This window comes from Photinus pyralis, unplaced genomic scaffold (assembly GCF_008802855.1).
Source record: "Photinus pyralis isolate 1611_PpyrPB1 unplaced genomic scaffold, Ppyr1.3 Ppyr1.4_LG3b, whole genome shotgun sequence".
Classification (NCBI taxonomy): Eukaryota; Metazoa; Arthropoda; class Insecta; order Coleoptera; family Lampyridae; genus Photinus; species Photinus pyralis.
Window position 1 is genome coordinate 25,552,180 of NW_022170510.1, and position 72,089 is coordinate 25,624,268.

The 72,089-nt window shown below is 36.8% G+C and overlaps 5 protein-coding genes and 1 long non-coding RNA gene across 7 annotated transcripts; 3 read left to right on the forward strand and 3 right to left on the reverse strand.

The window, feature by feature from the left end:
- Positions 1-23,184: 23,184 nt before the first annotated feature.
- On the reverse strand, positions 23,185-39,519 carry LOC116166321 (protein TAPT1 homolog). 2 transcript variants are annotated; one of them, XM_031481251.1, is made up of 6 exons: positions 39,379-39,519; positions 29,875-30,080; positions 29,565-29,823; positions 29,199-29,509; positions 24,435-24,532; positions 23,185-24,388 (listed from the first exon to the last, which is right to left on the reverse strand). In XM_031481251.1, the coding sequence occupies exons 2-6, from the start codon at positions 30,032-30,034 to the stop codon at positions 23,372-23,374; spliced, it is 1,845 nt and encodes a 614-aa protein (XP_031337111.1). In that variant the 5' UTR covers positions 30,035-30,080; positions 39,379-39,519; the 3' UTR covers positions 23,185-23,371. The 2 variants fall into 2 exon arrangements, with proteins under 2 accessions (XP_031337111.1, XP_031337112.1); XM_031481252.1 differs by lacking the exon at positions 39,379-39,519 and having other exon boundaries at positions 29,565-29,825; positions 29,876-29,990.
- LOC116166326 lies at positions 25,855-26,667 on the forward strand. Its single transcript, XR_004144309.1, has 3 exons — positions 25,855-26,060; positions 26,109-26,248; positions 26,299-26,667. It is a non-coding gene; the product is annotated as an uncharacterized LOC116166326 (long non-coding RNA).
- Positions 26,844-27,884, forward strand: LOC116166325. The gene is made up of 3 exons (XM_031481255.1): positions 26,844-27,237; positions 27,341-27,524; positions 27,580-27,884. Exons 1-3 carry the CDS (start codon positions 26,990-26,992, stop codon positions 27,766-27,768), a joined length of 621 nt encoding a protein of 206 aa, XP_031337115.1. The 5' UTR covers positions 26,844-26,989; the 3' UTR covers positions 27,769-27,884.
- Positions 34,384-39,473, forward strand: LOC116166323 (spermine oxidase). The gene is made up of 3 exons (XM_031481253.1): positions 34,384-35,818; positions 37,187-37,307; positions 39,103-39,473. Exons 1-3 carry the CDS (start codon positions 34,512-34,514, stop codon positions 39,286-39,288), a joined length of 1,614 nt encoding a protein of 537 aa, XP_031337113.1. The 5' UTR covers positions 34,384-34,511; the 3' UTR covers positions 39,289-39,473.
- A 1,250-nt stretch (positions 39,520-40,769) lies between the features above and the next one.
- Positions 40,770-42,168, reverse strand: LOC116166324. The gene is made up of 2 exons (XM_031481254.1): positions 41,555-42,168; positions 40,770-41,504 (listed from the first exon to the last, which is right to left on the reverse strand). The coding sequence occupies exons 1-2, from the start codon at positions 41,954-41,956 to the stop codon at positions 40,785-40,787; spliced, it is 1,122 nt and encodes a 373-aa protein (XP_031337114.1). The 5' UTR covers positions 41,957-42,168; the 3' UTR covers positions 40,770-40,784.
- An 8,548-nt stretch (positions 42,169-50,716) lies between these two features.
- On the reverse strand, positions 50,717-52,102 carry LOC116166445 (uncharacterized protein F54H12.2-like). Its single transcript, XM_031481395.1, has one exon. It carries the CDS (start codon positions 52,100-52,102, stop codon positions 50,717-50,719), a length of 1,386 nt encoding a protein of 461 aa, XP_031337255.1.
- Between the last annotated feature and the right edge of the window lie 19,987 nt (positions 52,103-72,089).

Below are 72,089 nucleotides of genomic sequence, written 5' to 3' on the forward strand. Positions count from 1 at the left end.
AATGAAGTTATCTACCATGGAAATGCTACTATTGTAAACATTGTATAACATAGATATAAAATCTACTTTAATGTGTTTAATATGTTTTTCAATATTTACTCATTCTTTGGAGTTGCCCTCGGAAATAATTTGCAGTACCCTCGATACACATGGTTACTTGTTTCAGTACTCAGTATACGCTATAAAATGGCCTGTTTCTGGACTTATCTTCCGACTCATAATAGTTCACTTTTGGTACGAATGAAACATCGTTCTAGTCAACTGCGTAAAAGATTGGCTAATATACGAATAGAATAATTACTCACAACTAGCCTTAAATTGGACATTTGGCAGTATGAGGTCAGTTTTGCAGAATCCCACCCTACTTAGGACAAATGATCCAATTTGTTAGGAAGGTGTTAGGAAAACGTCATTGTCAAATTCCAAATTTTATCACTTGAAAATAAAGCGCACTTTACAAGGGATCAGTTCTACCACAATAGTTCAACTTCAGTTCAGTTCACTGATCTAATAAATAAATTTCATTCGTCATAATTCAAGCAAAAATCGCAGCACGTCATCCCCAAAACGCCATAAGTAAAATGGCCATCCAGGACATACTAATTACGCAAAAAACAAGCCTTATAAACCAATGGCAGAGTAAATGGACACAGACAACACAAAAACTCACACCAATTAAACCGAATGTGAGGAGATGGAAACAAAGACTATCCAACAGGAAATATGAGGTGACCCTAACACGACTACGCCTGGGCCACACCAAGCTCACCCACAAACACCTACTACAAAAGGCAGAAACACCCCAATGCGAAAAATGCAACGTGGACTTGACGATAAAGCACGTACTGATCGAATGCCCCCACTACCAGAACACAAGAACAGCAACGCACCTGCCGGACGCACTGGAAGTGGCACTGAATCCGGAGAAGACTGACGGAAGAACAGTAATTGCTTTTCTGGACGGAATACAAATGACCAAACAAATATAGTGTACTTACCTAACATAACTGTATTCTGTAATTTTCACTGTACTATAGTAATCAAATGTAGGTATATCAACTAATCAACCAGAGCTGGGTACTACTCGTGAGCTTGAAAAAGCGTTCCAAACGGAAAAAGCGCTTGCTCGCGAGCACTTTTCGGAGCGGCCGCTTGGTGCTCGATACTCGAGCGTTTACTTAAAGTGCTCGGTGCCGAGCGCTTTGTTCTACCCGCGAACGGTTTTTCCGCTCATGGGAATTTTTTTCGGTTTTTCCGCTCATGGGAATTTTTTTCGCTATCGCGAGCTCTTTTCCGCTTCTGTGCGTTTTTTTGCTTGCGAGCGCATTAACCGCCCTCAAGCGCTGAAGGATTAAGCGCCGCTCCCGAGCCCTTTCCCGCACTTGAGTTTTTTTCCGCTCACGAGCACTTTTCCCAAGCGCTCGCGATAAACCGCTCGAGCACTTTTAGGAGTGCTCGGAACTCGCAAGCGGTTTCGCTTTGCAAAACAGCTCGATGCTTGCGAGCATTTTTGAGACAATTAGAACGCTCGTCGCTGGAGTGGTTTTTTAGAACGCTCGACCCAGCACTGTTCTCAACTAATATTTAAACGGTAGGCCTAGGCAGTTCTAAGTACCATCGTACATTTTAATATGATAGAGAATTGGTTGAAAAACAGTGACTAATTTATTAGAGCATTTTACGTTTACCAAATCATTGCATGTATGTTTTTCACGGGAACCAATTCGATGTGATAAAAATTTTATTTCATAGATACTGATCCGTGACAGGTTCTACCATCACCAATTTGACGATGAGAATAATGGAATTTTGATTTCCAATTTTTTTAATTAACAATATACAAAACAATAAGGCTATTTTTTCCACATTTAATAATACTGCTACAATTGTAGAGTGGTTCATAAGCGAATATAATGATTATTTTAGCCGCACCACCGTAAAGTTAATTTGTCCATTTAACATTTTTTTAAAAGGTGCATATCGCGATGAAAAATCATATGATGATAGTAAAGTTTACGCGCCCAAAGACGATAAACAACTGACCTGCAAACTTAGCAGTAGTATGATCTTGTGCCAGCCACCGCTCATTTTGAATTTTTAAAAAAGACATACGGAAATGTAAACAAACGATTAAAATAGTTAAACAAACGTAAACAAACGACCTGCATCGATAAACATACTAAATTATGATTTTGGGCGAGCCACCGTGAAGTTAGCTCGCCCATTTTGAATTTTTAAAAAAGACATACGGAAATGTAAACAAACGTTGAAAATAGTTAAACAAACGTAAACAAACGATGTGCATACAAATAATATTAATATGAACAATGGGCGGTGCCAACTTCACGGACGTACTCGCACGTGCGTAAAATCTTTAACGCGGATAAGATCCCACTACCGTATTTCGGGTTATATTATTATATTTAAAATACTAAATTGGTGATATTCTTGAAGCACAAAAAAGCCAATCATAATATTTGATTTGGCAATTTGGATTCCTGAAGCATTTCGTCAAATGTTGCCAAAATACACTGTCAAAAGGGCGCACAATTCAATGACGGTGATGCTGCTTTCAAAAGTTGTGAATTACAGCGTAGAACTAGTGCTGGGCAGAAGTTAGGTACATGCAAGTCTCATAATTTAGTCACTGTTTGTAGTGGTTGCCCATTGCTGTTTGTAATTAATTCTTAAAATTGTTTCAGGTCTATCCCTTTTTGAATGATTTTGTATACCTATGCTCAGACAAGTAAATTCGATACTGTAAATGTTTTTATAATTTAAAAAAAATTAAAAGTAGATGTCAGTTGAGTATCTACCCAAGATTTCATTGAAATCGGTTTCACTGATTTTAAGATTTTAGTGAGCGGACAAGACATATTTTACTCCGATAAGTACTTAGTAGTTGTTGCTTGTTGTCACAATGGCGTGTTGAAATGCAGATGATCGTGTTCCTATAAGATTTGTTTAACTGATCAATTTCTATAGATCATTATTTTATTGAACAAGAAGCTCGTGAAGAACTTCATTATTGTAGAGATCTGTGGTGATTACGAATATTGCCGAAATCCACCATTTTAGTGACGTAAATTTGCGACAAAATAGTTTTTACATAGTGATGAACATATGGGACTTTTTTAACGAAAAATCGTATGGAAAGTGGTACTTTTTTCACGATTTTTATTATGCGTTTCCATGGAGTTTAGTCCTGTTTATGAACAATAGAATCCATTTTTGAGTGACAGTAAATCGCGAATGTCAATCAAATTATTCATTGTGGGTTATTATGGATCACTATGCAAAAAAATTTCGTGTACAACACGTGTTGAAAGTGTCTTTTTGCCATGAATTTGCTTGATTAACTCGGGCTTCGCCTTCATTAATCAAACTGCAAATTCATGAAAAAAAGTATCACTTTCAAAACTAGTTGTACAAATAACTATTTATTTGAGAAAATGGAGAAAATGCACAATGAACAAGATTAGAAGAATCGCATACGATTTTCAGTAGGGGAATTTTTTGCCACTCGGCTCGTATTCGGAAACCAAACTTTTAATCCAGCTCATATTTAATAGACGAGACTGATCCTTGAACTTGACACTTTTTAGGGGAATTTTTTCTCTCGAAAAATTAACCTAAAAAGTGTCATCTTTGTCCTTTAGACTATCTTCTCCGTCGGAAGCACTATTTGCTCATCATTTTTAAAAACAATAAACTTATTTTCAATCCAAAAACTCGTAGGAGCTGCGCAAGTTTTTATGCAATTATGAATTATGAATAAACTTACAAATGATCTGTGCCTAAGGAGGGTAGCTTCTGAAGACTAAAATATTATGTAAGAAAGTACTCTGTACGGTACCGCATTTTTTTTCTTAAAAAATATTAAATATAAAAAAAATGCCGATACCAGTTTTACTAGGTACAGTGAAATTATATTCCTTTATACTGGGTGTAACGGGTAACCTGTACCACTCAGATTTTTTGGCACACTTACTTGCTACACCAATGTTCCTATATGCGTTTTTAAAACCTTTATATGTGACACATGCATTGGTCACTGCGGAGCATCATCTTTCAATTTGTCTGTGCCGATGCCGGTTCACTTGAAAATGAAAAAGCAGATATAACGATTATCACAAAGCTTATTAGACCGTTTTCAACATTTTTTAAGTATTGTTCAAGTCAAGTAAAGTCGGTTTATTAATAAAAAAAACTATTTATAATAGTTATTTACAAGTCAACGTATCAATAGGGCTGCAAAAAATTATTAGTTGACGGTAATACCTAACAGCTCGGCTTCGGTGTAAAAGACACCTGACGTAAGAAAATCCTTGGCCCTTTTCTTGAATTGTGAATACGTCGCAGCCGATTTTACAGATTCGGGAAGAGCGTTATAGTAGCTAGCCGATTTATATTCTGGCGACTTCTTGTAGAACGAGTGAGTTAGCTTATCCAGTCGCAGGCGTTCCCGGTGCCGAGTATCATAATCATGTACGTCTTTGTGGGTCATGAAGTGATGTTTGCGTCTGTTCACACACGAAACACAGTTCAAGACGTAGATCGAGAAGAAAGTAAGAATTTTGTAATTTCGAAATACAACTCTGCATGTTTCGTTGTATTCGGGTAGGTCGTTAATGAATAAGAGGAACAGTAAAGGGCCTAATGCTCCTCCTTGCGGCGTTCCAAGGGATATGTTTGTTATATCAGAATACGTGTCCTTGATTTTTACCTTCAACGCCCTGTTAGTAAGGTAGGAGAGTATCCAGTTGTTTATACTTCCTCTGATACCATACCGTTCAATTTTCGTACACACAATTTGTTTGTTTACGCGGTCGAACGCACTGTTAATGGACACACCGGTGTGTCAAATACCTACAACCTTACCCCTAGTGCCGGAATGAGGCAAATTTATTGGGGATGCGAAAATTGCAACTATTAATAATACAAAATAACTTTCTGTTGTGCTTTGAAATGGTAGGTACATACCTATACCTGGACGTAACATACTCACAAGTGCCTAAACCAAAACAATTTTCAAGAATATTTATTGCTGCGTCCCTTCATTGGGGTGTACACAAAATAAATACTGTGCCCCACGTTGGGTGGCATGAATTCATGACACCACTCAAATAACACTTACCTAGCTAGCTCAAAATTACACAAATAAACGTTGGAATAAACTCTCATCCCCCTATATACTTTATTCTTAATAAATAAAGAAAAATTGAATCTCAGGATCCGGCTGGGTTCCGAAACGCTGTAAAATCTCAACACCGACTTATCAAAATCTTGAAGTTCCGGAAATCCTTTATTCAAATCAAATAATACTGTTAAATTTTGACTGAAGTGGAAACGACCATCGGTTAACCCGAAGCAAGCGAAATTTTTAGTGAACAACAAAAACAAACTCTATCTGGATTTTCTTTACTTTTACTGGAATTCAAATTGACACCTAATTTTCTCATAAGTCTCAAAAGTACTCACTACTTTGATATAATAATCCAAATTTGGTCTGAAACTGTCTGTATGTACAGATGCGATAAACGACGTACACGAAACATTTTTCATAGAATTATTTTAACATAAAGGCACAACCGTGTACACAAACTTTCTTCTTTTTAGCGCATTTTTGCAAATTTATTTGTAAAAAGTAGCTTTTAATCTCACTTTGGCTGGCTGGCTGGCTGGATTGCTGGCTGGCTAGCTGGCTGGCTGGCTGGCAGCAAATGTGGGGGCGTAGAAGAACTCTTATAGAAAGGCAACGGGTGTACGTGTATCTACAAGGCCGTGTAATTTGTAAACCTTGGGGACAGGGCTACATGATGTGGGGTTGGCGACATCTGGGCGTCGTCCTCGAGCGTAGTATACTAACGTGAAGGTTTTTCAGTTTTTTCCTATCTTCTACTACAGTTTTGGTCCGATTCTTTTCAAATTGGTGTCGTCGGAAAGATGTTGTAAACGCGCACAACTCCTGCGTGGCGGAATTTTGTTTTTTGGCCTAGGGGCGAAATTAACGACCTTTTGCAAGGCGCGCGCGCGCGCCTTCGAGAGGTAGTCAACTTCGGGCACCTTTTACCTTCCGTTGCGAATTCTGTCACGCGTTTTAACGTTTCGTAAATCTCGAATGGCTGTCTCTCTTTCTCGTGTCGCCAATAGAAGCTCGAGCAATGAGAAGTGCCCCCCCAAAAATTAAGTACTATCTTGTGGAAGGTTTTTAGCGAGATCCACCAAAATGTGGGTGTAATATAAGTATCCACCGAAAAAGGAAATGTGGTAGCCCCCGACACGATCTTACTGATGGTGGAGTCAAATCTTCAAACGCGAATTGCGGGTGAACGGGACGTCAGAAGTGGGTACCGTCAAAGGAATGTGGTAGCCCCCGACACGATCTTACTGATGGTGGAGTCAAATCTTCAAACGCGAATTGCGGGTGAACGGGACATCGGAAGTGGGTACCGTCAAAGGGAATGTGGTATCCTTCGACAAGATTTTTTATTCATGGTTGAGTCAAAAGTGGCTAATAGAATACTGATCTGCCACACAAAAATGCGCTGAAGTCCCTTCGATCTCCCACGAGGACTTTGTTAATTTTTTTAATCACTAGCATTGGTTCTATCACGATTAACGAAATGACAACTCGGAAACAAACTTGTAACTAAATGCGTGAATACTAACCTGGGACAGCAATAAAAAAAACTATTCCTGTATCGCTTCTTGTTAACTTTACTGACAAAACAAGACTTCAAAACACAGGCTGAGTGCGAACTACCGGAAAAAAACGTATTCGAAATTGACAGGCAACGGACTGTTACGTACGCCAAATCAAATGACCCGGGACCGCCTCGCACATCGGCGCGACAACTTTGCACATGTGCCATCGCCTATCTAAATCAATTAAATTTGACTTTGATAAAGTCTCCTTATCAAAAATCTGTTAAATCATTCTCATATAGACGCAATAATACCTTTACCAACATGTTTCTCTTCTACGTCTTAAATTATTTAAAAAAAAACAATTAAAAACAACTAAATCATTGAACAAAGTTTACAGGAAAAGTCTAGGGAAAAGTACAACTACCATCGAAATTAAATAACACTCACCAATTTATGTATCGCTTGCCATTTAGCCGAACATTACGCTACTATTATTATTGACTATTGTCGCCATTGTTTTAACCTAAAGTGAGTTGATGGACATCTTACCTGAAAGGTGTTCTAACTCTGTATCTAATGAATTTGATCCTTCGGCAATTGGGTGTAATAGTTTTATTTTGTTAAGTACACACTCGTATAAATTATTATTATCGGTTGAGTAATTTTTGATTGAGGATCACTGCTATCGCAGCTGGTTTAGTTTAATGAGCTCCGATTGGTGGTCATTTTTAATGCGCACGCTTCGCGCACTTCGTTTTTTTTTTACTTAAGATTTCACTTTAAAAAAATTGGTAACGTTTAACAGTAATCGTATTCATTTTTTTTATAATTAAATGTCGGTTTAATTGCAAAATTTGTAACCGAATTCAGCGTGATCTCTAATTGGTCTTGATCTTTTCTCTCATGTTGGAGGCTATAATTGGAATTTAAAGTGGAAGCATACAATTTTACCATTTGAAGTTTGGACTGATTTAAGTTTCAACAGTTACAGTATTAGTATTATTATTTTCCCGACAATCCTCCTATTAATTAGAGAGGTTTTTGTTTTGATTTTTGGTTGATTGTATACCCGTAATTGAACAAGTTGACTAGTAATTATTGTTGAATTTTAGGGAATTTCCTTAATTGTAAAAAAGGCCAGATTATTTTGTTAGGGGAAATTGTAACTAATGTATTTTGTCGCTTTCCTTCAAACTTCTCAGTTCCATACAAGGAAGGAAGCTATAATCATTTAAGGAAACTAGGTGGCGCTCAAGCTTTTTTGGTAAGACACGAGGAAGCTTACAAATATTTTATATGGCCTACGAAGTAACACCTATGGAGTATCGTAAAATTCGTAAAATGTTATACGTTACCATCCCTGACCCAGTTGGCCGTTGAAGCAGGAGGTTTTGAGAAAAGTTACTGCATACGGCTGTCCGGAATCATAAGCGGTTGTTTCAGCACTAAAAATTTGCGGTATAAATGACAAGTAAGTATTTGAAGAAATAGGTAAGTACCTACGTATTAAAAGGAAAAACTGCAGAGTAGGTGGCAATTTGAAGAGAAACAAAGAAATAACGAACGAAATCTGGAAACCAAATACGTAAGACTTTTTATGTTAGGTAGGCAAGAAGTGTCAGCTGGTAGTGCATGTCACATTTATAAATTAAATTAATATTAATAAAGTTAGTCCTCATTTGCAAAACTCAAATTTGTTAGCAATTCATCTGTGAGACTCCTACATATTTCCTTGATAGTCCATTAAGGCCCAAAATTCCGTGCAACTGAATCAAAACTGTTGGTTCAGTTTGAGGGTTTAAATAATTAATAATTATTATTTAATTAATCAAACTTTATGGTAGAGCTGGACCCGCTTTACAAATAACCGCTTGGAAAAAAAACAAAAATAAAATTTTGCATAAAAATTAATCTCTTTTCTCAAACCAAAGTTTAACGTAGGTAATTTATACCTGTCATTTCATAAAATACGAAAAATGAAAAGGAGTCCAAAGATGAGATGAGGTTACATTATTCTAATTCATGTTTCGTGTTAAAAATGTCAACATTTGTCCTAAGACATTTATTTTAGACTTCTCGTAAGACATTATGAGAAATAGAAAAATGTCTCATTGCAGATATCACAACCAGTTTTACCATCTAAAGACATATAAATGTATAGTTTGAGTCTCCATACTAAAATAGAAACTTTGATATTTCAAGGTGCGTATTGCCGAACAGTTTTAATCACAGCAAACCGTAGGATGTTATAGCTATTCAAGTTGAACCGTGCACATTTTATTATTGTTTTAATCGTAAGAGTGTATGGAAACAACTTTCACAGAGAAAACGTAGGGAAAGTTAAAAAATTTGTTCGTCATTTACTGATCGCGAGCTTTTATTTGGAATTGGTGTGTCGGATAGCTGTACGTACGTCTTTGTGTCATAAATGGGCAGATTTTCCGACTCTCATAAAACATTCTTAAAAATAAGAATGACGTATTGTATTGGCGTTGTGGAATTGCCCTTTTTTAAGTTTCGTCCATTGTTTATGGATGTGAAAAATACGGTAACATGCAGATTTATTACGGAAACCTTGTCGACTACGATTAGTTACAAAACACAAAATCAAAAATAAGTGTGCATGTTAATATTAAACAACTGGTAAACGAGCACTATGAATCCAAATTTCCAATCTTGTGCTACGCGGATTTTCCCTATTTACTGGATGTAGGTATAGGTATGGTATTCAAGATGGCAAATTGGTGTAACAGAATCGTTTTGAAATATGTTATACTTGGCTAGGTATACGTTGCCCTCTTAACTTTAAACGTCTAACTGTAACATTATTCTGACACCACTCTGATTCGTTGAAGGATTGAGAAACTAAGAGCATATATCCACTAAAAGACGGTACGCGACAACTTGCCAAGGGCGACTCGCCACTGGCCGACTCGCCAACGCGACAGCTCGCCACTGCGACAACTCTTCAACACGACATCTCGCCAGTAGAAAACTCGCCATTGCGACCACTCGCCAACGAATGATCTTTTTTATGTTTAATGTGTCGTACAAATGCAATAGTCAAATTGCGTTTCAATGTTATTGCAAATGGTTAGATCGCCAGGTTCTTTCTAGTTTTGAATTTCCTTCATTTATTGTTAAACACTATAGACCATGTATTGTATCATGATCACTAGTAATTACATATCAAACGAACATATCAACGAATTTCGGAACAAGAATTGTTACATGTAAACAGTACTCACTCTTTCGATTTATTTGAACAATAAATTTGACAATCGCATCGTTACGATTTATCGTAGCGTGTAAACTAACCTTAACCTATGTAAAAAGAAAATTGGGGTGGCAGACGTTTCCTAATTATCGCACAACATCTGTCGATACCTCCTGGTATATACCTAACGGTTAATGCATTCGTACGATACACATTTACGTTTCCATGGAAATTACTTTACCTCCCGTAGGGAGTTTTTGATTAGTTTACCTCCCGCAAAAAGTAAACGCACACTTTGCTCCCGCATATGAGCGGGCAAAATCTGGTTTGCGGTAGAGCGCGGAGATAAAAAGGATTTAAAGGCAAGGAACACGATTGTTAAGTATCTGAGTAATATTCAATTTCGATCAAAATCAAAAGAAGATGATGAAATACCTAATGGCATTTTTTGCACGATTTGATACTATGTTAGCAGAATTGTCAGCAGTTAATGAAGACGAAATTCAGGAAAGTAGAAACCTGAATTATCTGTTGCTACTCTTATACCTGATAGCTATGAAAGCTTTGATTTTACTAGTCCTGAGAATCGTACATTAGATTCTGTCAAACACGAGTTGATGGTGAAGAGCCAACGTCAGTTAAAAGCAATAGCAAGTGGATCATTGGAGTCGAGCATTTGCAGTTGGTGGAAAATCATTAGCAAGTTTTTCCAGTTCATTCAGGGTGAAGTGTTACAGATGCGAGAAGCCTGGTCATCTGAAACGTCATGGAAAGAGTAAGAAGAAAAAGCACAATCAGAAGCTACAAAATAATCCAACTGATAAGGAAGCAGAGTAATGATCAAATTCACTGGTTAATCCGTAATCGACAGCTACTGATCATATTGCGAATACGGATAATCTGACTGTGAAAGATATGTGCTTAAACAATGCCACTCTGAACGTTGGAGATGGAAAAGCTCTAAAAGCGGAAAAAGTGGGGTCCCTGGAAGTGGTCATGGAATATGCTGGAGAGAAGAAAACATGGCAAATTAAAAATGTTTTCTATGCACCCGACATGAAAGGGAATTTGTTGAATATGTCCAGGTTAACAGATAACGGAGTACGTATGTGCATTAAGCTAATTTTATGGTGCTCAGCATTGAGTCCAAAGTTTTTGCTGTCGCCAAGAAAAATGGAAAATTGTATCATCTCTTAACACGGAGATCAATGGCATCAGGTGACAGAATAGCAGTGTAAGTGTGTAGTTGATAGCGTGAACGTGATTGAGAAATGGCATGCCATGCCTCGATGATTTGAAGACACTTTGCGAAAAACAGTTGGTTATTGGTTTACCATCACAGATTGAAAGTTGCGAGGTTCGACAGATGAGCAAGTCCACTGCCAGAAAAGAATCTTCAATTATGGAAGGCTGAACTGAGGTGCGCCACTCGTGAATAATAAATAACCACGTATTTGCAACGCTACTAGTGGCTACTAGTTAACCCAGTGCTTCACCTGAACCCTCTCCTCGTCAGAATTTAAATCCTTCGTTATATTCTCCCCAAAACCCTCAGTCGCATCGCCCACATTTCCCTACAAACATACATTTAGCATCTACTAGTTCCGCCCAGCCCTCTCCACACTATCCTAATTATCCTACTTCTCCCGATAATCCCCAAAACCCTCAGTCGTATCGTCCACATTTCCCTACAGGCATATAGTCACCGTCTACTAGTTCCCCCCAGCCCTCTCCACATTATCCTAATTACCCTACCTCTCCCGATAATCCCCAAAACCCTCAGTCGCATCGTCCACATTTCCCTACAGACATACATTCACCGTCTACCAGTTCCCCCCAGCCCTCTCCACACCATCCTAATTACCCTACTTCTCCCGACCAATGGTTGTAGTTTTTTTGTATAAACTTTTGTGTTTTTTGTAATAAAATTATTATTAGGCGTATATTAAATATTTATTTTAATGATGAGATTCGTGCATCTATTGCTTGTACTTACCTTATAGTAACAGTGAGCCTTTTCTCTGCACTTATTGGTGGTACAAACCAAGTTTCCTGTTTAGTGATTGTAGAACGTACTTTTTCCAGGAGTTCATCGAATGACTGTACTGACATACGATAACTTAAAAAACTTTTCACCATAACTTCTGATATCTGTGTAAAAAGTATTAAAATTATCGGGATGTAATCGATGATATGGGTGCACGGAATATCTCCTCCTCCTTGGGTTGCCGAGTAAACCTTCTGCTTCGGCTGCACATACAGCTACCACATTAAGAAAATGTTTGTACGCGTCCATTCTCCCCGAAGATTATTCAATAATAACTGCAGTAGCAAGGGGACTATTTTCTGCGCGGCAGTCGGCATGCGGTTCCCGCATATAGTATGCCATGAAATGAAAAATGCGGGAACCGCTCAAGTTTGCGGCTGCGGTTTCCCGCATGCGGTTTCCAGCATAGTATGGCATACTATATGCGGGAACCGCATGCCGGCGCAGAAAATAGTCCCTTGCTACTGCAGTTATTGAATCATTTTCGGGGAGAATGGACGCATACAAACATTTTCTTAATGTGGACTGTGGTAGCTGTATGTGCAGCCGAAGCAGAAGGGTTACTCGGCAACCCAAGAAGGAGCAGATATTCCGTGCACCCATATCATCGACTACATCCCGATAATTTTAATACTTTTTACTTTTTACTTTCAGAAGTTATGGTAGTTTTCAGACATTTTTGAAGACACTACTACTTGCCGGCAGAAAGTTGCGGCTAGTATGTCATCGAATATCTGTTTCTTTGTGTTCTCCCACTTACCGCAACCGCATTCCCGCCGACAAGTTGCGGCAGCAAACCGCATGTATATGCGGCGACCGCAAAACGCACCTAGTATGTCTTTATGCATTTAATTATACATGATGCGATTTTTCATTTTCCGGCATGCGGTTTCCAGCATAGTATGTCATAGCACTTATTACATGTGAAAAAACTGTATTTCAGAGGTTTATCATTTTATCAATCAACCATACTTTTAGTGCCGAAGCTTTGCCACTTGTTTATCATATGAATAAACCCTTTCAGGAACTCAAAATATTCAACTGTCCGAATCCAGGTTTTGTGTACCGTAACAAAGTCATTAGTGCTACAACGCATATACCTACCCACTGCATAAAAAAACCCCTTCGCACGATCTGGTATACATAAATTAGAAAATAAAGTCTTTTTTATGAATATTTAGAACATACAGAATAAAGAATCACGCCATAAACTTTCCTGGTTTCGTAGATTTACTTAGTTACTTACTACAGAAGTGCATAATTTTTCGATTTAAAATTGCATGTGTGCTTACCTAAATATATCCGTAAACTGTCGAAGGTCAACGGCATGAATATCTTTAAGGTTGTCAAAGGTTGCGAGTTCAGTAGAATTTAATAGCTTAGAAACAAATTTTGGACTGCAAATCGGGGCAGATTTTTAAATTCCAAACAACCACAGTCCGACATCTATCGATCAACCAAATTTACATACCTAATGAGAATAACTTCAGTCTTTACTTTGAATATTAAACTGCTAATTTGTCATTAGAAAATTTATTAAAATAGAACGTCAAGTTCTAACTATGGGGAGCAGCTAACTTAAAATAATTTAAATTTAATAACTACACACTATAAGCATGCCCATACTATGTAAAATGACTTGAATTAACATGTTTAACTAAGTGTTTGTACGTAAATTACCGGTTTAAAATTCCTGAATGTAACAAGATCTTGGCATACGTGCAAATGAGCACAGTGAGTTATTTTTATCAATTTTAAAAGCTTGTATGCAATGTTTTTTATTTTCAGTAGCTAAAAATAACTTGTAAAGGTGAGCAACAGCTGCATATTTTAAGTTCCAAAAAAATGTATCCTAATTAATTTTCACATTAAGTCTAAATACGCGAAACAAATTTAATTTTATTACGTACAGTAATAAATCTTTTCGAAAAATTGGCACTTGTCGAGGAAGCACAAACATGTTCCTTTATTTTTTCAGTCTGTAAGTTACGCGAAATTAATTAACATTGATATAGACCCGAGTCTCTATACCTATAGGATACTAATCAACTAATGCAAGAAACAAAACATTACACAAAAAATTAGCCACATGCTTATAAATTTGTTATAGATATAAGATATGATATACCAAAATATTCACGTAGCTACACCTTTTTATTCACCATGGTTATTGAAGCTGACATTTCATAACGCAAGAACTACTAAAAGAAATTCAAAAGATGAGGGTGGAATGTTATTCTGTAATATCTTACAAATAAAGTAAAAAGGAAATTTTTTCTGAAGATGTGATAATAAAAATTTTCATTTACATGTAAAGTAGCTTCATTAGCCTTGGTAGATACCCTGCCCACTTAACACAAGAAAAACATTGTTTGGTTACCCCTACCACATGATGTTAAAAGAAAATCCATATGAACAGCATTTTCTGCGTGACGAAATGTCGAAATCCAAAACGTTAGGGGGCAATTGTGCTTGATAAACACATTCAGTGTGTCCCGAATGAGGTCCCGACTCCCCGAAGGTAAATATATTTTTTTCTGCATAGGTGCAGTAGTGAGTAAAGCGGTTGGTTTGTTTCACATTCACAGTGTCCGGTTTGGCGGTTTCCGGCTTCAAATTCTATTCAAAATAACAATAGTGGTGTAACTGAAAAAAGTCGTTGAATTTAAAATCTACAATTTGAGAATTGATAAACCTTGACCGCCAGCGTTTAACAAGGGCTGTAGAACAGACCTTGCCATGTGTACTTTCAGGGCTGCACAACGATCGATTTAAAACGTTTCCCTGGCGACGTGTATACCTGTTGCAAGAGACGTCACGACGCTTGACGTAATTTTCAGTTTACTAAACTCTCAACTACGTTAACGTTATTTACATATTTTGAGCACGCTATGTAACAATAATATTGTAATGTACCTATCTACGTCATTCTAATATTTACCCACGTCGGTAAATTGCAAGTATGTAGACGATTAAAACACGAGAAAAATAAACAAGGCATGTTTAGAAACTATTAGGACGTAAAATAACTTCAAAGCAACATGCAAGCATACCGTAGCTGGCTGCAAAATCGGTTTATTTTATGGCAATGCATACACCTAAAGCACAGATGTAGTCATGTAGTTTTGTAGTTAATCTGTACCTAAAGAGACAAAGGGATGTAAGAATTTCCCAACGGTGAAAATGCATCGCGGTGTGTAAATTCATTTGGTCACTAGAGAGCGTTTTTGGAAATAAGTGGATTATTTGATTAGGATTAGGTATAAGTATACCTATAACTTTGTTGTTATTAAAAACAATTGATTTTCAAAAATCTTATTTAAAACAATTTCTCACGAAGAATGGTGTACATCAGTGACTATCTACAGAGACAGTGTAGCCATAAGCTCATATCCGCCACTTTTTTTCCAAACTTATCATTGAGCTTATGGCAGAATTAGGTACAAAGATTGATTTTTTATAGACAACCTCATTTGTCTATAAAAAATCAATATTTGTACCTAATTCTTCGGTAGATCTACCGATTTACCTAAAATTCTACCGATATACCGAAATGGCCTTTATATCTACCTATCTATTTCGCCCTGTGTTTTTTTTGCATATTTAATACAAAATTAATTGATATAAAAGCGGTAATAACTAATATTTTGAGATATAATAATTTTGAAGACGTTTTTAGTAACTATTACGTACTAAAAATAAAAATGTATATTATGTGTTTCATTAAACATTTTTTTCCGCCAATTTTATTTTTTACCCCTCCCTAAACCAAAAGCTGCGAACGCCCAAGCTAATCTCAACTAGGTATATAGTATTGTTTGAATTCGTATATACAGTGTGTCCCAAATCGCGTGGGATTGCATGGGTAACTTTCTTATTATTAAAGATAGAGAATTGCTTAAATGGACAATGTTTTGCAGTTTTAGATGCTTAATAAAAAAACGTAAGTAAAACATTAATAATTTTGTTGACAAACAAAGACCGGGATTGGTTTGTTGATATAAAATTATATAATAACAACGCATTATTGTAATGCAAAGTAGATAGTGGGGCACAAGTCAATGTAATACCTTTTCATCTTTATAAACAAATGCGTTTATTTGATCACGCAAATTTAATGAAATCAAAGGTTAATTTATTCAGTTACGGCGGAGAACTTTTAAAAACCCTGGGCTACTGCACACTGCAAATTATTCTCAGAGGAAATAAATTTGATTTAAAATTTTATGTTATAGATACTGATAACAAAGCAGTTCCATTATTAAGTAAAAATGCAATAGAACTTTTAGATTTGGTAAAATTAGATACGGAAGTGTATGCAGTAAGTGAAAAGATTCAAAGCAAAAGTAATTTGACTAGCAATTGTCAGGTTCAAATTAAGGATTACGTTGATGTGTTTGAAGGAATAGGTGAAATAAAAATGCGGCCCTGTGATTTCAAATTAAAAAGCAATTATGAAGCCAAAATAATACCCTGCAGGCGAATACCATTTCAATTGAGGGACACATTACAGTGTACGCTCCAAACAATGCTAAATGACAAATTATAGAAACAGTTACTGAGCCATCGGAATTTGTAAATCCCATAGTAATAGTTAAAAAACCAGATAACACTATTAGAATTTGTTTAGATCCCCAAAACTTAAATAAATCTTTGCTGCGTGAACACTTTGCGTTACCAACTGTAGATGAATTAATTAGTACCATGGCAAACTCAAAAATTTTTAGCACTTTAGATGCAAATAAAGGTTTTTGGCACATAAAATTAACAGAAAGGGCCTCACAATTAACGACGTTTGCAACACCGCTTGGGCGTTTTAAATTTTTAAGGTTACCATTTGGCATCTCGTGTGCTCCAGAAATTTTTCATAGAACGTTCACTAAAATTTTTGGGAACATAAATGGTGTAAAAATTTATATAGACGACATAATTAGGTATTCACGCAAAATCGATAGAAGAGCATGATCAAATTTAAAAATTAGTTTTTGAAAGAGCCAGAGCGTTAGGGGTGAAATTTAATATAAACAAATAAGTTTAGAATTAAAGAAGTAAAATTCTTAGGTCAAGTATTAACAGAAAATGGTGTACAAATTGATAAGGGGAAAGTGGAAGCAATTAAACAAATTCCTAAACCGAACAATGCTAAAGATCTTAGTAGATTTTTAGGCATGATCACGTACGTGCGAGTAGATTTATTCCACGTACTTCACAATTACGTCAATTGTTAAGGAAAGGGGTAGTTTGAGATTGGCAACCAGAGCATGATTTAGAATTTATAAATTTAAAGAATTCGTTAATGGAAAACCTGGTACTAAAACCCGTATCTAGTGTTGTCTGTAGACAGTAGTAAAGATGGGTTAGGCGCAGTTATCCTGCAAGACCAAACGCCAGTAGCTTATGCTTCCAAATCTTTAGCTGAAACGCAACAATCGTACGCTCAAATTGAAAAGGAGGCATTAGCGATTGTGTACGGCTGTCAAAGATTTCACCAATATTTATACGGTAGAAAATTTATAGTGGAAAGTGATCATAAGCCTTTAGAAATGATTTTCAGTAAACCATTGGATAAGTGTCCATTAAGATTACAAAGATTGCGATTAACTTTACAAAGCTATGACTTCGAAGTTAAGTATAAACGAGGTTCACAATTGTATATAGCAGACGCTTTATCACGTGCTAGTCACAAAGAGGATAATTTTCAAATTTTAGAATCGGAAGTCGAAGCTCATGTAGGTACATTTAGGTAATTGAATTTGCAGGAATGTCACCAGAAAAGTTTAATCAACTAGTAAATGAAACCATGAAAGACCCTGAACTAATCACTTTGAAAACTGTAATAAATGATGGTTGTCCTAAAAGCAAGGATGAAGTGGAAGATTTGATTAAACCTTACTGGGATGTTAGGGAAAGTTTGGTTGTAATAAATAATGCTGTTTTTAAGGGAAATCAATATGTAGTACCTACCAAATCAATGAGGGCAGAAATCATAGCAAAATTACAAAAAACTAGATTACGGGCTAGGGCATTAGTATACTGGTCAAATGTCAATAAGGAAATTACAGATGTCATTCAAAATTGTCATGCATGTCACAAGAAGAAATGATCACAAAAGAAATGGCTGTAAGGCCATAGCAGATTGTAGCAGCTGATTTTTAAGGACGGCATACTATTCATGAGAACCAATAGAGGTCGCCACTGACAAATTGCATTGTAAAATTATATCAAACTTTGAGAATGACTCCTGGGCTTATACAATCATTTTTTAGCTTGGTTTTTGAAAATATAAATTCTACATACATTACTCTAGAGCGACTGTGTAAAGGTTTTACTAAAAAGACAGTAATTACTACAATATTGCTAAAATAAGAGGGCACATTTTATATTTTATTTTAAGCAATTGTTGAATTTTAAAGTACAGTCGCTGTAAAACTGCGCCTCCTCTTTCAATATTGAAATTTTTGTCATTTAAAACCCAATATTGCGGCCAGGAGTCATTCTCAAAGATTTCATTTTTAAAAAGTTACATCAAAGAATGGTTACTCTTTGGTTACATCAATCACAATGGCGGCAAGCAGCAGTAATGCAGCTATTTATTTCTAGATGTCGCTAAGGTACAACTTAACTTGGCGCGCGTCTGTAAAAAATATTATCACAGACAACATATACTAAAGTTGTCTGTGATATTCTGATATTATAAAGGAACTGCTGCATCCGATTATGATGTCATTGAGTACAATGAATGGTTGTTTGTTTTAAGACGAGTACCTACATAAACGCGACCTATGCCAACCTTCCTTTCTCGATTACTAAGATAAAATGGCATTTGTGATTTGAATGTGTGTGGGCGACCCTCCGGAAAAGAAGACAAGTTAGTTAAAAACCGTTTGGGAATTTTACACGATTGTGTAACGCTGCCCTTATCCTATGTCTGTCCTACGACGCGACGTGCATTTCCTAAAAATCACAGGGGTGCAAAAATGCATTTATTATCTTCGTTGGCGCAGAGATCAGATCTACTGTCCAAATTCTCCGGGTATGCTCAGGGGTAGAGATCATGGGGGCGGGGGTGAATTTTCGGCACGGTTAATTTTTTACTTCACTGCACCCTCGTAGCGCCGCCCCTGGGCATCCTCTGTCAATTTCGAGGGCAGAGATGGGCTCTACGCCCCCGATAACCCCCGAGTAGGATTTCTCCAGCTTTTCATATAAGGAGCGATCATAAAAGGATTGACAATCGAGTCCCCGATTTTCTGGGTAACCAAAAATTCCAAAGGTTGCTCGACTACAACTCTTTTTTGATCGCATAGTATGAAGTATTAGGGAAAATATAATGATTACAAATTGTAGGTATGACAAAATAAACAAAAACAAACAGTTTTTTGTAAATAAAACAAATTCCTCTTTGTATCCTTTAAATTCACCACGTCAAAGAATTATAACAAAATTAACAAATGAACGTCAAAAATTTTATTTGCGATTTCGACTGCAGAGCGAGAGCAGAAGGGCTAGGTATTTGAACAAAAAAACATGCCTTGAATTTGTTGAATTATAACCTCTGGTAATAGTGCATAATCGGTTTTTGCGTGTACCTTTAAATGTAATTTAATCTATGTCAACCAGCTGTTTTTTATCTCGTTAAAATAAGCAAAGGAATGTGCACAAGGTCCAGGAAGCCAACATGTAAAAGTAATTAAATTTAGAGTATACACAAACCAATTGTGTAAGTAGATAGTACCACCTACTCGACACGATGTGGCAGCACAATTTATTTACTACAAAGATAATATCATTGAATTTATAAATTCAATGATAATATTTCACTATCTTTCGATTTTAAATCATGCTGCGACCTCTGATATTTAATAGCTGAATCATGGTTGGGTCATTTCATAACTGGTTCAATTTTTTAATTCGTATGCCGTCCTTAAATGATAATCAGTACTTATTATATTATATTCGAAATACCCTGAAGTAGTTCACATGCGTAATGATACCAGTAGCGCGGTTAAACTAGTGAAAGAATTCAAAGTAATTTTTTCGAGACATGGATACCAAATCTATTGTATACAGACGGAGGTCCACAATTCATTAGTAATAACTTTCAATAATTTGTAAGAGAGTTGGGTAGTATACATAAAACTAGCTCCCCAAGGTATCCTAAATCAAATGGATTCATAGAAAGACACGTGCAAACTATTAAGCAAATTCTTTAAAAAGTGCTACTTAGATAAGAAAGACGCATATTTAGCCCTGTTGGAATACAGAAATACTCCCATCAGCAATGAAATCCCCTGCAGAGTTGTTATTACTTATTAGGTAGAAAAATTAAGGGTTGCAACCCGGATTTTCAATTTCAACCAAATCAAATACTTCAGTCAAAAAACGTCACATCAATTGACAAATCTAAAAATAGGACGAACAGATGGTTCAAAATTTCCTGAAAAAAAATGGAACCTGGAATTATAAAAAAAATTGATAAAAAACCTCGTGGTAATGTTATAGAAAAATGTTTAAGCAAGGCAACCAGTTAATTAGAAACAGAACATTTTTGAAACTCATTACTAATGAAAATTTATTTAATAATGACTATAAATTTCAAAATTTGTTCGTAAAAAATATTCAGGAGCAATTACCGAAGGAAAAAGTTAACGAAAATGTCAGAACATTCTCAAATCGTAATTTGCAGCATACAGATCCAAGTAGAGAGGTAGTGAATTATGACGGAAACAATACCTATATAACGAAGTATGGTAGAAGTGTAAAGAATGTATGTACTATAGTGATGTGATAATTTTGTTTGAATTTTTTCGATTTACTAGTGAAGTAAGGCAAGGAATTTTATTGTTTAATTTGTTATGAGCTATATTGTCAGTATTTTTAGTTGGGGGTTGAAAGTAATGTGTGTTATAAATTGTTAAATGGGGAGATGTCATATTATTTATGTTATTGGAATACCGCCAGATGGCGTTAATGTAAATAGGTACGTTTGTAAAGTCACTAAATATAGAAAGTATCGCAATCCATTGGGCTCGTGTGTTAGAGAGAGAACGCATGATTTTTGCCCAAACATGGCGGAAGTTACCAGATTCTAGTAACTTTAATCTTAGGGATTGTTCCACCTGTTTTGAGATATCTGTATATATTTTTATAAAACATGACAGTACTATGAAGTTAGGTTATAAAAAATGACAGTTATTCAGATTTTATTTGTCAATTTTTTTAAGTTGGCAGCAAATTTGCCCAAAAATGGCGGATGATTGCGGTACTTTCTTAGATCATATGGTACTTTCTATATCTAGTGACTTTATACGTTTGTAAAGTCACTAAATATAGAAAGTACCGCAATACATTGGGCTCGTGTGTTAGGGAGAGAACCAATGAATAAAGCTGTATATATTTTTATAAAACATGACAGTACTATGAAGTTAGGTTATAACAAATTACAGCTATTCAGATCTCAGAGATTCAGATTTTGTCAATTTTTTTAAGTTGACAGCAAATTTGCCCAAAAATGGCGGATGATTGCGGTACTTTCTATATCTAGTGACTGTTTGAATCAGGGACGGACCCTTAGATCATATAAACATGGATAGAGCTATCTCATAAGCTCTACTAAAAGACAACCGTCGCCAACATCCCAACGTGCATTTTTATGCCTATCATCTTTATCTTTTATTATTAGTAAGTTGTAATGTATTTATCCTTTGCCGGGTTGATTGTAAAAGTGCGCAAGCTTGGCGATTGTAAGGACGTTTGTCCGTTTGACATCGTATATTCGCAAACAGCTGTTTTTGTTGTTTAACCTTGCTTGACTTTACATGGTTATATATGAAACTAAACTTTTAATACAGTTCTGTACCACTAAATTGTCCTATAAAGATGTATTTATTCATGTATTGAGAACCTTTTTTACCCTAAATAATAAATATTGCATTGTTTATTAACATTGTGAGGTTAAAGATTTGAATTTTCTGATTGGTTACTATCACTGAAACTGTACATGGAATAACATATAAATTGTACGTCGACAAGAGAGTAAACAACAAAAGAGGTAACAAGACGTCATGAACTACAACCAGCAAGCAGTAAAAGCTAAACAGCTAGGGCTGCCGAAATATGGATGGCCTGCGGCCATCCAGCTCAACAAACGAAGAGATACAGCACAAAGTATGTAGAGTCTTGAATCAGAACATGTTGGCGACATAGTGTAATTGCATCGCTCCATCCATATTTATATGATCTAAGGACGGACCTAGACAAAAAAATTGGGGGGGCAGACATGTTTGCCAACTCAACTGTAAATATCCAACTCAAACGGGTAGTATCTATTAAGTATTAAGTGGTATTTCCAAGTCTAATAAATCATGTAGAAAATGTAGGATATCAGTATACGGTCTCATACTAATTAAAAGCATTACCAAAATACCAACCTTGTGTTGAAGAAGAAGGAAGTGACTTTCCTATTAAAGAGTCCTTTTTTATAGATTTTGCCGCAATTTCTCATTCCTTCAATAGTCGATTTACTACATTTACGATTTACCTACTTTCGCGGCATTTGCCAACTGGTAATGAAAATTACCAACTCTTGCCAAAATTGCCAACTAGTTAAGTATTGGAGGGGCAGCCTGCCCCCCTTAGGTCCGTCACTGGTTTGAATAAAGATCATTGTTGAGTTGATAGCCATGGTGACACACATCCCTTCTAGGTTCAACAATGACCTATGCCTGTCCAGTATGGGGAGCTGCATCAAAGTCTATAATCAAAAGATTACAAACTGTCCAAAACAAAACGCCCAGGATTGCCATCAACGCGCCCTGTTTCATTCGAAACACAAAGCTGCACAACGATCTTAAACTATGCACAATACCATCATTTATTAAAAAATGTATTAAAACATTATGCAAAAATAAGTTTTATGCTTGGAACAGAACTGAGAAGGGTGCACAATAAATTGATTCTCCCATTTACATGTAGCACTTTTGAAATACAGGGTTGCAGATAGGTCTGGGAATGGTAGCTGGGAAAATATACATATCAAAACTGTGCTATACAAAAGTTTTAGATTATTCAATAAAAAGTTGAACCCTTGTAATGTTACAAGGGAATCATGTTTTGAAAATTAGTAAGCATTTAGCTGGAGAATAGTTGCAACAAAAATGTCACGAGAACAAATTTCTGATGGTGTAAGTGTAGATGCTTCTACTCACTGCAATTTTAATGTTAAAAAATAAACTTCACATGGAAGAAAATGATTCACAAATATTGGGAATTCACATTGAAATGTAAATATTTATTAAAATAGAGTCATCATATCACAACAACATAAATATCTAAAAACAATAACAACATATTTGCTGTTCATCCCCCAAAACACCTACTTGCGCTTCAATTATTTATTATGTACAAGACCATTAAATAAAAAGCCAAATTACACAGCGTTTTAAAGCATTCTGAAATCATTTAATCACATCTTCAGCGTCATTGCATGTAACTAAAGATGGTTCTGATTCTGCTCGCTTCTTTAAACCACAATCACTGATTTCCCTGTCTATATGAACACAATTCTCCTCCACAAAATCACTGTTTATATTTGGCTCACTTCTGGTTACATTCTCATCTTGCGGCACAGTCTCAATCTGTATGTCATCACCATCCACTTTTAGCAGTTCTTCATTCAAAGTGACATTTTTTAGATCTACAGTGCTATTTGAAAAAATCGCAGTAGATCCTAGTGTACAATCTGGAGGAGGTGCAGACTCCACTTTTGGCATCTCACTAGTCACCCCATTTTCAAGAATCCTAACGGGTGGATCCATTACAGGTTTTAGAGGACTTGTAGTGCCATCTTTATTCCCGAGATTTTTACTAGATGACACAGTAATAGGACTTCCAGATCTATTGGTCAATGGAGATTGGGCAGATGCCTTTTCATTTTTGTGATGTGCTATTAAATTGCAAGCAATTCCCAGCATTACTATACTGTTTAAAATTCGAAACGATACCAGGAGTAAGTATGCTAATAAAATAATTACAATAGATGCTACATCATTTATCGCCACCGACTGAGTTATTACTCGCACCATCACGACAGTGAGAGGCAATGGTATAAATCCCATTCTTCGAGCGACCAAATCAGAATGATCAGAAAATGCGTGCTTCTGTCTTGTTTGTGCCATATCATAAGCCAAACTGGTTGTGTAATCCGTATACACATCAAGCTGAAGTTCGTTGAATCGCGTTATGAATGCATGTTTGATCCAGTCTACAAATACTTCGGCAAGAAGTACCATGAAACAATCTGGCAGAAGGACCCAGAAACTATCAACTTTCCACGAGTACTCTTTCATTGTTTGCAACGCAACCACAAACAACAAAACAACTAAATGAAATCTTTCTCTTACGTCACTGCAGGATACTTGAAATAAATTGTTTTTGTCAAATTTTTTGAAAACACTTCCTTTTAACTCCACAAACTGAAACCATATAAATTAAATATGCACAGACAGATCCACTACTTACATTGTTGGACATCATAATTGTGAGAAGAGCTTTGTTGTTGGAATTTATTGCAACGTTTAGTGTAGTGGCTTGAAAAAGTACAAGTACACTATGAAGAACTAGTAAAGTTAAGAAATAATGCTATGAAAGTGTAAATGCAGGTGTCTATCGAGGGACGGTTAACTCTTAAAATATATCATTTTAAGTGATTAAAATTGATTTCCAAGTTTTTAAAAATAGTTTTAAACATTTTTAACTGTTTAGTATACTGGTATGGAAAAAATTATTGCGAGTTTGACTTATAATAAGCTAAAAAGAAACCCAATAAGCATCATGAGTGTGAGAGAGATAACTTTACCAATGTTGACATAAACATTAGCAATTAAATGTGTCAGTGATACTAGCCTACTCAATAGACGCATGTCTCACTTTATACTCGTATAATGCTTATTGGGATTTCTTTTTACCTTATTATAAGTCAGACCTGCAATCATATTTTTTTCATATCTGTATAATCAATAAACAAATACACAAAGTGAGAATAACAGTGTTTTTACCCTAAAAATCTGCAAAAAATAGAGAAGAATCAACAGAATGAGTGTTTTTGAAGATCTTGGGAAGAAAATATTTTGGTTTCCATTTTTCCCTTTCAGTCTTGACACAATATATTTCTCTTGCTGGTGGAGTTCGAGTCATTAGAAGCACTGCAAGATCAAGATCTTCTCTGACAATCACTGCATTGTCTGCAGCTTTATCAATTGCAGTGCCTATAAATGTACAGCATCACTTGCTATTCCTTTCGATTTTGTCAGCCTGCCTGCATTTTATCTGACAGAAGTGGAATTAGTTGGGGACCAAGTTGCAGACCCTTGTTTTTTTTGCATTTGACAGCTAGCTCGCCCCTCATCCTCAGGGACTTTTGGTAAGATCATCTTCACGCCTCAAAGAATAACTGTACCAACTTTGAAAACTACATGAATTATTTGGTCTGATTTGTTGCAGATCATCATTTTAGCCTTGACTGTTAAATAATTGCATTTTTTATTAATTTTGTCAGCTGAAATATTTAACGTCAAATATTGAGCTTTTTTTTGAATATTGGTGAACTGGTTTTAAGGGCACCAAATTTAGTAAGTGTTCTTTAGTAGTACAAGTTGTATTCTGAATTTGACATGTAGAGAATAAATCTTCCCTTATTTTGACATGGTGAATATTAGTTTGGGGGATTAAATTATAAACAGTGCCACCTGAACCAACCAGTACCTAATCAAAACGACGACTGGTCGCGACTACGACCAACAACATGATTGACAATTTTTAGGCTAATTTTCTTAGACTATATATTTCACAATTTATATGTATACTTTGTTTCACTGGTGCTGAACCTGACGTCATAAATGTGATTCTCTCTTCATTACATTTAAATCGATTGAGACAAAAAAATTACGTCATTAACGTAAGTCGTGACAAACAAAACAAATTATTGATCTGTCAATAATATCAATCCGTCAAACGATTTTCGTTAAGGACAGATTTCCAGTGTGCCTTTTGATTAGGTAGTTTGTGTCAAAAGTGAAGTTGATGATATTCATCAAAGTTGAAAACGCTTAGGAAAGTCCACAGTGCAGCAAATCCGTTAACAGACAAGTATTTTAAAAATTTTACATAATGGATTCGCTCATATCATGAATTTAGGTCATTCCCGGGGTAAATAGGTAAATATGACGAACCGATACACAGAAGGTGAGCAAAGTTTGATTTTGAAGTTGATTCAGTACTTCCAAAGGGAAAAAGAAGCAGGCAAAACTTTATTACCCGTAAGCGCAGTATATGATGTAAGTGTTTCCTATGCGTTTGCTATAATTATATGCTTACTTAATCACAGAGGGTTTGTGCTGCTCTGGGTGTATCGTTGTCGACTGTAAAAAGAATTAGTACAAGAGGTGTTAAAAAAGATGACGATTACAAATCGCAAAAAAGTGTGGCTATTAGTTTATCTCACGGACCTCCGCTGCATGAAATACATGAACATGTAATAAGGACACGGATTTATGCAATGTATGCCACAGGTAAATAACATTCTTTATGTTCTAAGGGAAGATTTGCTTCAAATGAAGAGGTTCGCTAGAACACTTATTGAATTGATTTTATAGGTGAGAATGTTACACTCCGTTCTTTACACAGTAATCTTCAACGACTTGATGGCGTAGAAATATCTGCTACCTCTTTGTCCCGCAGTTTGAAGAAACTGAAATTCACGTGGCACCGTTTCTAATAGATTATTTTTAATGGAACAGCCCTATGTAGCTCAAAGAAGACTACAATTTTTGAGGGACTTTAAACACAACGAAACTTCACTCTTTCCATTACGACCTGTGGTTTTAGACGAAACCTGGATATACAGTAAAGGGTCTTTTAGAAGAAGCTGGCAAGATGGTACTCTCAAAACAGTTAGAAAAAAAAGTAGTGAAGGGGTCCGGTATATAATACTCCATGCAGGATCAGAAGATGGATTTGTACCACACGCAAGTCTAATTTTTAAATCTGGTAGCAAGTCCGGAGACTATCATGACTCCATGAATTGCCTTAACTTTGAGAAGTGGTTTGAACAACAATTGCTCCCGAACTTGGATAAACCTTCTCTTATAATTATGGACAACGCTTCTTACCATTCAGGATTGGTAGAAAAAAGTCCAAATCAATGCTGGACAAAAATGTCACTTATAGAGTGGCTAACATCACGAGACATTACATTTGCACCAACAATGATGCAAGATCAGATCTGGGAAGTAGTGAAAAATCATATACCACCAAAACTATTTAGGTAGGCATCGCTGATAATTAAATGTTTGGTTGCAGTTAGGTAGACCTTTGGATAGGAAACAGATTGTTATGGTTTTTTTTTCACTCCACGTTGATTTTTACAGATTGGACGAACTGGCATTACAACATGGTCATCGTGTTTTGAGACTTCCTCCATATCACTGCGAGTATAATCCAATCGAAATGGTATGGTCAGAATGCAAACGGCATTACGATGCAAGGATCGGTTCAATTCAGCCTGTCACACACAGTGCCGTTTTGTCTTTATGGAATGAGGCACTGCACAAAGTAACCTCTTTATATGCTGTTTTGTGAAACAGTACTTAATAACTTTAATGTTTAGGTTACACCGGAAAAATGGAAAAGATATTTTGATCATACAAGAGGCATTATAAACCAGGCCTGGGAACGGGAACAACATATTGATACATCAGACATCTTACCGGTGATTATCAACTTGGACGAATCTGATAGTGACGAAGATTATTATGATGATTACATTCATGAGGCAGAAGAGAATGAGCGTGTTTAAGAATATTATTTTTGGGCCGTTTATACATATATACCTACTTGTGATGTAGTGTCGTTTTTTCTTTTGTACATACGATTTGAATATGAACATTTGAGAGTTTTTTCAGGAATAAATATCTTCACTACCTGTTTTCTCTCACAATTGCGTTTTTTTTTAATAAATCGGATCAGAAGATATTCAAGATCCTTATGCGAATATCTCGAGTGGTGCAAAAGAACAGAAACTGTATGTATGCGTTGTTATTTCAATGAGCCTGTGGTATAATGCCTACGCTTTATCTCAAATTTGTAAGATATATAAATGCGAAAGGCTTACCGATAAACCATGGCCTATTCTACTTCTGCAAAAATGGCTAGTTAAGGGTCATTAAAATTCGCGCAACTTAACGCGTATCCTTCACATTGGTAGCATACTTAATTTCACATCAACATTAGGTGAACAAAATATTTATTTACGAACTGCCTAAACAAACTTTAAGTTACAAATGTTCCTATGCGTTTTCTGTAACCATCATACACTTCATCTCAAAGAGTTTCGGATGTTCTGGCAGTATCCATTTCGACTGTCGTCGGTGCAAAGAATCGGTTACATGAGGTGATTACAAACAGTGGAAAAAGTTTAATCTCGAGTTTAATTCATACCAACGGAGTTCCTCTACATAAAATACATGACCATTTAGCCATTATAAAACCTGGGGACAGGAAAAAACCTATCAGGACCAGATGCCTTACAAGTGATTGTCAACTTGGACGGTCTGATAATAATGAACGATAGTGACACCTTAATAAATAAGTTGAAACGTCAATGTGACAATATGTAAACCAGCTACTAATTTACGACCTGCCTTAATTTTGCTATGACGTCAGATAGTGTGACGAAAGGTTCAGCACCCTTGAAACAAAGTATAGTTCATATTTTGATACATCAATCATTCGTTCATGAAATGTAAATGCAATACAAAATTACTATATCACTTCACTTAGGGAGATAATTAACAAATCGCGCTGTCATACAGATCCTTTCATTACCGTACTCATTGTTCATCCCACCCTATATTGTTTCAAAGTAAGCCTGTTTTTGGCATTTGAACTGTTTATTGCAATCAAAGTTAAATTCTTTCCAGTGCCAATATCAAAATCGAATATTTTTCACTATAATGGCAAATATGAAAAAATCAATTTTAAAAAAGATTTATGAGTTTACGCAAGTTAACCATTCCTTGATGTGTAAATCACAAAACCAAGTAGGATTGAATCTGGGTAAGGAAATAAAATGTTTCACAAAACAAAGGCAACCACTTTCGCATAGGGAGCAACTTTCTTAAGTTTAAGTGGTGGTTGCAGTGTGATTTTTTAAGTAAACAAGTCACCAAACATTATGTTGCTGAAAAACTTTCCGGTTTCACAAAATATTTGCGCAAAAAAGGATACACACATAAGCAATTGCGAATAGCAGATGGGGTATGACACCAAAATGCTCCCTCCTTTTATACCTCGGTTCTGTAGCAGTCCAAAACAGAGCATCAATTGTATCTTGGCCAAATGCAGAGAATAAGCGATCCGCCACCTCCAGCATATTATAAAATATGTACAATTTAATAACGGACTGACTTTTTATTAGGTGATACATCATATTTGTGTCAATGTAAGACATGAGAATGCTGCAAAATATTATCAAAATCCCTTTTAATAAATCACATATTTCCGCAGGATTCAATATACTTCCTCTGGTTTGTCGAATCCTGAAAATAACTCAATATTTAGTTCAACATTATTGATAAGATAATGTACACGTACCCAAAACATTTGGCAACAGGTCGTGTAACCAAAGCCCACAACGCCAAGATAAACCTCAATGGCAAGAAGGTGTAAACGAAAAAGAACGAGTCTGTACATTGCATAAATCCATAAATCATAAACTTTTCCACTTCCCTCGGTATTCTCATAAACGAGTAAACCTTCTCACGTCTCGCAGAGTATCGTTCCTCGTCGTGTTCCAACACATACCCTCTGGTTAATTCCACTTTCAGAAAGGAAAATAAGGACGGCGTTTTTTCTGCAAGAGGTATAAAAATGAAAAGAGGGCAACCATCCATTCAAAACTAACCTTTTTTCGGTTGTTCAGTTTCGTCTGTGTGTACGTCATTGCTTCTTTCGTTTGAAATAAATTCATCAATTTTAGTATCATTAAATAAGACTTTCGGTGATCTAAATCGAAGCTTCTTTTCATTTGGCAAGAGAGGTAAATCATTTGCTACAGTGGACATGTTTACAAACTTTCCATCCTGGGTCAACTGTCAAACTTTCGCCAACCTGTAATTGTAATAAAAAATCCCTAACACTGAAAGAACAGGACCGTCGTCACTGCAGTATACAATGAATTTGGATTTTCAACTAACAATTAATTTATAAAAATATTATTATTATCTTGTTTAAACAGAATTTAAAAAATCGAAAGTCGATCGAAGCACCCTCCGAATTTTATTTAATTTAGTCAGGGCCGTAGTCAAAGCAAGTTGGCTTCATTTGGAGCTCAAGCCTTGCAAGCATCCTAGAATTAGCATCAAAGTCTTTCTCAGTGCTGTATTGGAGGGTATACGCGGGTATACGTTTAAAAAGAGATTTTCTTTTGCGTATACGGAAATGACAATTTGCTAAGTACGCAAATATACGGTCGTATATTTCTTACTCTGAGGTCGTATACGTATAACTTTAAAAGATTGCTGAAAATCTTGGACTAATATGGCGTTTTATTCTTTACGTCGATTACTTTAAAACGTGTTTATACTGTTATACGGTAACTTCTGGCGAGTATCCAGCTTTAAAAATCCTATCTAGCACCCCACTCGTCAGTACAACACCTTTGTGGCCACATCGATCAGCAGATGACACTAGATAAAAAAATTATTCCTTCTACTTGCACGCGAATTCCTTTTGGGAAATGTTATAAAACTATCTACAGACTACAGACCCCAAAAAACAAAAAGAACCTGTTTTATAAAGATTTACAAAAATTGAAAATTTTTAAACCCTTCACAACTCTGAAAACCTTCGAAAGTGTCTTGGGACCCTTTAAGGGTTCTTTCAAAAGCTACTTTTAGATATTTCCTAATCTTGTGGCCTCATTTATAGTTCCCCAAAAGCTTTAGAGTCTTACAATAGTACTTTATTCGGGGCACTCAAGAGCTTACCTAAAATATTGAAGACCTTTACTAGTTAGTATATATTCTGGCGCTCTCCAGACCTCGTTGCATGCTGTATAGAACTTTAAATAGTATATTGAAAGACAAGTGTTACAATGCGACCTATTGTAATACGACTATCTTGTGGCACGAGTGGCGACGCGAAGCGTAGCCACGAGTGTCCGCAAGATAGGAGTATTACAATAAAGCATTGTAACACGCGTTTTTCATACTATTTTTTCTATTTCGGTGCTTTAATTTAATTTAAAAAAATCATAATCAGAAACTATAGGGAACATTAGAACTAACATGTTTTATGTTGGGAAGACTTTTTATGCCGTTAAGTTTTAGGTTGGCAGCGTAGTAAGACTGACATTTTGAAGTTCAAACATGGAAGTACCCATAGAAGTACCCAACGAAGTTCCTACTTGTACTAACTAGTAACTGCCAACTTAAGAGATGAGTTAAGCCCGCTTGACATGGAGCAATAAAAATTGCAATTGCATGCAAGTTGCAAGAAAAATTGCGAAAGGCATGCGCAGTTCAAAGCCAGCTGATCAATTGCTGCAAGAGACTTGCATGCAATTTTTATAGGACCGGTGCTATTTTTCTTGCATGAATCGTGCAATTCTAGGGATAAATCTAGTTGTTTTTGTGGCACCAACCTAGTAAAATACAGCGGCGGCAACTGTGATGCTGAGAGACGCACTCATTGCTTGTTTTTACTAATCTTATTTATTCTTGTAATTTTCATGTTTCTTCAAGCAATCAAAATTTAATTTTCATTTGAGGTTAACAACTTTGTTGACAAATCCATATGTTTCTTCTGTTGGCAGACATGTGGCAATTGAAATAGAATTGCACCATGTCAAATACCATGCAATGCTTATTGCATGCAAGGATTTGACCTTGCAATTTCTTTCTGCAAGTTCTTGCGCGTAGTATTGCTCCATGTCAAGCGGCCTTTACCAAAAAAAAACGACTATAATCACTGTCTTTGTACAACTGTTTTCGGCCGAAAACAGTTGTACAAAATCATCATTGTGACACCGAAATAGAAAAAAGACTTTTTAGCGTCATTGGAACGTTATCTACCGATTTGTAAATTGCTTAGATGCTATACAAAAGGTACACGTAAAAGTTATGGAAACTTTCTCAGTTAGACACATGAGAAAGTGCATTGCAAAGCAGGGGGCGGAACCAATATAAAATATAGACTCCGATTCTGCACTACTTCAGTGCAGATATTTTGTAAGGGTGCCGACACCGATTTCGGTTCTGTGGCTTCAATAATTTTCGGTTACGGTTCCGGTTTTTCTTCAGTTCTTATGCGTTCCAACAAAAGTAAATAAAATTATTGTTTTAAAAAAAATATAAATTATTACTAATCATAGGAAAAAATAATACACAAAATAAATGTGCATGATTCTTTTGCATAACCATATTTTTTATGTTTATTGGAACTTCTTTTTAGTTTGCATGTTTTCTTCATCTCTGTCAACTGCCTATCTTTTTTACTTTCTTTTTTCAACAGTATGTCATCTATTGCTTTTCTCACACACCCTTCAACCCTATCTTATTGTTGGTGATTCATTTTCGATATTAATAATAATAATACTAAGCCATTTATTGGATATACATACTTCCATCTCAATGTAATAAAACAAAAAAAAAATAATTTAAAAAAAGTAGTGCCAAAGGCACGAAGTTCAGTCTTGCCAAATTGTTCTACCATTCACTCTACACCATGCTCAGAAAAGCCCCGGAAAATATGCGAACTAATTTTGAAATAATTCAGCCTGGCCAATAGAAAGCCTGCAAAACGACGCGATACATATTCCGCGCCATAATTATTAATTATTCCGTTTTGACAGTTGACGCTTCACGTTATTTTAATTTACACTTTGCTTCTTGTATTTGCTTTATTTTACGTTTTCCGTCTCCAGTTTTATACACACTCGTCTTTTTCAAGGCTCATATACCTTTGATCTACGATCTGATAAGGTAGGTACAGGTAGGTATGTAATTCCCTTAAAGTGTTTTTAAATTTTGCATCAGAATGTACGGTCTAAATTTCTAGCGCCCTCGGACACGCCCTGTCAGGGACTTTCTGAGCGTGGTGCCACTGTACAATATTTTATGTTTGTTTATCATTACGGTTAAGTTAGTAGAAATTAGTGTATAAGCAGCTCTAAATTCTGATTTTTGGCCATAGAAATTTATTGCAACTCTCAATGTAATCCATAAGGCAAGATTTTATCTTTGGTCAATAAGATAAACTACATGTTTCCTTCTTTTATTTGATTGTACCGAATTTTATAAATCGATATCAAGGCGCCATCAAGCCAATAAAGAATTAGTTACCGGCGGCGGCAGTAAGAAATGAAAGCGAATCTCACATGTTCTTCCCAGCAAGAATGATATGCTGATTCTCTCTAAAAATGTCTCGTTTACTATTATAAATAGTGAATTTCGCGCTCGTGTTTACAAGTTATAAATTTGAGTACATACAAGGAAGTAATAAACAATAATAACTGTTATGTATCAATCTATATATTTAAGGACCTTCATAAATTCAATAATTTAATAGTACCTACATTAATAAATTACGTAATTTCATTGTTCTTCCCCAAGGGAGGTCATATGAGCTAACTAAAATACTCTTTCACAATGTGGCAAAAACCACAAATTACCAAGCCTCCTTTCCCTGATATCGGAAAAATATGGGACCGATGTCAAACTTCACGTTTTTTGAGAGCGCTTCTTTTGAGATACGGCTCAGCTTAATCGGACGGGGCTCTGTAACTCACTTAAATGTTAATCCCTATTAGAGGGAATGAAATTTCCAAATTCGGTAGTCCAGCAATGCCCTTTTCTTATTTGGAATGTGAGGTGAAGCGGTGCCATCAGTTATCACGTTAATATTTTCCTTAAGCTACACCGCTGCACGACCTTGCCGGTTTCAATCCTGGATTTTCGTATACCACCATTAGAAAATTAAAATCGATTAATCGATAATTAACGGACCTAAAATTGCAAAAGATTTATTCTCTCTCTTCTTTCCTGACTAGAGAGCTTCCTACAGGAACGGTTCAGAAAAGGAGCGATTTACTATGAAACTTACATTCGTTATCGGCGGTAACACTTAAACAAAATGAAAACACACGAAGCTCACTCCTCGTCTCCTAGAGCAAATAAGTTAATTCAGAAACACAGCGCCCAACTTACAACGATTCTAGATACCGGGTGTCGACTCCACAAATATACGGTGTGGTCATAACTTCGGGTATAAACTTGAAGGCGGTAAAAGGGATGCTTCCTTTCAAGGTGATCTGTGACCAGCATTTTTTCCCGGCGAGGATTATTATATGAAATCTATGTTAGGTACACAATTTCAAAGAAATGTGAAGGCCGGCCCTGTCTTATGTTTATTACTGTCCTTGACACTCAACATTTAAGGTTATAGATAGGTTATGAAATGATCTATCCTATCGCAAATAAATAAAATAATGTAGTACTAAACTTTTGAATACTCCGTATTCTTTTGTAACTAATTTTAAAAATGCAAAACAATGAAACGGAAACAAATACCACGAATAAATGTAAAGTGATAATTGTAGGTGGTGGAATGGCAGGCTTGTCTGCAGCTTACCATTTATCGAAAAATGGATTTCACGATTTTATATTATTGGAAGCCAGAAGAAGGCTGGGTGGTCGAATAATACAAATTGGCATAGGAAATGAAAGAATTGAATTGGGTGCGAATTGGATACATGGTGTGTTAGGTAATCCGGTATACGAATTGGCAATGCAGAATGGTTTGGTTGATATTATGTACATGCCAAAACCTCCCAAGGTGATAGCGGCCACTGAGCAAGGAAAACAAGTTCCGTTTTCAGTTTTGCATGAAATTTACGAAGCGTATCTATGTTTTCTAAGACGTTGCGAGGAGTATTTCATATCTCAGTATCTGCCACCAGAGGGAATCGACAGTGTCGGTGACCACATAAACTTGGAAGTGCAATTGTATTTAGATAAAATAAAAGACTCTCAAGAACGTCATTTAAGGAACTTAATCTTTGATTGCCTATTAAAGCGAGAAACGTGCATCACTGGCTGTCATAATATGTCCGAGATAGATTTATTAGAAATTGGTAGCTACACCGAATTACAAGGCGGCAATATTATATTACCTGGTGGATATAGTTCAATCTTAGAACCTTTAACCAGTGAAATTCCTTCTCGGTGTATCTTCAGAGAGCATCCTGTGAAGAGAATTATATGGGGCAAATCAAAACATGCTACTTCAGATAGTGATTCGGACGATTCGGATACAACCGTAATCGAGGAACCCAGTAAAAATCCCATTTGTAATAGTAGTAGTCGTGAGTCTAGTTGTGAAAAGCAATCACCTGAGCACGATATCGAGGTTATATGTGAGAATGGGGAAAGATTCTACGGGGATCATGTGATATGTACTCTACCATTAGGTGTTCTTAAGCGTAATGCAAGACAGTTATTTGAACCACCATTACCCGACTATAAAATAGAGTCTATTGATAGGTTATTATTTGGAACTGTAGATAAAATTTTATTAGAATATGAAAGGCCGTTTTTAAACCCTAATATAACAGAAGTGATGCTTTTATGGGAAATGGAGGCTGGCACTACAGATTTAAGTCAGAGCTGGTACAGAAAGATCTATTCGTTTACGAAGCTTTCGGACACCTTACTGTTGGGCTGGATATCGGGGAAAGAAGCGGAATATATGGAAAAATTACCCAGTGAGATTGTGATAGATACATGTACAAATATTTTGCGAAAGTTCTTGAACGATCCATATATTCCGAAAGCAAAAAGTTGTGTTTGGTAAGAGTTTTTTGTATTCTTGTTTAGATTTGTACATTATTTGCATGGCAATGGGGGTGTAAGTGTACAGTCAATTGAATGCGGTTGGCAAGGCAGTTGGTCTTCCAATCTCGGTAACTTTTTTACGCATTTTTGAAAAAAAATACACTATTATATTCGTTACGGCTGGCTGTCCGGCTGAGATCTCGGCAATTCCAATTGCTAGAGACTTTAAATTTTGACTAAAAGCTTTCTGCCTCTACCAGATAGGTACCTAAGTATAGAGGTTGGCTTTAAATTTGGTCATTGGGCAGTATTTGGATGGTGGATAGTAGTCCCTAGTGGCAAATTAATCTTATCTCACTCGCCCAAGCTTCCTGCCTTTCAACAAGAGGCATATCTATTTGTCAGTGCCTGAATAAGCAATAAGCCTCATGTAAAAGAATCAAGTTGCGTCTTTTTATATTTCTCACTCATTGCTTATACTCAAAAACAGCCGCCGCTGTATGGTACTGGTTTTTCATGTTTATCTCGTAAAATACAATATTTATGACAAAGTGACCTCCTACAAGAAGTATTCACTATTCAATTCTACACAAAACAAATTTTTAGGGTTCAGTTGACCTTTAACCTCGCCTTTAACATTGTTTCGGCAAAGAGTAATGGGTACTCTTTGGTTTCGGTATCTGTGTAGCTTCCTCATCTGTAGGTGTTTTTGAGGGTTTTTTGGAGAGAAAGAAACAAAATGACGTTTATTAATGATAATACAAATAAAAAATCTGATGCAACTGAATACCGAACGAACCTCGAGATCTTCGCACATACCTACATCATTTTTACAACACACCTTGGGATTGATTCTGTCCCACCAGATCAGCATAGCTTGTAAAACAAAGTTTCGAATTGGCATTAGTTTTACTTTTATACGATGTCCGTATATACAAAATTTCATTTAAATATCTGAACAAATAAAAAATTTGAAATAGCGCATGCGCAAAACAAATTTTTTGATCGGCATCAGTTTTACTTTTATTTGAGGTGCCTACATACAAAATTTCGTTCACATATCGTAACAAATAAAAAATTCGAAATTGCGCATGCGCTAAACAAATTTTTTGATTCATCATTAGTTTTACTTTTATTCGAGGGTACATACAAAATTTCACGCTATGTTTGATCTGACAGTAGTTCGACACATGATGGATGTCAGTTGATGTTGCTAGGCAACATTTCCAGTCTGGTAAAAATGTTCAGTCTGGTAAAATACGATTTACTAGACTCAAATGGGTCTGGGAAAGCGGCGATTGCTAGATAGTATGAAATAAACTCACTTCTAGTCCTTGGTAAACAATTGCCTTCAATATAATTAATTTATCTTTTATTTTTCAGCACAAGTTGGGCAAGTCAGCCATACACTCAAGGGTCATATACAGCCATTGCTGTTGGTGCATCGCAAATTGACATTGAATATCTAGCTCAACCGTTGTATAATTCCAAAAGTCAAGCTAAAGTAAGTATTTCATTCAACCGTTGTGCATTTCCAAAGAAAATTTGCATACCTGGGGGCTGTGACAAGAAATAAGTACCAATGCAAGAGTGACAACAGTTAAATATCAGAATGGTTACATAAAAGACTATATGAGGCACTCAGTCATGGTGGAGGAATGGAAAAAGTTAAAAAAGCATTTAAATAAATTCACTGTGGTTTTGAAGGAGAACATTTTCTATGTCTGGTCATTTCGGCACAAAAAGGATGTAGACTCAAGTTCGAGGCTTAATGAAAAAATACTATAGACACAATATTTGGGCGTTAAATCAAATAAAAGTATTCGTTTCTATCTTTAGGTATAGCAAAATTTTGTAAAAAGACCGTTTGAACACCAATTTTCAAGCGCCAACTGGTTTTTGGGAATTACAGGCTATTGCAAACTTTAGAGCTAAAAGTCTTAAACTACACATTTTTGTGTCAACTGCACATATACAGGGTGGTGCCTAGCGCAACGCAGCATAGGGATTTCAATGGTAATTTCTTTATAGTCAATTACTAGCTCCCCTAATTATTTTAGAGCAAAAGTCTAAATACGTTTTTTTTAGAGAAAAAAATACTGCATCTGTTCATACTTTTAATTATAATTTTCCATTTTTCAAAACCGTAGAAATAAAAAATTACATTTTTACAAATCAGTGATGCGTTGGAATCTTTTAACAAACTACAAGCGCATCTCATCTAAGTTATCGTTGTTTGACGTCAAACGATTTTCATATTTAATTCTGTTTCAACTAACCGACGCAATAAAAGGCATCAGGGTAATGTTTTTTTAGAGAATGTATGTTGCATCTGCATCAGATACTATTTGTTTATCATTTTCCGGAATCAGAGTACCTACATAATCGAAGAAAAAAAACTGATTTGAAGAAGATTTGTTCCTAAACTTAAATTCGGATTTTCCGCTACTGCATTTGACGGACATTTTGAACGTTATTGCACTTGCAGTTCTTTAACTACTTTATAAACAAGTATAAATTTAATATACGTCAAAGGCAAATAATGAAACATGATCGCTGTTTTTTAGGTAATCCCAAGGCATATTTGATTTATTGTAAAATGAACCTTTTTATTTCCTCGATTTCTACGGTTTTGAAAAACGGAAAATTATAAGTAATGTATTTTATTTCATACTATCTAGTAATCGCCGCTTTCCCAGACTGATTTGAGTCTGGTAAATCGTATTTTACCAGACTGAAAATTTTTACCAGACTGGAAATTTTGCCTAGCAACCGCAACTGACATCCATCTAAACGTGATATTTGATTGATATTGATATTTGTCAAACTACTGTCAGATCAAAGAAATCAAGTGATCGACTTTTGCTTTTATTTTAATGTGTACCTACAACATTCTAATCAAAATGGTATTTTAATAGAAATAGAGCAGTATGAAATAAAATGTTTTACATTATTTGTATGTTAAATCAGTTAACGTTACTCGTTTCGAAATTCCTGCCTCAGCTACGCTTCGGCAGTAAACATCTCACTCGTTAACGTAAACCTTGATTTACCATACTCATATGTAAATAACTATTTTTCTCTAAAAAAAAAATGTATTTAGACTTTTGCTCTAAAATAATTAGGAGAGCTAGTAATTGACTATAAAGAAATTACCATTGAAATCCCTATGCTGCGTCGCGCTAGGCACCACCCGGTATACAGAAATTCAAAGTTATAAGTAAACAAATGTATGTCATACAAGAAACTTTCGCTTGTTAAAATGACCACAGTATGTTTCTAATTTAAACTTCTTTCAGCCTGTTTTATTGTTCGCTGGCGAACATACACATAGTAACTTCTATTCAACAGTACATGGCGCGTATCTCTCAGGAAGAACATCGGCGCAAGTTTTGCTGTCCTCGGATACACCCGAAGAAATAGTATTGAATTGTGAAGATACAAATGACTTAAGTTCGTGGATTCAAGGGATAAGTCTTAATTAGATTGCCTTTTCTAACTGAAACTGTTGCATTTGCAAATTAATTGAAATTCAGATTTATTTTTTTGTAATTAAGTGTGTCACATCTACTTACATTAAAAGCGCCAGTGATCGAATAAATTAAGACCCCATCAGTAATTAATTAGTAATTTTTCAGAGGTCACAGACTTATAATAGTTGTTTACATAAGTCAGGAAAATGGCACAATACTGGCGAGGAAATATTTATTTTCCAAGTCAAGTTGTTTACTGCTACTGAGGTCGGGCATTCTGTTATTACTTGGTGCAGTGTGTATTTCTTGATTGGTTCTGATATGGTCGTAATCGTAATTGTGGAGAATTGTGTTATGATTGCAATTGCATTTTTTACAATAGGACGCGCGACATTCATTGTTTAAGTGATTAGAACGGAAACAATGAGCACACAATTTAAATTTTTTTAAACTCATTCCAACGATTTTGCACGGTCAATTTCAAAAAATATGGTGGTGTTATTTTCTATTGGTAGTTGGGAGATCCACCATGTTTTGAACAAATACATCGGATTGATAGAAATTAACCTGGAAACCAAGGTGATGAATTTATCTTGCTGGACACAATAGGGAGGTTCGACATTTTTGGTATTTGTTTTATTTTAACTAAAATCGAGATTTTGTTATTAAAAAGGATCAGAAAAAAATTGGGTGCAAAATATTGATATTTACGTCTGCTGTAAGCACTTTAAAATGAAGGGTTGGGAAGCAAGAAAACGTACCTGTGCGGGAGACTACCCCGTGTGACGTCAGTAGCGAGAAACACTTGCCGCCGTGCCGTACGAATGTTTGTGGTGATTCTTATTCCCTATCATTTTGGAATTGATGAAATGGTAAATGATGGGAAAATTGCCTAGCATTACCCTACATCTTAAGAGGATACAATTTTTAGCTAATTGGTATAATAGAATACTAAACAATCCTTAGGGTCTTTTTATCAAAATTTCGGTTCCTGGCGGCTTGCATACTTGGAAATCAATACTAACCTATTAATTTTCAAGAAGTATGCACAGGATCAAACAGAAATGCAAAACAACACTGGTTTAATTACATAATTTGCGAACTTATTTACCTAGTTTTGAGTGGTACTGAAAAAATTCTCCTGTGCAAAATTCTGTAATTCCCTTAGCGGAGCTACGAAAATTAAAGTTGGCAAATAGTGGTCATCATATCTTATGCAAACAGTTTCTAAAAAAGGCATCTATGACGTACTTAATACATATGATTAGACACTAACAGACTTTTACATTCTTTCGAAATTTTACAGTCACTTTATGCCTTAATCCTTACTTCTATTAATTGGATTCAGATTGTAATTTCATGACTACGTTTTGTAAATTAATTTAGCAAGAACATTTTTGGTGGCCTAACTTTTGTTAATAGCATCGAATCTGTAAAAGATGTAATTTTTTGTAAGCTGTAGTTTTGTACGCTTATTCTAGTCAATAAACATATAAAACATAAAATCTTTATTTATACATTCCTGGTACCCTATACAAAAATAAGCCGTCATCATCATAATAACAATCATTTAACCGATATGTACACCCAGGTTTCCCTATCCCTTTAGGTATAAAGATTTTTTCTGGATATTCCAACAAGTAATCTTTTGTAGCTTTCTTTTTTGCCACAACAGATGTTGCTGTGTGCACTTTGCTAATTTCAAGGGGATCCTTTTCTATTATTTGTACATCACACTTTTCCATATTATCCTTTTTTGTTTCCCGTAGCAGATCTTCTTCCTCTGGGGATACTGTACCACCAAAGGACTTTTTCACTATGTCTTCTTGTAGCTGCTGTAGTGTAATGTGTTTGTCCCGTTTATTCTGTTTTGTGGTACTTAACATGTACGTATCCTGCAATTGCTGGTTATTGGAAGATCCTTTACTAAAATCGGTTTGTTTTGGTGTCTCCGCATTATGTTTTGTTCTTTGGTAACTAACAATGATATCTGAAAACTCAGATCCCATTTTGATTTTGGGTGGAGTAGTTTTCTTGGTGTGCTCTAAGTATGCAGGTTTTAAATTTAAAGTTCTATTAGTGAACTTTTGCAAATGTTGCCTTAGTTCTGTACTTAAATTTGTGATTTTATTTGCTTTGAACATCTCCCAATTTTTCGTCACTGATTTATCATGATTTTGTATTTTTTGTGCCGACTTTTTCTCCCAAGACTGTGGTTTCACCAACTTCTAAAAAACCAAAAACTTCTATAAACAAATATCAACATTCTTATACTTACAGCAATGACATGTGGTAAAGCAGGAAAACCCTCGGATAGTTTCTCTATTGACCATTCTTCTGGATCAGTACTGTGGAGGTAACGTATTTGCTCTTTATCATTCCAGGTCAAAAAGTTGGTTGCCGCTTCTTTGAAATATTTCTGCTTGACAATATTTTTGCTCAAGATTTCCCTTTCTTTATTACTGTCTTGTAAATGGTCTTCATAAGAGCTTCCGACATTTGTAAAATCAGTTTCCAAGTCATAGTCGTAGTTGCCAAGGTCTACAGAGGTATCATCATTGTCATTTTCAAGTAACTTCCTTCGATGGTAAATTCCAGGATCTCGTCGAGGAAGATTGCGACGGATTTCTTTTACGATTATAGCGTTGCAATTTGGTAATAGACTCCGAACAACAAACATCACTGAAATTTTATTGTGGTACAACGAATGAGAATGGGTTTATTTTCAAATTAAATTTTTAGGTTATTCCTATTGTGGATATTGTAGCGATCGACGGTAACATACAAGGACATACATCATAAATTACCAAGGGAATTTGGATAGTCGTACACCAGTTTAACTGCTTCAATTTGTGATGGCATTACAGTGTAAACATTGTAGTGTACTTAACCCTCACACTACATGACTACAAAAACACCAGAATAAAATTAACTCGGCAATTTTTAAATATTGGCCCACTCCTACCCTGGAAATCATTAATCGTAGAAGGCAAGCAATGGGTAGGCATTACTATATACCTACTCGTAACTCGAAGGGAAACAAAGCATATACTAGTACTAGTGAAACCAGACGAGTGGTGGTATCTTTATCTTCCTCACACTATAGTAACATAAAATTCAGTGACATAATTTTTCTATTTCACTAATTCATAGAGTCGTATTTTCTGCTTCTATCAGTCATGTTAATAAACAATAGGCGCGATGAGTCTGGCTGAAATAGTTATACCACCCATTCCGTCGCACGGCTTCAACGGTAGCGGTACGCATTTGTCGTCACCTATTCCGGTTTCCCGTCCAGTTACGTTGTTTATAGTTCAATCTGGGTAGGGGAGGTGTCGAGCACAACCACCTGTCGTCCACTCATATGAAAATTGGTGTGAGCGTTGCCGAGGGGATTTATGACTGCATGAGTGAGCCCCTAATGCGTGTATGGTCCCTGTGATAAAGGGACTTAAAAAACAAAGATGGATAGTAATAAGTACTCTTTATTTGGATATTTATATTGACAGAGATGATTTATAAAATGAAACGTGCTTACAACGACATGCGACCTCGCCCACCGTTGCAGGCGTGCCAACCTTGACCTCCCCAGGCTTGCATACATCACAGATAGCACAACCAATACGTTCCACCATTGAATTTATAAATTCAATGATTCCACCCACCTCGGCGCGCCGGGTTACCGCAATAATTCGGGGGGGGGGGGGGATCTATCCGTTTTTCTGGATAACCGGTGGCGATGGCAATGCCGGTACGGGTTGAGTTATTGCTGGAAGCAACAGACCATGGCACGAGTAAGCGGCAGATGGGTAAAGAAGTGAAAGTAATTCCCCGGTTAAAAAAGACCGACCAAGAAAGTGCCGTGACCCTCTTCGCCAGGAGTTCGAGTTCAAAGATTCTGAGGTATTCCGAGTTGACCAAACGACGAACGTTAAAACGACGGGTGCCTAGGTGAAAGGAAAGGGGTAGCTGAGGTAACCCCTTGTCTTGCACTTCAATGCTGTAACATCACCAACAGCGCAGCCAATGAGATGACGGAGACGGACATCCAAAGGATCACAGAGAAGGCCGACGCCAACACAGAGGAACAGGTCGACGTCGTCAAGCTCTCAACCTCAAACAAACAAACAGCATGGATGTTAAGTTGGCATCGGACAGACCGAGGGCAGTCTCGTTATAGAGATCTGCCAAAACGTATGTAGAAAGGCAATGCCCGTTTTAACTCCAAGGCAGAGAGCCGCTCTGTAGTATGACCGCGTATCTCGCAAGGCAACGACCACCGGCAAAACCAGAGAATGTGAAAACGAAAAAGTAGGCGTATCCTACTCAGAGGCCTTGAAGAAGATACGGCCTTGAATAAAACCAGAGGCTTCCGAGACCACCATCAAAACCGTCCGCAGAACCAGGGACGAAGCCATCCTCTTTGAGCTTGACTTGCATAGCAAGAATAGTGCGTCCTTCAGAGGAACTGAAAAATATCCTAGCAGAAAGCGATAGTATCCGTGCCGTTGAGTCAAAGGCAAAAGTAGAAATAAGGGACCTTGATTGCTGTACTAGTGAGGAAGTGGTACCGTTACCCTTGAACAAGAGGCTCTTAAAAAGGATGACATAAACGAAGTCAAAGTCTTTCTCATTAAACCCAACTCGAGACAGCATAGGTCTTGGCGATAGTAGAGCTAAACTGGGGAGCCGGGAGGCTAGCAGCAACGGGCTTGTCGCTGTGGACCTAGGCAACTCCTTAGTGTTCAGATGCTATTTCTGGTCAATCGACATACGGGAAAAATGTGAAGACAGTGAAGAGAGCCTGTCCGCACTGGAGGAGAGCGTGCAAGCGTCGGCAGACAAGTATTTACCGCTGTGGGGGAGAATGGTGACATTACTGGAGAGGACAGCTCGTGGGCAAAATAGTAACTCGACTGACGGGATATTAGGTGCCTAGACTGTAAAGGAAAACTCCTTATCATGATTGGATATAAATAATTCCTTATATCAAGAACAAATTGTCGGAAGATGATACTCACAAAGGGCGATTGGGACGTCTGTAAGAATATATCTATTGGTGATATCAAAATTTACGACCGAACATCTCGAAAACGCTTTGTCGAAGAAAAGTACCCACCAAGGCAAAACGAATTGTCTGTACGAGACATATCTATTATGGTGAAAGAGTTGTGCATAATTTATACTTGTTTGTTCCGTTTTAACAGTCTTTACGGAAAACTATAAAAAGGAACACAAACTATATCGAAAAAAATCTAGAATGTTACCCAGGGGCCAGGGTGTTACGATATTGAATCAGGTTCAAGTTCCGAGTCAAGTCAAGTCAAGTCCAGTCAGAATCAAATTTAGAACAGCCAATTCTTAAGAAATTTTAATTTAGATAATTCCGAGTATAATACACTATTCCTACCTGATGTAGATTCTTTAACTAAAAGCATTGTATGGCTAAAAGCCATTATATTACATGAAAAAATATACCGGGTGAATACTTTCAAACCGAACATATAAGGGAATTAACCTGGGAAAACAGTTTTTCGCAGATTGTTGCTCCCCAAATTAGCTTAGAGAGTTCATAATGCCATCATTGGAAATAGTGTTTATTGTAAAAAAACGTTTAGATACGGCGGTAATAGTTAGGTACCGCAGTGTGCGAGATTTATTTTCCGTGGAATTTAATCAAACCTCTATTCCGTCAATATCGACAATTCGACAGATAGTTTTTCAATTTTACAATTCCGGATGTTTAAATCTACGGGTCATGGCTACATGATTTTCTGAGTTCATTTTATTTTGCGAATTTTGATAAATTGATAAAATAATGAGAACTTGTTTGATAAATTGATAAAATAATGAGAACATACAAATAAAACTTAACTAATTCGCATTTAGTTAGATGAGAAAAAAATCTTCTTTCCAGTGGTGCCATTATGAACCCTCTACTATAAGTTAATTTGGGGAGGTACAAGCAGCGAAAAACTGTTTTCTCATGTTAATTCCCTATGTTCGGTTTGAAAGTATTCACCCGGTATGTGCAAAACCCAAATAGGCTATTAGCCTCGTGTTTACGTCTAGTTTCTTTAATATCTTTATTAAAACTAAATAGAAATGTGTAAAGTATGTAAGTATGGTAAACCTTGTGTATAAATACTTGAGTACCTAAGTCAAAGAATAGGTACTTAATAATAAGAAGTACAACGGAATAGGTTTCGTTGAAATAGTTATCTGTTAAATGTGTTGCCTAACCACATGAAATATTATTAATTAATCAACCTCCATGGCTATGCCTTGCAATGGCCTTGCAGGTCCCTACTTGCAATGTTGCCATATGCCATAACATCGTGCATCTTTATTTAATATTATTTTGCAAATCGACCTTTGAACTCCTCATTATTTTCATACATAATTTAATTTTATACGTAGCAAGATTAAGTATTGTTTGCTATGTACCTAGGGAAATTTACTGTTATTTCGTCATTCGGTTTGATTGTATTTCCTCTGGAATTAACACAATGGAAAATCTAAATCACCCCCTACACTTTACGAGAATACACGTTTTGAAGCACCAGGAATCCGGATCAAACAAAATCTCGATGTCGTCGTTCTGTCTCTCTGTTGTGTTATTTTGCATAAAGCCAAATCATTTTAAAGTTTCCGCCGCGAAATTATTGAATCAATGAAGATTTTGCTCTACCAGTGATCTGAACCCAAAGTTTTGTGGTACCTACTAGATTTGATGAACACAGCGCTTGCTATTTGAAGTAATGGGACTAACCATAGCCCCCCCGAATGTCAAGATTTTTTTGCAACATTCATAATCGGGATAAATGAACTCCTGTAGAGATTCTTGCGCATTCTTTCTTTAGCCAGACATTCAAAATGGTGGTTAACAGACCCCCAAATTCTTTTTGTTTAGCATGGTCGGGTAAATCAAAAAGTTGCACATTGTTGCATCCGAACAATGCACAGTAAGCCATCGCGAAATTTTAATACTAAAAACTAATACAAAAATCCGATATACTAACTGATACCCAACCATCCTCGAGATTGTGTTTGGGCTGTAACTTTAGGACCCGATGGTCTACGTAGCTGAAAAACACTAGTTCTTATTTAAGAACATCTTACATGTGTTATGTGTAGGTACCATTTTTCAAAGCGATTGGACGTTTCTAAACAAAGATATCGTGTAGGTACACGGAGAGACAGACAGTAATACAAATTATAAACGATCTCGAAGAAAGTATGGACGTAACGAGTACAAAACGCACCTATTGCTTGATCTTGCTATACAATTACATTTTGTTTCATCTGACCAAGTAGAAAAAGGTCGCAGCATTGAATTTGACAGTTATAAATTCAATGGTCCTCACCTTGCAAACTAAATGACGAGTATTCGCGCCTTCGATGCATGACAAGGCAACTTCTCTGTAAATGCCTTTGGTAATGAGTTTGGTAATGAGTTAAAAAAAATTATGAATTGTTGTCAAATTGCGATATTTTGTTTATGTGTTTTCACTTCGTCGTTAGCGTTAGGGTTAGCGCCCTTGAATAAGGAATCTTTCTTATTCTGATATCTAAATAATTATTACGATTTGCTTATACGATGATGGTAGCGCTAAAAGAAATCGGATTTTTACAAAACATCAAACATGTTATAATTAGGGGACTGGCGGTATCAAATATTGATTGCATATCGATTGAGGGCAGATGTAAACAAGTACAAAGCAGAGATAAAAAAGCTACAGAATTGCAGATGCAGAGGTGCGCGGGAATTTTTTTTAAGTACCTTTGACTCAATTTCAGCTGTTTTTTTGTTAAACTATCTATTGCCGCATTAATTTCCGAATACTGAGGAAGGACAGAAAAAATACGAGAGGCGATAATGATAGTGCTAAAGCGGTAAAACTGAATTAGGTAAATAAAAATATATTTTGAGACAAAAAAACAATTGAGCAGTATCTTTAGGGGGAGGCGATGCCCCTGTCGCCCCCCCCCCCCTAAAAACCGCCCCTGGCCCCATTGCCGGGAAACAGTTTAATTTTACATGATATAAAGAATGCATATGTTTCACATCGTACGTTGCGTTGCGTAAAATTCCGCTGCATCAGCTGATTTGGTGGGTAATTCTGGAGTTACCGAACCAATGAAAATTTTCGAAATATCTCCGCCATGGCTTTGCATTATGAAGTAGGTGTATTAAGTTAGCTTCGTGTAGAAAGAGAGAATGAGTTTTGCACGAAATGGGAGAGTCTCGTTTTGGTGCCACGAGAGTCAAGACGAGCGATTAGCGTTTGATCAGTAAGCGACCTTTTGAGCCCCAAGTAATTAAATTTGGCGTTCTGAAAGAAACCGAGCTTAATGGGAAGAAAAATATTTAGTTACAACTTATATAAGCGACAGTTAGTGTCCGTAACATCCAATAGTTTTGGAAGTTAGCATTTTGCCCAAGTGAAAAAGTGTTGTGTTTAAAGAAATTCAAGTTCCCATCTTGGATTACCATAACGCCTAACGTAGTTTTTGCTACCCTTAGCGAAAGTCACGTGAGTAAAATTTGCGTGCGTCAGATTGCCACCAAAGTGCCTTTCCCATAAGGATTAACGAGAGAGAGAAAATTACGCAAAGAAACAATTACGTATTTCCGTGCCGAGGTTCAAACACTTCATAATCGTATCGTAGTTTAATTTAAAGAAAGAAAGAAATAACTTGCGAATTCAGCGGATTCTAAAACCATGTTACGCACTATCCGTCGTACCCGACGTCGGCGTCGTACCACTATCGTACATAAAAAACTTACATCCAAAGTCCCGTATAAAGTCATCAAAGTACAATAGATTAAACTGGCAGCTACTTTTAATAAAATGTTACGTTAGTTTTGGTGCTGCTAACGTTAAAATTAATCCAAATGAGAAGTTTGCAAAAGGAGTTTCCTACACACTAAACCTGAAAGTTACAAAGAAATATTTAAAAGCGAGTGTACCTTAGTGCTCGTTTATTTTATCAACTCCAAGATTTGTAAAAGGGTCACAATCGAATTTGGCGAATCAATCGATCAACATAAAATGTGTCTCCTTCCGGAAGCTGCCGTTGGAGTCATTCCTATACCGTCGGGTTTTTAAAGAATGCATCAAAGAAATCATCTGATAAAAAACTCCAGGTTTCCACGTCCAGGGAGAAGATCACATAAAGTTAGTTATGCAATTGTCTTTGAAAACCTAAATCATGGAGCTCTACGATCATTTGGATAAATGACTTTAGTAGAAGGGGGGCACCTTCCGCCATCTTGGATTTTGTGACGTCAGCTGACCTTGGGTTTTTCCCAAGGTCATGGGTTTTTCCCAAGGTCGTGGGTTTTTCCCAAAGTCATGGGATTTTCCCAAGGCCGTTTCTTTGGGTTTTCCCCAAGGTCGTGACCTTGGGTTTTCCCCAAGGTCGTGGCCTTGGGTTTTCCCAAGGTCATGGCTTTGGGTTTTCCCAAGGTCGTGGTTTTGGGTTTTTCCCAATGTCGTGGCTTTGGGTTTTCCCAAGGTCGTGGTCTTGGGGTTTTTCCCAAGATCGTGACTTTGGTACAGGATCATGGTCTTGGATCCTGGGGCAGGGTTGTGATTATGGATTCTGGATCAAGGTCGTGGTCTTGGATGCTGAGTTGAGATTGTGTGATTTGGATTCTGCGATTTGAGTTGGACTAAAAATGTGCTCTGGGATTTTCCTAGCGAATTTAAAAGAGAGAGGTGTAGAGAAAAATAAGAGATGTTGTATTACAAACCTAATCTAAGTACATACTCTTAGAAAATAGTAATCCATACATTTCAAATTTTACAAAGAAGAAGAAGAGGAAAAAGCAAAGCGAGAAGCAAGCAAAACAAGAAAATATTTGTGTACTTACTTTTTCTTAGTTTTGTTTGAAAATCCTTGTTTTTCCAAGTTTATCCACACACACACACACCCTCCCTAACACATAAGAAAGAGAGAGATGCACAGATTAGCACTGTATAATTACGTAAACTGCAGTAGATTATGCGAGTCTAATAAAACTTGTAACAATACGTTAGGTGATGTTAATGAGTCGGTAGTCAAATACTAACTGAAATTAGAGCGTACATTTCTTATTTGGGTATTTCCCGAGGTCATTGCAATGGGTTTCCTCAAGTCATGGCCTTGGACTATGAACTTGTCGTAGCATTGGGTTTTTCCCAAGGTCATGGTCTTGGACTTTGACCTCCCCAAGGTCATGGTCTTGAACTTTGACCTCGAGTTTTTCCAAGGTCGTGGTCTTGGACTTTGACCTCGAGTTTTTCCAGGGTCGTGGTCACGTAGTCGACCGCTATGCTTTAAACCATATTTATGAACCTCACTCAAAAGGGATGCTTTTTTATAAAAAAATCAACCGATCTTTAAACGATTTTAACTTGTCTTTATTAGTATCAACCCTTAAATGTAAACAAATTTATATTACAAAACGTAGTAGTATACAATAAACGGATGATGTCGTCGTTAGACTTTAAGTTATCATTAAACATGTTTACAAAATCGCTAGTGGCAACATTATTCATTTTAAAAACTAAGTACATCAAGCAATATTGGCCGCAAAAGGTCGAAAGGGGATGTTGTAACATTTTATAGTTACATGTAAAACGTCTAGAGTTGGCTTTCAAAAATTTTAAATGAAGGCCACATGGAGACCTTCCGAAGGAATCAAAGAATTCGCCAATTCCATCTTTATCGATGTAGATAGCGTTCCAATGTTGACCAGGTCTGGTGGAAACATCTGTATTGACTATAAGTCCATATGGACGACGAATAAATTTTGGTAATTTATCAGCTGCAAAAACACCAGGCCTTACAGAATCCTGTATGTGATTCAGGGCTCGTTGAAGTTCTAGGGAATTCATCGGTGGAGCTAATTTGGGTCCATTCGTATAGCATTAAAGCGTTTTCTTGCGAGCACATTAAAGTTTCACTGTTATGATTCAAGCACATAATGCCTCCAAATTCTTTCTTCAGCTTCTTTAAAGAAGGGCATCCGCAATCCTCTGCATTTATTATAGGTTTGTTTAGGAAATTTAGAATGTACTGCTTCTCTAGTCCTTTAACATAGATCTTGCTAAATGGCTGTAGCAGGGTACGTAGTTCCTCTTCAAAATTTTCATATCGAATGTGACCGGAGGTCCACTTTAAGCCATGATAATAATCCTCTAAATATCGAATCTCTTTTTTCATAGTTGCAGTAATACTATAATTTTGAGGGGGTTTTATTAACAGAGTTGTGCATTTCGGACCCTCCGAGGAAACAATCGAAATTTCTTTGGGTATAAACTCATTAAGAGCCCCTCGGAAACCTTGCATATCGACGTATGCATCCATTGCAGAAAACATTTAAACTGGCTAAGGACTCGTATAAACTGATCTTTTATTTATTATTATTAGTGAAATCATACGTAGGATATCAGCTTAATTTATTTTTCTGCTTTTCGAACTTATTGATGTGCGTAAGACTATGCAATGTACGCAATTTTGAGATTTCTCTTTTAACTGCGTTAACATTTCGGTGTTTATCGATTTCAATGACATTGTCGAACTCCGCATATACCAAGCAGTTTACTGTTTCAGTTAACGCATCTTGAAATCCAACTTCGATGCGCAATGAACCATTCCTAACTAAATTCCAATGTGTTGTGGCGTTAGCGGATAAATCAGGTGTCAGGTCAAAGGTAGTTAAACAGTAGCCGTGAGGGTAATCTAAACGCAATATGTTATTTCCTTCATTCAAAAAATGAATACCCGACCCCGAAAATAAAGTATGATATGCCCGTACGTATAATCCTTCCCGTGTGAAATCAGGTTGCAACGGCTTTGAAGGAATTTGCTGTCCGTCGATGTACAGGGACATGTAATTAATCTTGTAGTTTTGGAAATTGAAAGGGTTAGACGCGTAATCGCCATTAAACGCTTTATTGGATACAAAACCGATTATGCAACGTTTTGGCAGCTGTCCAAGGAAGACGTTATCTAAAGATTTACGCTGTATTCCGGTTGGTATTGTTAACACTTTTACATCGGTTCGAGTAATAGGATATTTTGCGGCGGACGTTTCTAATGCTTTAGTGTGAGCGAGAAGAATTGTAGGATTTATCTTCATTCTTCGTACCAGCAAATTGGCATCGACAATTTTTACTTTATAAGTTGCACCTGCACCAGCCATTAAGCTAAACGAATCTCTGGATCTCACAAATTTAACTTTCATTTCAACACCGTTTATGAGAAATTTTTCTTGGTTAAACAAATCGGCATGGACATGTCCAATCATCTCTATCATGTTACTCTCGGCTGCTGCGGCTTGACGTATAGTGAAACCTACGTTATCTGCTGTTAATGTGTCCATTTTTTTTGGTGTATCGTTGTACCACAATGAACACCCCAGATGTGATGTTTTGGCTTCCAAACCATAATTTAGCAAAGTTTCAATATATGCACGATACGCATATGTGTTATTAGGTGGCGACACCAATTTCTGATTTAAACATATCTCTACCTGGCTATACAGCGTGTGTAACCAATTGTTGGCTGGACCTACAACATCTCCAACACCCAATATTGAATCATCTTGTTTTACAATTCTTGCCGTGATATAGAGCATACTGTGACTTAAATCCAAATAATCATTCCCGCTTCCGGGGATTACGAATTCTATCGGAGCATCATCGGTTAACGAGGATAAAGGTTTGTAAAAAACCCATTCGCCACTTTCAATACTTGTTTGAGTCGCTGGCAGTGCGAACAAATCCAGCTCTGATTTTATGCACTCACAAGACTGCGCGTGAAGGAATGCCATGTTTATTGCTTTGAAAATATGTCACTAAATTTGGGCTTTGTAGGTTTTTTAATTCTTGATGTAGTTTTCTTACGACTTGCAATTTTAAACTGATCAAGTTTGGGTATGTGAGGTGTTTTATAACCAGTTCCTTGCATCAATGTATCAATTTTTTCATCGGCTTTGCGTTTTAGATTTCTTCCTGCTTCGTGAATTCGATCTTGAAACTCTTCCTTGATAGGCTTATCCTCGATTATATCGCCTAGTACATTCGTACCGGTTCGTAAAGCTCCTTTCCCAACTGCACGCATTCCGGATTTAAACAATGGTAAAATACTACGAAACACTCCACCTAACCAGCTCCCTATCCCATGACCTCTTTGATACGGTGACCCCCTATAAATCGTACCAATGCCAATACCGGCTTGATTTACGTAGTACTGTTGGTATGGACACCCCATTTCTTAAAATGTAGCTTCAAGCTCAATGTTCCAAACTCGAATGGCATTGATTGTCCAGTATCAGTCCTTATGTTTATTTCAATATTTTCAAATTCTTTTATCATCACAGGTATATAATGCGTTGGGGAGAACACAACATCCTTATGACAGCCGTAATTGTAATTTTCAGCAGTTATATTAACTATTCGCATTAGTGGAGATACAACGTTCCCCACGATTTGTGGTTCTACAATATCGCAATAGATGAACATTTGTGAGGGCAATCCAAATGCTGGCGGGATGGGGTGGCACTGGATCTTGAACAATGTTTTGTTCGGGACGAAATCCCAATTGTAAAGCAAGACGCTCTGAAAAGCCCAGTATCGAGAGTGTTTCTGTCTTAATTTGAACTGATACACGTTTAGTAAGAGTGTAATACTCTAAAGTCACCAATCTTCCTATAATCTCATGCTTATTCATTTCTCTAACTACATCCTCGACAGTATCGTAGTTCCCTGATGCAAAACGAATTACATGCCAGCCGTTAGCGTGATACGTTATTTGTTCGGAGTCATCACGAAAAAAGTCCGCCGCGTTTTTTAACACTCTTTTTGCAGATAAATCTTCCGGAGGTGTTACTCTATAATATATTAAATTATCGATCTCACTTATTGACGCGAACGAACACGGGGTACTGAATTTCCGAAACACCAACGCACCACCGCCCATTTAATCTTATACGTTTTGGTAGCTGTGTTACAAAGTTTGACGTCGTATTGCTGGGGAAGTATTCCATGGAACTATTGCTCAATAAGGTTGCATAAAATTCCTCCGTCATATCTTTTTTAGTTCTGATGCAGATATCCAAGAATTGAATTTTTCACTATATCCTTTCCACTTGACCAAATACTTTTTGTTTTTCCCACGACCTTTCTCTTCTAAGATTTCATCAATTTTAAACACTGTATTCTCATCAAGTGTAACAACTTGCAGCTCTTCTTCGTAAAAAGTTCCCTCTATATCTTCACCATTCAAATCTACTATTCTATAAACTGGAGGTCGACGATTTATAACTTTGACGATTTTAAACACTTCTTGACTGAAATTGCTCTCATAGCCCTTCTCAAAATGATGCTTGCTTCTGGCTATTCTCACGTGTTGTCCCACCTTATATTTAGGTTGAGCCTCTTTACCAAATCCCTTCGCATACAGATTCTGCCAAACGATTAAAATGTTTTCATCTGTCACCTCAATCGGTGCCATCTTGATTGCAGAATGATAACTCTTGTTATACGCAGACACAAGATCTTGTAGAACGTCCACATATCTATACGTATTACTATATGTAAACCATCGCCACATTCTGGACTTTAGACTCCGATTCCATCTCTCAACGACGGCCGCTTTTACATCAGGATTATGAGTTACATAGTAATTTATTTCATGCTTTCTAAAGAATTTTTGAACATCACCGGCAATAAACTCTTTCCCTTTATCGGTTTGTATATTATCAGGTGTATTACCACACTCGTTAAAGATGCAAATGCTTCAATTATGGAAGATGCTGTTTTCTGCTTGAGGAGTCTTGCCCACGCTTTTTTACTGAACACGTCTATGACTGTTAATATGTAATTGTAACCGTTATTAAACTTAGTTAAAGTTCTCATATCACATAGGTCGGCTTGAAAGAGCTCAAACATATTATTGACAATGTACTTGTTTCGGGCAAATTTCTTTTTAACAGGTTTGTGCATAGTGTAAGCCTCTTGTTTCTGCAGCCATGTCTTGATATCTTCAGCGGGGTATTTGTTCTTTACTTCTGCTAGCAAGGACGATGCTCCAGCGAAACCTGCGGGATGGGCCGGATCGTAATATATGATATCCATCCTTAAAGTTCAAATGCTTCCCACAGAGATTCAGAGATATTGAGAGGTTTAGTTCTTTTTCGGCGTTTTTGGGGTGGTTGTTGTTGTGGTAAAATTAATTCGGAATCGGCATCGTAATCGGTAAAGCTTCTATCTCGATTTATATTAAGTTTTACCGTGCTGGTACGGTGAGGCGGGGTATTCCGTCTTCTCACGTTGCCCACGAATTCTTGAGGTACATTGATTTCTTTAACATAAGCCGCAAACTTCTCCCAACCTTCGGGGTTTGATGTCTTCCTCGGGCTTATTGTATCATGGACCAGATCGATAATATTCGACGAAGGAATAACCTCACCTTTTATTGTGACAATTCCTTTGTTATCCCAGCCGATGTTACTTGAGGCCGTGAGCATCCGTAAAAATCCTTCGGCTTTCTTCTTAAAAGTTTGCGGTATTGTGGTTAATATGTCAACCTCCGATATACCCTCTGGCCTTGAATCAATTGAGATGCTTACTGGCTTCCGCATCTGGTCAGCAAAATGTAAATATTTCTGTAGAACTTGATTATAATGCTGCCACTTATCATGATCAGACCAATTCGACTTTAAGATTTGCATCATTTCATCATCTATCCGTGATAAAACATCTTCTTTCCTATTCTCATTTGCTTTAAGCCGCTGTATAACTTCTTGAGGCCCGAGTAACATTTTCTTTCCGTGCTCCATAATTATTATTATTTAAACAAACTTCCGAGTATACCACCAAGTAATGGTCCTAATATAAATGGCAGGAACGCTCCTCCGCTTTGCACCAAGATCTGTTTTTTCTTTCTTATTGTTTCGTGAGGCTTTACCATACGTCTCAAGATAGTCTTATGACGACTGAGACTTCGTTTCTGATTATCAGTCAGTTCAGCTTTACCTTTTAAAGTATTGTAAATGCATTCACATATGCAATGAATTTGATCATCATCCAAACATTTTATTAAGGCTTGACGCTCCTTAGGCCCCAATTTTGCGAGAGCACGCAGCAACTCTGCGTGTTTAGTCAGCTTTGCAGACATTATAAATTAATAATGCCTAATTTATCAAGATTTAAACCTTTAATACCCTTTTTTGGGGTATATACTACACACGCGCCGTCTTCTTCGAAAATCGACGTTCTCTATCGGAATACATCCGGTGTACTTTGTTTTAAATCGAATAATAAATACCCATGTGGTTTAGATGTGGCATCATTATATGCTTCCTCTAAAAACTTTGAATTTTCAGGTAAAATTTGTCGAGTTAAATGCTTAATTTGTGCACGATCACGAGGATTTTTAAATAGAATTATGTAATGAGCGTTTAAAGAAATATCTCTCTGGCCTTTTCCTTGATGGAATATGTTTTGGGTTAAGAAAAATACACTAAGATTTCGGTGATGACAACCTTTTGTAAAAATGTCTACCATGGACCCATTTGATTCACGCATTAGATCATCTATGATCACCAGTGTTGGTTTTAAACCATCGAAATTAGACATGTCAGGTAGTCCCTGATGAAACTCAATACCCTTTAAATCGTCGTACAATTCCTGCCATTCAGCGTAATGCCATACTATTCTTTCAAACACTACGTTACAGATGTTTCCTACATTTTTAAGAAAATTTACAACAAAATAACTCTTTCCAGATCCGCTTGGTCCACTTACGATTGCACTAAAGGGGTGATAAATCTTATTCTCCATTGTAAATTCGTCGAAGTATGCAAACAAACTGAATAAAATAACTTTAACAACGTAATTTATACACATTTTATTTGTACAAAAATCCATGTAATCATGGATTTCATTAATTAAAAAATGAGGAAACTTGTCAACAAATTCACTTAATATTAAATTGTCGTCATTATTCAAAGCGAGAGCCAGATCATTATAATCTGCATATTTTTGGTTGCGTTGATCAAGAATATGTACGCAGAAAGACGCGACGCTTTTTAAAGCATAGCGGTCGACTACGTGACCACGACCCTGGAAAAACTCGAGGTCAAAGTCCAAGACCACGACCTTGGAAAAAACTCGAGGTCAAAGTCCAAGACCATGACCTTGGGGAGGTCAAAGTCCAAGACCATGACCTTGGGAAAAACCCAATGCTACGACAAGTTCATAGTCCAAGGCCATGACTTGAGGAAACCCATTGCAATGGCCTCGGGAAATACCCAAATAAGAAATGTACGCTCTAATTTCAGTTAGTATTTGACTACCGACTCATTAACATCACCTAACGTATTGTTACAAGTTTTATTAGCCTCGCATAATCTACTGCAGTTTACGTAATTATACAGTGCTAATCTGTGCATCTCTCTTTCTTATATGTTAGGGTGTGTGTGTGTGTGTGTGGATAAACTTGGAAAAAACAAGGATTTTCAAACAAAAACTAAGAAAAAGTAAGTACACAAATATTTTCTTGTTTTGCTTGCTTCTCGCTTTGCTTTTTCCTCTTCTTCTTCTTTGTAAAATTTGAAATGTATGGATTACCATTTTCTAAGAGTATGTACTTAGATTAGGTTTGTAATACAACATCTCTTATTTTTCTCTACACCTCTCTCTTTTAAATTCGCTAGGAAAATCCCAGAGCACAATTTTAGTCCAACTCAAATCGCAGAATCCAAATCACACAATCTCAACTCAGCATCCAAGACCACGACCTTGATCCAGAATCCATAATCACAACCCTGCCCCAGGATCCAAGACCATGATCCTGTACCAAAGTCACGATCTTGGGAAAAACCCCAAGACCACGACCTTGGGAAAACCCAAAGCCACGACATTGGGAAAAACCCAAAACCACGACCTTGGGAAAACCCAAAGCCATGACCTTGGGAAAAACCCAAGGCCACGACCTTGGGGAAAACCCAAGGTCACGACCTTGGGGAAAACCCAAAGAAACGGCCTTGGGAAAATCCCATGACCTTGGGAAAAACCCACGACCTTGGGAAAAACCCATGACCTTGGGAAAAACCCAAGGTCAGCTGACGTCACAAAATCCAAGATGGCGGAAGGTGTCCCCCTTCTACTGACTTTTTTGCCTTATTGCTATTACTAATCAACTGTAAACGAGAGATTATAAAGTTGTTTGAAAACGTATGTAAAATTTGTTTGTATTTCGTTACTGTATTCTCATCGAAAGAAATCTCTGAGTTTGCAACCACTCCTATTAGACTTTTTATCTTGGTGGAATAAAAAGCAAATTCTAATTAAATTTCAGATTAAGAGAGTCGAACTCAGAAGGTCTGCATACCCAAATATAAAGTTCCACTTTTCTTTTTAATTACAAAATGTTATAAAATATTATTCAGAAGGTCTCCACTATTTATTGTGTCAACATTAAACAAAATGAACTGCTTTTGCAGTACCTACCAATTATTAGAACATATATAAATTTCAGACAGAGATACCTAAAAAATAATTACTCATGTTTAGACTGGGTACAAATTTCATGTTTAAACCATTCTATGTTGTCATTGATTTGGACAGTGCAAATTACCAAGATATTCTCTTTGGAACTCGGAAGTAACCAAGTATTTCAGCTAGGAGTCAGGAGAGATCCCTTAAGAAAGCCAACGTAAGAGAGGTAAAGTAAGAGGGAACCGACTGAGCTAGTGACCGGCGTAATTAATTTAAATTTTACATTAATTACAACAGTTTTCTGATTGAGAGTTTTATTTTCAATCAAAATAAGGTACCATTAATTTCCAATTCACAAATAGTAGCAAGGTGTTAATAAAAAAGCCCCCGCGGCAGTTGTCACCCATCAGTGGGGCATTATTAGAGCTTCCAACCTGAACGAAAATTGTTGTATATTGAAATGGACTGTACATTTACTTAATTTAATTGATGTAGGTACCTTTTCAAAACTTGGTTTTTCCTGGCACTAATTTCAACAAAATTTCCTTATCAGTTAGCGATCCTTTATACAGTATCTACCTATGATACTACAGTTAATTATTATAGTAGTCATGTACCTACGTTAATAGTGGGGGAGGGGGGGGGGTTATCAAGGCTATACTGATCAATAATACATACAGTAACACCGGTTATGTAATTATGTTGGTCTTTTTAGAATCGATCTAATGGGAATAATCTTGAATAAATTGTCGTGGCAATCCCTTAATCTAATAAGTAAAAGTGATGGATTTCTTATATAAATAGGTAAAATTGGACGTACATTTATGTATTACGACTTACTTAATATGATTAAAATTCTGTTGATATCAATATTTCTAAGCAACGCTATTTTGCTTATCTGTATATCTAGGTATGATGATCAAAGGGTGAAGGTAGTGGTCACTAGAATGGCGAAGGTAAATTATGTACGGAGTGTACTTGCACTATTAACGATATACGCTAATTATAACCCTATCGAAAGTGAAACTGCAACAAAGATAAATGTGTGTAAGTGAATTTATTGTTATTATTATTATTATTATTATTATTATTATTATTATTATTATTATTATTATTATTATTATTATTATTATTATTATTATTACTGTACAGAATGTGTCGTGTGTCAAGTACGGAACCATTTTCAAATGAAGTTATTTGGCATTAATTTGGTACTACTATATGAAAATCTAAATTATCTTATAAAATCAAAGGTCAGCAGATAAAAATTATGGCGGAACGATACCTACCTACCTGTGAGTTTAAAACTAACAAGTTACAAAAGTGATCGTTAACGATTTGCAAAAACCGCATTTCAATATTAGGTAGCTTTTTTTCCAAAAAAATGAGTTACCTCAGTCAAATTCGTTTAGGTATAGTCATTTAACTAAATTGGTGACAAACCGTTATTTGAAGAGCACTTTCTGTTAACATTTCGGAAAAATTCGCTTGCAACTAAGAAAGTTGGCTCTGCGGCATAGACAATTAAATCCATTTTTGTTTTAACATTCATCTTCAGTTAAAAATGTATAACGTTCCACAAATAAGATAGGTAGGTATATGTGCGAGGCTAGGTGCGAAGCATCTTTTATACAAATTTCAGAATTGCGTTACAAATAAGATATATGCGAATGTATTACAAAAGGACGCGGATATTACGACGCATGAAATTTGGACGCATATAAAATTGGACCCGCGACAAAAGGACGCGCAGTTAATAATAACTTTGCTTCGAACTTGTTTTAATTAGGTAATCTTTTAAGCCGTAAATTCCTGGAAATTTGCCGACGCCAAAAAAATATTCAAAGACATCGCAAAATGAATTAAAACAATTCTTAAATATAAAATAAGTATAAATTGTGCACAATTCTTGTGCAGGTAAAGCGTATTTTTTAAACCGAAATGGCTTAGTAAATGGTTGCGCCATCTATTAGGTATACAGGGTGATTCCTATAGTACCTGCCACCGTTTGGGAGCGTGTAGGTGGTGCGTAGGGGAGTATTTTGATATAGGACACTTGGGGTCGGAAATCTAAAATAAGGGTGCCAGAGCCAAATTTACCTTCTGGAATTTCGCGCCTGTAGGTAGGCAACCCAACCGGCCGGCGGTGCACACGGAGCGATCTCAGGCGGCGATGTGTGGCTGACACTTGATCAGAATTTTGTTTAAACCCACGAAATCCCGTCTGCAACGACGCGTATCAAGTGAATAAACACTATGGCACGTTTTACTAACACGGAATACGCGGACATGCACTTCATGTACGGATTGGCAAATGGTAACGCACGAGCTGCACGACGAGCGTACGCTGAGCGGTATCCAAACCGTCAGTTACCCTACAGACAGGTCTTTCAAGAAGTTCACTTCCGACTGTGCGAGACAGGGCAATTGCAGGTAAGCTGACGGAGGCTTAACTTTACACACAGATTCGTGATGCACATCGATACTTGGGTCATTTAAGCACCCATTTCGAAAAGTTTGTTTGTTTACACCGACCTCCTCCTATTTCGCAGCCCACTAGCGCCCGTGATCGCGATCGCCCGTTGGTAAATGCCTTAGAGGAGGATGTGTTGGAACGTTTCGAGGCAAACCCGCGTACTAGCACTCGACTTGTAGCAGATCAGGTGGGTTGTAGTCAACACACAGTGTGGAACATCGCCAACAACAACAACTTACACCCCTATAAGTTTAAGAAAGTGCAAGAGTTACGGCCGGGTGACCATGAAAGGAGGCTGGAATTCTGCAACTTAGTCGTCCAGGAGGAAGAAGCTAATCCGAACTTTCTGAGGAGCGTGGTAGTTACTGACGAGAAAGGATTCTCAAGAGAGGGGACCTTCAATCCTCGTAACAGCCACTACTGGGCGGAGCACAATCCTCATGAAACGTTTACGCGAGGATACCAGGACAAGTTTTCTTTAAACGTTTGGGCTGGCATCCTGGGGGACAACCTACTGGGGCCTTACATCCTCCCTCCGCGTCTAAATGCCCATAATTACCTGATTTTCCTGCGCGAGGTGCTACCAGAACTTTTAATGGATGTTCCAGTGAACTTGTACTGGGACCACTGGTTCCAGCACGATGGGTGCCCTGCTCACTACGGGCGGCAGGTGAGGGAACACTTGGACCAAACCTATCCGGACAGATGGATCGGCCGTGGAGGTGCGGTGGAGTGGCCTGCCCGCTCGCCCGACATCACCCCATTAGATTTTTACTTGTGGGGTGTGATGGAAGCGCACGTCTACGAGACTCCCGTCGAATCCGAAGAGGACTTAATTGCGCGCGTCGTCATGGCCGGAGAGGCTGTTCGCCAGGACATAGGAGTCTTCACGCGAGTTCGAGGGGAGTGGTTGGCTAGATGTAGGAAGTGCATTGAGAACAACGGTGGCCACGTTGAACACTTGTAAACGTTATTGCTTTTGACTGTCGTTTTCCCTCCTTCCCTCCCATGTCGCTTCCTCGCGCTAACTCGCTCTGCATCGCTCCGCGCGAAACGTCGGTCGGTTGGGTTGCCTACATACAGGCGTGAAATTCAAGAAGATAAATTTGGTTCTGGCGCCCTTATTTTGGATTTCCGACCCCAAGTGTCCTATATGAAAAGACTTCCCCTAGGCACCCCCTATACGCTCCCAAACGGTGGCAGGTACTATAGGAATCACCCTGTAGAGTAGCATGCTATATTTTTATCGATGTTTTCTTTCTTTTTAGACGGTTATTGGGAAAACCTCACCAATAGATATGTGTCGTCCAGACAATTCATTTTGCCTTGGTGGGTATTTTCCTCCGACAAATTCTTTCAGACGTTCCAATCGTCCTTTGTATTTACCGTCCTCCGACAATCTGTGCTTGAGATATCAGGAATTATTTATATTCGATCACGATAAGGAGTCGAGGAGGAGGCTATGGTTGCTGGAAATTAATTCTTTTCGTTGAGACCTTTCATTAGAGTACCGTGAAGGATAAAACCACCCCCTCCCCCCTTAAATCTCTTCTTTTGATAAGAAGCAAAATGTAGGACGGTAGTTGGTAGAAAACAGTTCCTTTTGTTGAGACCTTTAATTGGAATACAATTAACGATAAAATTAATTTCTACCCCCTTCTTCCTCCCCCAGCCACCTACTGATCTCGGAAAGGAGTTGCGCAGGAAAGTTATAGTTTGTACAATCTAATTCATTTCGGCTGGTGAGACCTTTCATTAGAATACCATGAAAGGTAGAACGTGTGTTTACTTTCGTCACCAGGTCACCTACCCATTTTCAAAAAATTTTACTTGGAACCACAAAAGGCATGGGTATGGGATTTCCAGATATTTGTTTCATTATTGTTGCATTCGGAATCTTATAGCTCTGGTACCTCAACCAAGAAAAATCGTGACGATTAAATTAATATGCGCCGACTGCGCAATGCAATCTTCCTTATTTATAGAGATATTTTTTTTAAATTGTAACCTAAGATTATTTAGTAAAGACAAGCATATTGCATATTGTAAAAATCAGATGTGCGCATGCGCAAATTGCGCAATGTCATCTTTCTTATTTATCAATATATCTTTTTTGAAACTTTAATAAAGATCTTCTAGTAAAGGCTAACATACCGCATATTATAAAATTCACGTAAGCGCATGCATGGATTGCGCTGTTTCTTATTTAAGAATATTTATACCTTAACTTATTTCCGTTGGTACACATAAATAGTTCTTTACATGACTTTTAGGGAAGTACCGATCAATTCATTGGAAATGCACTAAAGTTACCCGCTATAAGGCGAAAACCTTTTATTTATTTTTTTCAATTTAGTTCCAACTCCTCCCACTATTTGTTCAGAATGAACCTATTATGGTGGTTTTTGTCTTTTTGGTCCGATAATGGAGGCCTGACAAAAAGTTCACTTAAAAGTTCTACATCCAGGCCCGTAGCCAGAATGAAGTAGCAGGAGTGGCCGGCATTTTTCCAGGAGATAGATAAACCGACAGACCTTCAAAACGTGTATTTCCGTAAAAAAGTGGGGGTTCATTTTTTACCCCAATGCAATATCTCCCTTACTAAGGTGCGAGGGGTAAAAAGCGGCATAGCACCTCGGAGTGGCCCTGCGGGGTCATTGGATTTGACTAATTTTTAATAGGCTTCTTACATGTGTTACAAGGTCAAATGTGAACCAAATCGGCCCAAGTGTTTGGCAGTTATTGTGTTCACGAACATACGGACAGACGAGCAGATAGATAGATGGACAGACGGACACCATCGACTCCCCTATAAAGCTTGCATCCCTTGGCTCTACTGCTTAATAATGGCTCAAAGTAACAACCATGGCTGCCAAGCAATTTTCTTTTTCTCTACCGTTTCTTCATTAGATCAAGATTTTGGGTCTCCCTGTTCCAAAATCATCGCTAAAGCTAAACAAGTTTCATGTTTGAGTTTCAAAATGCAATAAGCGTATAGGATTTAAAAATGGCAAAATAAATAAAATCACATAAATTTCTCTGCGGAAACGGCCGCTGGAATTCTTTAGGTAGCTATCCGTTTCTCATTTTGCCTTAATTTTGTAGCGTAATTTACAGGTACAGGTTATTAGTAACCTTTGTTTCTATTGGCTATTTCTCAATAATTTTTGATAGTGAATGATTATATAAACCCACCATTAATTGGTTTGTATAGTAATAATAATAATAATAGTGTTTATTGTGTAAAAGTAATTCTAATAAATTACACACATTCGTCTTTAAAAAAAATACATCATGTCTTAAACAGTAACACAAATATAACTTCTAGACATTAAATATAAACTCAACTCAGATTCTCTATGAAAAATTCGTGTATATTATAGTATGGTTTATCAACGAGATATTTTCTTAATGCTTTTTTAAAGAGATGATAGGGTAGGTGTTTCTGTGTATTCGGAAGATGATTGTATATTTTGATAGGCATGCAGAGAGGACTGTTGGCTGTGACGTTTAATCTATGATGTGGAATTTTGATGTGATTGGACCTTGTGTTGTGTGAGTGTACTGTGTTGTATTTGTCGATCAACTTAAATTTAAACTTGTGTACATAACTTGCGGCTTCAAGAATATATAAAGATATGACGGTTAAATATTCATTTGAATGAATAGCGGTCTACAGCTAGTTGTCAGTGAAACTCTGGCGATGGATCGGATGGCGCGTTTTTGTAGAATCAGGGTGCTTTGAACCTGTCCACTGCTACCCCAGATGATGATGCCATATCTTAGTCTGGATTCAATTTCAGCATAGTAAAGACACATTAAGGTTTCTGGATTTAAAAAAGTTCTAAGTTGTCTAATTTTGAATATTGCTTTTGAAAGTTTGGAGTTAAGCGACAAGATGAGCGTCTTCCACTTTAAATTTTCGGTGAACAGCATTCCAAGTATTTGCAAGGATTCTGTATTTTGAATGGGACAGTTTGATATGGAGATTCCAACTTCCGCATTTTTGTTTTGAACCGAAGACATGCTAAACAGTGTGTATCTTGTTTTATCTTTATTTAGGAACAACTTGTTAGCAATAAGCCATTTGTAGACGTGATTTACAGCTAAATCGGTGTCCCTTTCTATGCAGTTACGGGTGCTACTAACCATTAGGGTGATGTCATCTGCATACATGGTTACTTCAGCGTACTTAGATAAATAAGTTACCAAATCGTTTATATAAACGTTAAATAAAGTAGGGGATAAAACTGCCCCTTGTGGAACACCAATTGCAATTGGTAAGCTTTCTGATCGCACTTGCTGCTTGAATTTATTTGACCAAGTTGAAATACGGACTACCTGGGTTCTCTTCGACAAATATGATGTGAACCATTTAAGGGCGACACCTCTTATTCCCATCCACTCCAATTTCTGTATTAGAATATTGTGGTCGACACAATCGAAGGCTTTGCTTAGGTCACAGAAAACTCCTACCATTCGAAGTCTTCTTTCAAGAGTGAGAAGAATACTCTCATATATTTCAGTAGTAGCGGTCGTGGTCGACTGCTTCTCACGAAAACCGTGTTGCCTCTTTGATATTATATCATACTTTGAGAGAAATGAAGTTATCCTCTCTTTCATCGCATATTCTAGCACTTTTCCTACGCAGGACGTCAGTGTAATCGGTCGGTAATTCGCCGTGTTGAGAGCATCTCCTTTTTTGAAAATAGGAGTCACCACTGCAGCCTTGAAGCAATTTGGAAATGTTCCAGTGCGTAAAGAACAGTTAATTAAATACGTAAGTTCGGTGATGAGTTTCACATGTTTTAATAAGTTAGGGGATATATCATCAAGTCCAGGTGCGCTATTGCTATTCAGCTTCTTGAATAGGTTTAGAACCTCTTCTTCCGTAAATGGCAATAAATAGATGGAATTAGGATTTATCTTAAGATGGTTTGTAGGTAAATCTGCGTGTGGAATAGATTCCCGAAGCTTGAACGGTATGTTATGAAAGTGTTTATTGAACAAATTGGCAATCTTTGCAGCTGATGTAACCACAGATCCTTGGTCATCCTTTAGTTCCAGGTTTTTTGGAATTTGGTTGTTTTTGTTACTAATCGAGTTCAAAACCTTCCAGGTTTCTTTGCTCTTGTTTTGCGCGTTCTGTATGATTGAGCTGTAATGATTTCTTTTACCATTGTTTATCAAGTTTTGGTGTGCTTTCTTCATAGATATGTATTTATCTCTTAGTTCGGGGTATTTTCTTTGTAAGACATACATGTTATTGAGCTTAGTACTAGAGCCACGAGTTGCTTCTGTGCACCAGGGTTTAGTTTCGGAGTTATATCGATAATTTTTTAGAGGAAAACATATATTGACGTAAAATTGAAATGTGGAAAGGAAAACTGAGAACTTTTCATTTATGTCATCCGTGGAGTAGATATCGTTCCACGTTTCATTTTCCAAATATGAAAAAAAACGTTCCATGTTACTTTTCGAAAAGAATCTTTTTGAAATGATGTTGGCTCTTGAGGGCGAAGACTGTTGTAAGTTACATGAAATTCTTATAAGTCGGTGATCAGAGAGGTAAGTGTCCTGAACATTAGTTTCTAATGTAATGGATGCATTAGTACATACGTTATCCAATATCGTACTGGAGTGCTTACTTACTCGGGTGTATGTGTGTACTATTTCTTGTAAATTAAACGAGACCAATAGGTCATTGAGTGACCTGTACTTTTCGCCGATTTTCCCAAAATTTACGTTGAAGTCGCCTACCAGAAGGATTGGAACCCAAGGATCATATAGTTGATCTATTGCGGCATTTAAATTGCGTAAAAACGTGTTGTAATCACCCGAAGGAGGTCTATAAATATTTAGAACAGTAAATTTTAAGTGTCCAAAATAGCCTTTACACGCACATATTTCTAATACATTTTCAGAACAGTATGTTGAAACGTCAATAAACGATGCTTGAACATCAGAACGTGTCCAAATGGCGCAACCACCACCCCGCGAATTTTGTCTACTAAAAGCACTAATTATATTATAATTTAAGAGTTTACACATTTTCAGTTCACTTTCTGCTAACCATGTTTCTGTGAGACACACTAATAAAGGCTTATATTGGTTGGTTATTATTTCGAGATCACTAACTTTATTATTTAAACTTTGAATGTTCATTAATATTAAGAGAGTAGCAAGATTATTAAGTGAGTTCATGTACGTAGTATTTAAGTAAGAGCATGCTTGTTGATAAGGCGAAATAAAAAATTATTCATACGTGTACCCCTTGGCCACAATTCTGGGATTTTTAGAGCCTCAAATTGATGGCTTAATACTGACACTCTAAAGGAACTATAATCATCAGGACGTTTTGAATTTAATTTTTCACATTTTACCTCATCAAATTTATTATCTATCAAGTACTTTATTATTTGATCTGGGGTGACGCTGGGATCCAAATTATAAACATGTAAATGTGAAAAGTGTTTAGCCGCTTTTAAACTTGTGCAATCCCCAGAACCTTCGATTATGGGCTTTTTTGGCCTTTTTTTCCTTGAAACTTCTGTGAAACCGTCAGAGTCCACTTTGGGTACCTTTAGGCTTAAGTCATCACTTGAGGTTGTAGTTATTTTGACTGGTGGACGAGTTTTTTGAGCGATTTGGATGCCAGTAGCCGCATCATCGATTTCAACTGTAGGATTTTGATTTAAAGTTGAGCTTGGAATGAGATCCTGTTTAGCTGGTTGGAGAGTTTTTGTTTCAATAGGAAATTGATAAGGAGTACCTGATTTTTCCTTTGCGGATTGTTTAATTTTCAAAACATTTTGACGGCTTATATCTGTTGTAATCGGAGCTGCGACCTTCGAGTACGATAAGGTTTGTTGTTTGCATACGCTTTCTTTGAGTTGATTTATTTCCAATTTAAGATTATGATTTTCAATCAAGTCGGCAGGAAGAGATTTTTAAAAACATTTTCCATGTTACGTTGGATTAACTCGCTAATGGAAATGAACAATTCTGAATCCCTACTTGCGTTTTCGGGAATATATATTGGGATACTTACAGGAGTTGACATACAACTCTCCTTTCCACATGAATTACAGCACCATTGGTTAATATTTCCGGACCTTTTTAATTCATTCAGACTATCTGCACTAATACCCACACATTCGGTGTGAAATTTGCCGGAGCATTGAATAAAATTTTCACAACGCGTTACAGGTTTCCCGCAAACGTAACAGTCGCGCGCCATTGCTACATGCACTAGTGGGCTAAAAGGAAGAATTATGTTGAAAATATAGGTTCCTTTGCCGTTATGTTTCAACTTTCTTAGTTGTTAAAATATTTAAAAAATGTTACAACACATACTGCCAATCAAAGTGAATATGCGCATTATTTCAAAAGCTATGGTTATGCATGCAGCATGAGTTTAAAAATTGGGTTTGCACATGCGTGAATCAACTTGTAGGTTACGTATTAAAAATTCGTTTTATCCATTCGTGCGTGTACAGATAATCAATAAAGATTTTTGATTGTCTTTGGGGAAAAGGGCTAAGTGGTGTTTGGATACCTTTACCCAATCGTATTTTCTGCACGTGCGCATTTTATTATTATTTTACGAGTTATTTTATCATTCAATACTATCTATAATAGCCTCTTTTTGTTTTAGTGTACGTCTACGGTAGGCACCAACCACTTGCTCAACGGTCAGTACAAACGGCGTTAGAATATGTGAAAAGAGTCGAGGACTTGTACGTTGATCTGAAAAGTGTGGCCTTTACGCTGACGCAGGACACAAATACAATTATTAAAAATAGTAAATATCTTCAAAAATACTAATACCCGCACTAACAGGGAATATACGAGCTTCAAAATAACGTATAACCCTCTCCAGGAAAGACTGCAGGTCACAAAACATTTAATTCCATTCCGGTCTACAATGTTTTTCATTTTAAAGCATACGAATGTAAGACCGGCATGAAGCTGTGACCGGCATTCTCTTCTGGCGAGCCTAATACGTATATCCCGGAAGTAGCAACGTAGGGTGCTGCATTATACTGTCAAGGTCTATCACTTTAATATCTCACAACTTAGAAATAACATGTAGCAACAAAATCCGTCTCAACCCACGGTTTTTTTAAACGCTCGTTGACCCTAGCCTTAATTAGCTTGCATGCAAGTAGGTCATAAACATTTGAACTGTTTTGTTTATACAAAGAGAGTTGTTAAAAAAAAACGAGTGATAGCGGGGACCAGAACTAGCAAGTCTTTCAAATAAACCGACGATCGCAAAGGCTTTTTTTGAGGGTAACCCTTAAGAAATGCATCGTCTTTGAATATAGGGTACTGGACGAGGTACTGGATATAACCTTTACGATTTTGGACATTTTTTTCCAAAATTCCTACCTCCAGATGGGTCACTCCTAAACGGGCGCCAGAAAAATCTGATTTCGACGAAATTTGGAATTTCGTGGTCTTTCAACATGAAAAATAGTCTCGAATTAGAAGAAGTCTGTAAGTACAATATTCAACAGCATACCCGAATATTTGGGCATGAAGAAGTCTGCTCACGAATCCCCCTTACTACTACTACTTACGCCAGACCAAGAACTGGTGAAAAAAAAACGTCTGGAGCATTTGGATGGTTTGGTAAACGATGCCAGTTATGTTTCACGAATTATCACAGGCGATGAAACGCGGATCTGTGGCACCCTTCCACAAAATAGAAATCAATGCATTTTTGGGGTGTGAGGGGGTTTTGCCTATTAAATAGATGGCAAAAAGGCCCATGATTATTAATTGCAGGTTCACAAAATTACCGCATCCACCCTACTGGCCCAGACTTAGCACTATATTTTTTTTTCGGACATTTCAAAAATAACTCAGGTGCCGCATATTTGCCTCTGTAGCGTCGTTTTTTGTAGTGCAAACACGCGATTTTTTAATGAAATGAAATAGAATTTTTTTCATTCCCAAACATACTATATAACATGGGATGGGAGGATATTACTTTTGAAGGAATCTAAAAAGTATGTTACCAGCAGTGTGCTTCAGTGTACGGAAAAGTCAATCGAAAGTAACTATATGACTATGATTAAACAACTAGGGGCGGTAGCTATTTTTTTGCTCATTAACTAGAGACAGTACATTCGTCGCTAAAGCAGATGCTTTCAAACAAATTACAATAGGATCTTCAATTCTTTGGGACCTTAATTTTGCAGAAGTCAATCCTCCGATCGTAATCATCTTTCCAATTCCATTTCCAATTCTTGTAAAACGCGTACCTACTTTGTATAGAAAAAACTTGTTCTTTTTAGAACGTACGCGAAATCTTGATTTTAATGAAATTTATTAAATTTGATTAAGTTACGATTAATATTAGATTTAATAATTTTCTATTCGTAAGTAGGAAACATTGCAGTACGGAAATCGACCTTCGATGTTGATTTCAGTAGTAAATTTCTCTCTTGTATTCAAATCTACATATAGAATGTCTTCATCTTTGGATATTTTGGTTTAATTCAATTTGACTTGTAGTGTTGTTTACTTTCTTTCTGCAAACCTGCTTGATGTGTTCTTTAATTTTGCAAAAAAAAACATGTAACGTTTATCTTAGGACAGTTGTTCGCCAGGTGGTCCGCAACCCTGCACTGCCACAGCGATAGCATTTTCTTGCCGAACTAGGGTGCGGAATCTGACTTCCATTGAGGTAGCATTTTCATATGTTATTAAAAGGTACCTAACTCGTTACGTAAACCGAAAGCCAACTGATTTTTTAAGACAATTCAACTCATGTATAAAAAATCGCATAAGCCGCAGTGAAATTGTCACTTTGACAGCGGCAAAAGTTACCTGCAACTTTTCCAGCGACAAATGCACTAGTGGTTTTTTCACTTATTCATTTTCGAACCAATATCGCATTATCCTTTCCCATATGACTAGTTTGACGTCTGTCAATAATTGATTAATTTGGTGAATTTCTTGTTCGTTAAATTGTCCTGCCGAATTACACTCGAGGTTTGTATTTAAACCGAGTAAATTTGGGTTGTGGCAATTCAAATCTGTTTCCTTTTAGCAATTGGACTCGAAAAACTGTCAACCTAAAAATGCTCCACCTGCGGTGTCGCATTTTTATTAGTTGACAGTTTTTCTCGTCTAATTACTAGGTAACAGATTTTCATTACCTAAACAACCCAAATTTACTCGGTAAAATACAAACCTCTTGTGCAATTATAAGTGAAAGTTTTAGGTACTAACCAGACTTGCAATTTTATGAAAGTTTTTGAAGAGCAGAAACATAGGTATTCTTGTATGGTTTCGCCTTCTTTTTTGTTCACGCCATCGGACACGGTAATTTTTAGCATGGACTCCCGTGTCGCCTCATTTGCACACTATTTATAACACGTAGTTTATTCGCAAGCCTCGTCACCACTTTTTTATAGGTATCTGTAGGTAATAATAATAGAAGTAGAAGTAAAATGAACTACTTTATTTTTATTTAACACATAGTCGTGGTAGTAGCATATAGTTATAAATTCAATGGTAGTAGTTACAGTAAAATTTCTACTACAAAGGGATCTCTGGATATCTACGCTATTCGGTCTATAACGGTCGATTATCCAGGAAAATATACACGATATCAAAAAGAAATTTATACAAAAGTTTTGAGGATTTTCAATGTCTACTGTAGCCAGTAATAATTTTAATTATGCATGGTTCGTGATAAAGACGTGGCACACCAAAATTGCATTTTTTTAAAATGGAGCACCCTATACATCATTCGATATTTCAATTCTTCATCCAATTTTAAGCAAAATTTGTAAGGAGCATAATTAATGTACCTCAATTCAATCGTTTCGTTTCGATAACCTGGAAACAATTGAATGTGGGGTCCATTATGCTTCTTAGAAATTTTACTTAACATTAAGAGAAGAATTGAAATATCGAATAATATACATACAGGGCGTTCTATTAGAAAAAATGCAATTTGTGTAATTAAAATTACTACTGCCTACTATCGAAGTAAAAAGTTCAGTAGCTTCACTTTAAACGTTTTTTTAAAAAAAACTAGTGGATCGATTGAACTAATTTTGTTTGAATTATCATTTATTTATGTGTAAGTAAACATGTTCCAAAATTAGGATAGCGAAATACGTTCAAGAAACCCTATTTTTCAGGTCCATTAGAGAAAGTGAAGTGACTAAACTTTTTACTTCGATAGTAGTAAAGAGTATATAACGTATACTCTTTGATAATCGTAGACATTGAAGAACCCTAAAACTTTTGCATAGAACTTTTCTTCATATCTTGTATATTTTCCTCGATAATCGACCGTTTCCAAACTTATCAGGGACCCTGTATATATTGCTGGTTGCCCCACGTTGAGCGCCAAATAATAATGCTGTGTGCACTGGTCCGTAGACCAGAAAGACCGTACACAAACCACCTAAACAAAACCCTAGCTAGCTCTTCTTTTTTTTTATTTAATACGGGATAAGACTTCTCCCCAGCACAGAGAAGAGATTCGACTCTGCTCTCAGTTAACATGTTAACTTCTAAGAGATAGTGAGTCTGACTAAATACCTTAAACTCCAAACTGAACTGCAAAATTTGGAATAATTAAAATGGACCTTGGGCAAGCATGCAATTCAAACACAGGTAAATTAGAACTGAAGTCGTTAGAATGAAACAGACAAAAATTTATGTGAAAGTTACAAAAGTGCGATTTAATCGTAACACACACACACAAGGAAAATGATACACATAAGACTAAAATTAAGACTTACATGTCCGGGAAATGTAATACAAAGAAACGGTATCCTTACACAAAACACAAAAACAATTTTCAATTA

Bases quoted from the DNA above. Each gene is read 5' to 3' on its own strand.
- LOC116166325 (XM_031481255.1), top strand. From the start codon at position 26,990: ATGAATTGCCTTAACTTTGAGAAGTGGTTTGAACAACAATTGCTCCCG. The intron at 27,238-27,340 runs GTAGGCATCGCT...TGATTTTTACAG, and splicing joins ATACCACCAAAACTATTTAG to ATTGGACGAACTGGCATTAC. The intron at 27,525-27,579 runs GTAACCTCTTTA...TTTAATGTTTAG, and splicing joins GGAATGAGGCACTGCACAAA to GTTACACCGGAAAAATGGAA.
- LOC116166321 (XM_031481251.1), bottom strand. From the start codon at position 30,034: ATGTCCACTGTAGCAAATGATTTACCTCTCTTGCCAAATGAAAAGAAG. The intron at 29,510-29,564 runs GTACGTGTACAT...AGTTATTTTCAG, and splicing joins CCTGTTGCCAAATGTTTTGG to GATTCGACAAACCAGAGGAA. The intron at 24,533-29,198 runs GTATCCTTTTTT...TAACTTTACTAG, and splicing joins ATTCGCAATTGCTTATGTGT to TTCTTCATAGTGTACTTGTA.
- LOC116166323 (XM_031481253.1), top strand. From the start codon at position 34,512: ATGCAAAACAATGAAACGGAAACAAATACCACGAATAAATGTAAAGTG. The intron at 35,819-37,186 runs GTAAGAGTTTTT...TTTATTTTTCAG, and splicing joins AAAGCAAAAAGTTGTGTTTG to CACAAGTTGGGCAAGTCAGC. The intron at 37,308-39,102 runs GTAAGTATTTCA...AACTTCTTTCAG, and splicing joins ATTCCAAAAGTCAAGCTAAA to CCTGTTTTATTGTTCGCTGG.
- LOC116166324 (XM_031481254.1), bottom strand. From the start codon at position 41,956: ATGTTTGTTGTTCGGAGTCTATTACCAAATTGCAACGCTATAATCGTA. The intron at 41,505-41,554 runs GTAAGTATAAGA...TTGGTTTTTTAG, and splicing joins CTTTACCACATGTCATTGCT to AAGTTGGTGAAACCACAGTC.
- LOC116166445 (XM_031481395.1), bottom strand. From the start codon at position 52,102: ATGGCATTCCTTCACGCGCAGTCTTGTGAGTGCATAAAATCAGAGCTG.